Source organism: Bicyclus anynana, chromosome 8, assembly GCF_947172395.1.
Source record: "Bicyclus anynana chromosome 8, ilBicAnyn1.1, whole genome shotgun sequence".
Lineage (NCBI taxonomy): Eukaryota > Metazoa > Arthropoda > Insecta > Lepidoptera > Nymphalidae > Bicyclus > Bicyclus anynana.
This window is the reverse complement of record NC_069090.1, coordinates 15,023,907-15,095,995: the sequence shown is the minus strand read 5'-3', so window position 1 is coordinate 15,095,995 and position 72,089 is coordinate 15,023,907. Positions and strand designations below refer to the sequence as shown.

At 36.3% G+C, this 72,089-nt stretch overlaps 6 protein-coding genes across 7 annotated transcripts; 2 read left to right on the top strand and 4 right to left on the bottom strand.

The window, feature by feature from the left end:
- Positions 1 to 493: 493 nt before the first annotated feature.
- On the top strand, positions 494 to 17,658 carry LOC112056964 (uncharacterized). The gene is made up of 3 exons (XM_052882852.1): positions 494 to 969; positions 14,369 to 14,483; positions 15,215 to 17,658. The coding sequence occupies exons 1-3, from the start codon at positions 617 to 619 to the stop codon at positions 15,512 to 15,514; spliced, it is 768 nt and encodes a 255-aa protein (XP_052738812.1). The 5' UTR covers positions 494 to 616; the 3' UTR covers positions 15,515 to 17,658.
- On the bottom strand, positions 2,230 to 5,359 carry LOC112051124 (cytochrome P450 6B4-like). The gene is made up of 2 exons (XM_024089619.2): positions 3,948 to 5,359; positions 2,230 to 3,186 (listed from the first exon to the last, which is right to left on the bottom strand). The coding sequence occupies exons 1-2, from the start codon at positions 5,320 to 5,322 to the stop codon at positions 3,017 to 3,019; spliced, it is 1,545 nt and encodes a 514-aa protein (XP_023945387.2). The 5' UTR covers positions 5,323 to 5,359; the 3' UTR covers positions 2,230 to 3,016.
- Positions 5,647 to 7,679, bottom strand: LOC112051125 (cytochrome P450 6B4-like). Its single transcript, XM_024089620.2, has 2 exons — positions 6,276 to 7,679; positions 5,647 to 5,829 (listed from the first exon to the last, which is right to left on the bottom strand). The coding sequence occupies exons 1-2, from the start codon at positions 7,648 to 7,650 to the stop codon at positions 5,660 to 5,662; spliced, it is 1,545 nt and encodes a 514-aa protein (XP_023945388.2). The 5' UTR covers positions 7,651 to 7,679; the 3' UTR covers positions 5,647 to 5,659.
- LOC112051126 (cytochrome P450 6B5-like) lies at positions 8,700 to 11,361 on the bottom strand. The gene has a single exon (XM_024089622.2). The coding sequence runs from the start codon at positions 10,175 to 10,177 to the stop codon at positions 8,708 to 8,710; it is 1,470 nt and encodes a 489-aa protein (XP_023945390.2). The 5' UTR covers positions 10,178 to 11,361; the 3' UTR covers positions 8,700 to 8,707.
- A 2,111-nt stretch (positions 17,659 to 19,769) lies between the features above and the next one.
- Positions 19,770 to 41,078, bottom strand: LOC112057167 (bleomycin hydrolase). Its single transcript, XM_052882851.1, has 12 exons — positions 40,908 to 41,078; positions 36,807 to 36,964; positions 35,995 to 36,125; positions 35,131 to 35,245; positions 33,922 to 34,059; positions 31,430 to 31,550; positions 30,366 to 30,493; positions 29,237 to 29,364; positions 27,548 to 27,646; positions 24,123 to 24,243; positions 21,877 to 21,987; positions 19,770 to 20,679 (listed from the first exon to the last, which is right to left on the bottom strand). Exons 1-12 carry the CDS (start codon positions 41,047 to 41,049, stop codon positions 20,557 to 20,559), a joined length of 1,515 nt encoding a protein of 504 aa, XP_052738811.1. The 5' UTR covers positions 41,050 to 41,078; the 3' UTR covers positions 19,770 to 20,556.
- A 951-nt stretch (positions 41,079 to 42,029) lies between these two features.
- LOC112057815 (uncharacterized) lies at positions 42,030 to 46,324 on the top strand. 2 transcript variants are annotated; one of them, XM_052883145.1, is made up of 4 exons: positions 42,030 to 42,293; positions 42,468 to 42,569; positions 43,341 to 43,589; positions 45,347 to 46,324. In XM_052883145.1, the coding sequence occupies exons 1-4, from the start codon at positions 42,153 to 42,155 to the stop codon at positions 45,347 to 45,349; spliced, it is 495 nt and encodes a 164-aa protein (XP_052739105.1). In that variant the 5' UTR covers positions 42,030 to 42,152; the 3' UTR covers positions 45,350 to 46,324. The 2 variants fall into 2 exon arrangements, with proteins under 2 accessions (XP_052739105.1, XP_023954129.1); XM_024098361.2 differs by having other exon boundaries at positions 43,341 to 46,324.
- The last annotated feature ends 25,765 nt before the right edge of the window (positions 46,325 to 72,089 follow it).

The following is a 72,089-nucleotide window of genomic DNA, read 5'->3' as shown; positions in this document are numbered from 1 at the left end:
CCTAAATAGCGCCTGTGATTACAAATTAAGTTACTAAAAGTTTTTATCAATTCCTAATTTACAGGACAAAAAAACGATTGAGCTTTTTTTTGTATGTCTGATCATCTGAAAAATTTCCAATTTTATTAATCTTGGGCTTAATGCATAGATTTATCGGAATGGCTGAACCGATTTTAACGGATCTTTCACAGGCAGATAGAGAAGGTTAAAGCAACATAGTCAGTAGCAGCAGTGGGGTAAAAAGCAGGCAAAAACTTCTAGTTTGGTCTACATTAAATACCAAAACTAAGCTCGTATTCCTCAGAAAATGACACAATTTTGTTCGTGAATTTGGGTACAATACTGGTCCTTCTATAATTGGTCTGAGGCAGCAATGGACCGAGAAGAACACGATTTCATTTTGAAGTTTCTATACTATTTCTAAACTGAAATGGAGCATAGATAACCCTAAAAATATAATGTCATTGTCAAAAACTGTTAGTGTCTGTCAAGTGTCAAAGTAATGTCATTTGAACTTTGAAGTTGAATTGAAATTTCATTTTCATCAAAGTTTCTTTAGTTAAAATAACTATAATTTCAATATTCATATTATTTCCCGGTATTTCGAACATTAGTAATGCAATTAGTCATCAAAGTATATTTATTCAAAATCCCTTATACTGTTTGTTTTATTTCTGAAGACAGTATAACCTTGCCAGACGAATGTATCTGCAGGTCCATCGGCGTAAGAGCTGATAACGACGGCTGTAGAATAAAAGACCAGAAGAAGGAATCGTCCAGGAAGATCCTGAAGGTGTATTCAAGTGCGTTATTTCTGCAACCATTTGTTAAAGAGTGTTTGAACTCTGACGTTTACAGAACTAATGTGTTGAGGAATTTGAGCGAACTGTGCAGTCATCCGGACAGTAGGACTGTGTTTTTAAAGTTAATATTAGAACCACCGGACAGAGAAGTTATTGATTATGCCTGGTGAGTCAATTATCTTAATGCTAGACCTAATTTACTCTTTGAGTCATGGTTGTGTGCATAACTAACTTTAATTAATGTTGCTACTTGCTGACTACTAATGCTACTATAACTAACAATAAACTAACAATAAACTCGTGCTCAACACTGAGCCAAATATGCGTTGATATTGATGGTATGTAATTCCATAAATATGATCTATAATAATTTTATATTATGAGGGTTGGATGAGTTCACTGGTGGTCTGACCTTACCTCTCAAACTTACCTATGAACCTACAGCTTGGCAAATTCGTTCATAGCACTCCTGATGGCCCGTGTGGGCTGGAAGGGGAGTAGCAATGCCCCGCGCATTCCTTCCCTCTGCCCTGCGTGATCGACTTCACACCCGCGCAGTCCTTTCCCCCCTGTCGCCGCATATCATGGGAGTGTCATCAACAAACTTGCCAAGCTATAATATCCCCTGACCATCAGGTTTGCTTCACTTACCTAGCTTCCATCATACCAGCACATATGTGGGTCATGCAGCTTTATAGTGATAGATAGATAGATATGGACCTTTTCACTACAACCATGATGGATGTTCTTTAATTGTTTCTTTATATTGAGGTGCCTATTGAACAAACAGTCTCTAGTAGTAGTCTTTATAAGGGAAGGAATTCAATAATGATTTACATATAATGCCAACCATAGTTAAAAACCTTTTTTTTTTTAATATTTACAAGTTAGCTCGTGACAACAATCTCACCTGATGGTAAGTGATGATGCATTCTAAGATGGAAGTGGGCTAACTTGTTAGGAGGAGGATGAAAATCCACAATCCTTTCGGTTTCTACACAACATCGTACTGGAACGCTAAATCGCTTGGCGGTACGTCTTTGCTGGTAGGGTGGTAACTAGCCACGGCCGAAGCCTTCCACCAGCCAGACCTGGACTAATTAAGAAAATCTCAATCTGTTCAGCCGGGGATTGAACCCAGGACCTCCGATTTGTAAATCCACCGTGCATACCACTGCTCCACGGAGGCCGTCAAAAACCTTATGCAAGCCATGATGGTGTAGTGTAATCAACAGCTGCAATTGTCCGTGAGGAACAACTTTCAAAAATTTTGTATTATCAATAGATTATTATGAGTATTGAACAAATACTGTGATATAAGGAGGTAAAAAAAGATTCAAAATATTTTCCATTTTTATTCTGTAAGTAAGTAATTAAATATTAATTTATCTTTTATAATACTAAAATATAAATATTTATTAAATGTTTTCTTGTGATAAGTAGTCTCACTAATATGGTGTAAGAATGGGTTATTCAGTAAGCAGGTTGAATATGTGTTCTTTTCTTTTATTGTAATTAGATGAAAATTAATAATTTTTTAACTTCCTTACATTAAATGTGACATTATTCAATATATGAACTATAAACATAAATGCACAAGTAAGTGACAAAGACATTTTTTATTTGTTTTGTTTGAACGCCCATACAAACCTAATGATCAGCGGATCTGTGGTACTCCTAATTTATTTACAATTTCAAATTGTCATCATCCCTATTATTCAATATCTAAACTCAAATGAAAATTCACAAGTTAAGTATACTAAGCAGTCATTTTATCTGATTATGGTCCAGAGACTAATCTCCTATAGACAAAGGAAAAAAAAGATAAGTATAGCATAACACCAGTCACTGACCTTCAAGTCGGCAGTGCTGCCTGCCGCGTACATAGGTATGTACACACCAATAACCATATTTTGATTTTTTTTTGATTGCTTGCATCCTTACATGCGGTACAGGATTGATCATCATGGGCTGGTGTTATACAGTACTAATTAAAGAATTATAATAACTAATTATTACTTTCATAGAATCTAATAAATGTGTGATGCTAGTGAATGTGATCCTATTTGATTATTTTTTCCAACCAAAGTCACTGATATAAATTGTACAGTGACTTGTATTAAAAGTTTTCTGCCCTTTCAACATTCTTTTGCACTCTTGCTACTTGCTTATCTAAAGTTAATCCTACATTAGTTCTTGTTCAGAATAAAGTGTTAAGCTTCCCTTGGTATGAATTTTAAATGGATGCCGCCGATGTGTTGAGTGACAGTAGCCTTTGGGTCCATAGTTATTTTATGTGGCATATTGTCTGCAAGCTCAACTCTATAATTCTTGAAAATTTTCAGGAGCCCTGCATACATGGGCATCTTAGCAAACCGCATACCTGAAATGAATATTTGTACATTTAATATTAAAAGTAAAATAAATTCGGACTCCCCCATCAAGGGTTTTGTAATTTGAAATTCTGACCCCCTTTAAAAATATAGACCCCATGTTTTTTAAGATTTAATTACATGTATAGTTTTGAGCAGGGGGTCAGCTACCGCCGTATCAGCCGTATCAATGATACGGGGCCCCCTGACTACAGGGGCCCCTTAGGTGTAAAACAAAAAAATTGTACTAGTGAGATTGTGTTTCTTTTGAGAAATCTTTATCCTTCATTTAGACTGGGGCAAACTTAATCAAACCTTTTACCCCTACCTGTAGGCTGTATCGCCACAAAATAAAATTGGTAGGTAACTAAAAAAGTTTTTCGAGATTTGTCACTCGTCTATTGGGCCCCCTAAGGCTCGCTACGTCAATGGTTTTAAGAATATGTTACTTGCCAAATTTCGTATTTCTAGGTCAACAGAAGTATCCTATGAGTTTCGAGTCCCTTGAGTGTGTCGAAATATGCATTTTTTACTGAATAATCATTTTGTTACGTCCACTAAGAAATTTGATTTTTTCACAATTTCATACCTAAGTACCATAGACCTGAGTAGGTATACGGTTTTTACAATTTGATACCTCTACGCCTTAACATCTCTAAATTAAGGGTAATGACAGACAGACAGGCGGACAACAAGTTTCGTCCGTTTTTTCCTTTGCAGGTTCTCAACGTATTATGTTTTTATAGTACCTTAGAGAATTAACATTACTTACCTATGCATGTCCTAGGCCCTTCGCCAAACGGCATATATGTAAATGGCTTGATATTTTTCTTCTCATCTCCTAAGAATCGTTCCGGACGAAAAGCTTCTGGCTCTGGGAAATGGTCTGGACTATGGTGAATGTGATACAGAGGTATGTGAATCCGATCCCCTTTCTTGCAATGGTACCCAGTTGGTAGAGTATAGTCGTCCATCACTTCTCGGGTTAGGAAACCTAGGACGGGATGTAGGCGAAGACTTTCTTCTAAACACGCTTCGGTGTATGGCATCATGTTAGTGCACTCGTATTCAACGGCATCGTGTTTAGCAAAGTATTCGTCGACCTCTGCTATCAATTTTTCTTGAGCAATCTTGTCTTTCGCTAATTCGTACAGAAGAAAACTTGTTGTAGTCGATGTAGTTTCAAATCCGGCCGCGAAAAACAGAACGCACTGCGCTATGAGCAAATCATTACTAACGTCGATGTCGATTTTCTTTTTGTCCCCAGTTTTCAAGTTACTCATGCTGTCTCCTGAAATGTGATTATTCCGCTTCCAAGCCATAATGAGATCGACGAAGTCGTTCTTCGACATTTTAGTTTCCTCGCGTTTTTTGAACACCTCTGACATGAGATCGATGAAAAAGCTGCAGATATCTTTCTTGAAAACTTTGTATCCTAACGCATAAAAAGTAGCCGGCCACATCGAACGACAGATATTTTTCAAGGCCTGGTAATCTGAGGTATCGAATATTTTTTCTCCCATTATTTTGAACGGGTTCTTGTGTGCGTTTTTATTCATAGTATCAGAGTTTATCCCGAAAGCGCAAGCCGTGATGCAGTCAATCGTGTATCGGGACAGCAAACATTTAATGTCAATGGACGGATTCATTTTTACTTCTTCAGCGAGTAATTCCTCCATCGCATCTGAAGAATTCTTTATCAAATAGAACATGTTCTTCAATTTCACCGAGGAAAATAGCGGTGTTAAATTTGCGCGTAACACTTTCCATTCGTCGCCGTGGGCCAGAAATAGATTTTTTGCAATCGTTTCTCTGCCGTAATAGTCTGATGCTTCTCGTCCATTGCAGAAGTAAAATTCCTTTGACATTATGAGTTTTAACAAATTAGGATCCTGAACAACAAGTGCTGGGGTCGTACCATAGAAGGATCCGAAGTATGGCTCGTTGGGGAACTGTTGACACATGTCTCGCATCACTAAGGTGATGTGTTTTTTCAAAAGAAGAGACTCTTTATAGTTGCCGAAGAGCGGCAATGGCCTCGCGTAGGGAACATTGCGAATCTTCCAATAGTTTTGATTTTTTAACAAGAGATAATACGAGAAATATAATACAGCAATAACAAACAAGAAAATTAAATATATCGCCATCTTGAAGTAATAAGTAATTACTATTAAGCTTGAGAGTCGATTTCCGTAGTAATTTATATTGAATGTGAAGTGTTGTTGTGTTGCACTTACACTAACTTAGGGTGACAAAAATATTTGATTTATAAAATAATAAGACATTTTTTAATTAAATTTCTTTTTTATGATATTTAAACTTTTAAAGCCAAAACATTATTTATACAAATAAACCGAAGTATTATTTGTTATATTTCAGTGTACAATGATTTAAATAGAAAAGTTTTCTGTCTTTTTTATTAATTTACGCTACTTATTATATAAAGTTAATACCTATATTACTTTAAGCTAGGAATAAAGAGTATTAAGTTTCCCTTGGTAAGAATTTTAAATGGATGCCGCCGATGTGTTGAGTGACAGTAGCCTTTGGATCCATAGTTATTTTGTGTGGCATATTATCTGCAAGCTCAACTCTGTAATTCTTGAAAATCTTAAGGAGGCCGGCGTATATGGGCATCTTAGCAAAACGCATACCTGAAAATATATTCGTACATTAAATATTTAAATTAAATTAAAATAAAAAATGAATATCTACATATCAAACATGGATTCTGTTTTTTTTTAAATAGGTTACTTATTTTTGGATGCAGAATCATGTTTAATTTAGATTCAGACAAAAAAATTAGAAAACCGATGTGTAACTTCTTACTTCATCATAAAACCAAAATTATTATTGTGTATACCTAAGTGCAATTTATTTATTTATTTATTTTATATATTATTCAACAAAAACAAATTTCAATTAAACCTAACCATAGTGCAACACAAACCACAGTTGGTTTTACTGTGCACTGGTTATAATAACATTTTTTTGGAGTTTGCAGGGAACGTGTAAAATGGTTTTTTTAAATAATTTATGGTAAAACATTATGTGGGGGTTGAAACAGTTAGGCACTACTTACAGAACTAATATTGCTTACCTATGCATGTCCTAGGCCCTTCGCCAAACGGCATGTATGTAAATGGCTTGATGTTTTTCTTCTCTTCTCCAAAAAATCGTTCCGGTCGAAAAACGTCCGGCTCAGGGAAGTTGTCTGGGCTATGCTGAAGTTGATACACGGGTATGTGAATCCGATCCCCTTTTTTGAAATTGTAACCAGTTGGTAGAGTATAGTCATCCATCACTTCTCGAGTTAGGAAACCTAGGACGGGATATAGACGAAGACTTTCTTCTAAACACGCTTCGGTGTATGGCATCATATTTATGCATTCGAATTCAACGGTATCACGTTTAGCAAAGTACTCGTCGACCTCAGCTATTACTTTTTCTTGAGCAATCTTGTCTTTCGCTAATTCATACAGAAGAAAAGTTGTAGTCGTCGCTGTGGTTTCAAATCCGGCCGCGAAAAACAGAACGCATTGAGCTACGAGAAATTCGTTGCTAACATCGATGTCGATTTTCTTTTTGTCCCCAGTTTTCAAGTTACTCATGCTGTCTCCCGAAATGTGATGGTCTCTCTTCCAGCCCACAATAAGATCGACGAAGTCGTTCTTCGATGCATTCGTTTCTTCGCGTTTTTGGAACACCTCAGACATGAGCTCGATGAAAAAGCTGCTGATATCTTTGTTTAATACTTTATATCCTAACGCATAAAAAGCACCCGGCCACATCGAACGGCAGATATTTTTCAAAGCCTGGTAGTCTGAGGTATCGAATATTTTATATCCCATTTTTTTGAACGGATTGTCGTGTACGTTTTTACCCATAGAATCAGAGTTTATCCCGAAAGCGCAAGCCGTGATGCAGTCAATCGTGTATCGGGACAGCAAACTTTTGATATCAATGGACGGATTTAATTTAAATTCTTCAGCGAGTAATTTCTCTAATGTATCTGAGCAATTCTTTATCAAATAGAACATGTTCTTCAATTTCACCGAAGAAAATAGCGGTGTTAAATTCGTGCGTAACACTTTCCATTCGTCGCCGTAGGCCAGAAATAGATTTTTTGCAATCATTTCTTTTCCGTAATAGTCTGATGCTTCTCTTCCGCTGCAGAAGTAAAATTCCTTTGACAGAATGAGTTTTAACAAATTCGGATCCTGAACAACAAGCGCTGGGGTCGTACCATAGAAGGATCCGAAGTATGGCTCATTGGGGAACTGTTGACACATGTCTCGCATCACTAAGGTGATGTGTTTTTTCAAAAGAAGAGTCTCTTTGTAATTGCCGAACAACGGCAATGGCCTCGCGTAGGGAACATTGCGATTCTTCCAATAGTTAAGATTTTTTAACAAGAGAGAATATGAAAAATATAATACACCAATTAGAAACAAGAAAATTAAAAATATCACCATCTTGAAGTAATTCCAAATTCTTATTAAGCTTGAGCTAATTTCCGCAGTATTTATATTGAATGTGAATCGTTGCTTTGTACAAAAACACCAAATTAGGGTGACAAAAATATTTAAAAATGGACATTTTTCTCAAATTACAATTTTTTTTATGATTTTTTTTAATAATTCTCCTTGGTTCAGTTAGCCTGTGTGGGTTGGATCGTGAGGCTGATAAGATCTTGTCGGTTTGAGATCAAGTGCTATCTGAAGCCACAAAGGCTATCCACTTGACTAGACCAATGAAACAGTTATTACAAAATGTTTATTTATTTATTTTTCAATCTTCTCTTGAAATAAAATTGACATGAATGCCGCCAACGGGTTGAATAATAATAGATTTTGGATTCACTGTTATTTTACGCGGCATATTGTCAGCAAGCTCTACACGGTAATTCTTGAATATCTTCATCAGTGATGCGAAAATGACCATCTTGGCGAATCTCATACCTGAAAAAATAAAGTTATATGCTGATGATATTAATGATATGGTATCAGTAATAGCAATAATTAAAAACCATTAAAATTAAAAAGTTTGAAAGGTTTGAAAAGGAATCATGAGGTTTCAAGTGGTAAGAGAAATATGCAATGATTATATGATAGAAAATTTATATACCAATGCATATCCTTCGCCAACAATATGATAATCTTGTAAAACACTTCAAGGTTGAGCATGGTTCGGATACATCTCAGTGGATCAATTATACCGAGATGCTTGTGTAATTTTGTGTATAATTTTAAAAACTCAAAACCACTTTAAACATTGTAACTCTAAAAAAATATATAAAATGAAATTACCGAACACTGATAGTTATCTGACAAGAGAACATTGCCAAAGTAAACACCAATGAGGATAAAAATACATATATGACACCTGGGTGAACTGAAAATGGATTGAGAAAACCGAACGCTTCCGATGGAAGCCGAGAAGATCTGATCTTGCCTAAGATTGACCAATGGACAGGCACAGTGTACCTACTGACTTATAAAATCTAATATACAGCTTATATATTAAAAAACGTCATAATATATTACCTAAACACATCCTTCGCCCTTCGCCGAATGGCATATAAGTATACGGCATAATATTTTTCTTCTCGTCACCAAAGAATCGTTCAGGACGAAATACTTCCGGCTCTGGGAAATAATCGGGATTGTGATGAATATGATACACGGGTATGTGTATTCGATCACCCCTTTTTAAACAGAGGCTAGTTGGTAAAGTGTACTCGTGTATAACCTCTCGGGTTATGACACCTAGCACGGGATACAGCCGAAGGCTTTCGTCTAAACATGACGCGGTATATGGCATGGTGTATGTGCACTCATATGCAATATTTTTGTGCTTAGTAAAATATTCGTCTACCTCTTGTATTACTTTTTCTTGAACTATCTTATCTTTTGCTAATTCATATAGAAGAAAACTTAAAGACGTTGCCGTAGTTGCGAATCCGGCAGCAAACATCATGAAACATTGGGCGACAAGTAACTCATTGTCAACATTGATGCTCACATTCTCTTTGTCACCAGTTAATGCCGTAATCAAGCTCTCGCCAGTTATGTAATTGTCTATTTTCCATTTTGCAAGACGATCGACAAAGTCGCTCTTTGAAGTATTCGTTTCTTTGCGTTGTTGGAACACTTCAGTCATTAAATTATCAAAAAAAGTATACATGTCATCTTCAAATAGTTTAAAACCTAAAGCATAAAATAATCCCGGCCACATCGTACGGCAGATAGTTCTGAGTATTTTGTCGTCTGAAGTATCAAATACTTTGTCTCCCATTTTCTTAAATGGATTTCTGGATACATCCTGTTTCATAGTATCAGAACTAATTCCAAAAGCAAACTCCGTGATGCAGTCTATCGTGTATCTTGAAAGAAAATTTTTGACATCGAAACTTGAACCTTTTTTTACTTCTTTAGCAAGTAAGCTCTCTAATGTATCTGAAAAATTGCTTATGGAAACGAATGTGTTTTTTAATTTCGAGGAAGAAAAAAGAGGACTAAGGTTTGTGCGTAACACTTTCCATTTGTCACCATGGGCCAAAAATAAGTGCTTGTTGAGCTTTTCTTTTGTAGTGTGATCCGACATTTCTCTGCCACTGAAGTAGTAAAAATCCTTTGCCATCACGAGTTTCAACAAATTTGGATCCTGAATAATAAGTGCAGGACTCGTACCATAAAAGGAGCCAAAGTACGGTTCACCAGGGAACTGCTGGCACATTTTTTGCACAATAACACTCATGTGTTTTTGCAACAAAAGAAATTCTTTATAGTTACCGAACAAGGGCAATGGCTTTACGTATGGAACATTTCTTATTTTCCAGTAGTTAAGGTTTTTAAAAAGGAAGTAATATAAAAAACATAATACACCGATGAAAATCAATAAAACTAAATGTATTGCCATCTTTAATAGATGAATAATATAGCGCGGTGATGCTTTATATTTAGGCACGTCGCATTTGGAGGTGCATATATAAAAGTACATTTGACTTTTTATCTTAATATCGTAAATTAGGGTGACAATAAAAATAATTATTATAAATCAGTGATATTGCGCGGTTAAATCCGAGAAGGATTTAAGGGCAACCGCATGGTACTAAAATAAACAAAGCGCGCCTGCTCGCTTCCTCCTCCTGCTTCACCACTGAGACAGATTCGATTTACAAACTCAAGTGCTTGAAGCTTTTCTAGCCAGGAGGTACAAATCGATATATGACCGTCAAATTAGCGATACTTCTACTACATGTGACATTTTCAAAAATAAAATTTAAGATTACTAACCTTAATGATTTTGTAGTTGATGATGGAAACGCAAAATACTCCTGAGTTTTTGAATTTAATCAACAACATTACATACAAAAATACAAATCTTTGCTCTTGATCCAACTACCCTCATTTGGTAGAAAATATAGTGAATTGCAATCCTTTAATGATTTATTCCACAGTTTAATTCACAATAACAGAGATTAACCACCAAAGTCGCAAAACTAGTAAAAAAAAGTGGTTTTAGGTGTGTGTAAAATGTTGTTATGAGTGTAAAATAGGAATTCAAGTGTCCTGCAAAAGCAAGAATTAGTTACACTCTACTCGGGTCCGACGCACTAAGCGTATGATAATTTGAAATTGTCATATCACCGTTACTTGTATGTTATTGTACTATCTCAACAAGTGATAACTAGATCGCAATAATAATTGTATAAACATAAACAAATATATGTATTATGTAGGTATATCTATATATATTTATAATACTTTTTGCTAAGTCATATGTTTTTCGACATTGTTAACATGTGAATTATAACGTGGGTGGTAACTGTTAAGCCTTTTGATCAGTAGCGTAGCTTGCCTTGAAGGGGCCCTGTATCAAAGTTAGTTGGGGGGCCCCAATACACGAGCGGGAAATCCCGAAAAAACTCATTAGTTTTTGAGTGACTGCCTCCGTGGCGCAGTGGTATGCGCGGTGGATTTACAAAACGGAGGTCCTGGGTTCGATCCCCGGCTGGGCAGATTGAGATTTTCTTAATTTGCCCAGGTCTGGCTGGTGGGAGGCTTCGGCCGTGGCTAGTTACCACCCTACCAGCAAAGACGTACCGCCAAGCGACTTAGCGTTCCGGTACGATGCCGTGTAGATACCGAAAGGGGTGTGGATTTTCATCCTCCACCTAACAAGTTAGCCCGCTTTCATCTTAGACTGCATCATCACTTACCATCAGGTGAGATTGTAGTCAAGGGATAACTTGTAAAGAATAAAAAAAATAAAATAAAATAAAATAAAAATGATTCAACTCTATCACCAAAAAATAAAATTGGTGCCAATATGTTTGTTGTGACATACTACTTTTTTATCGAGTGTAGGAACATTGAAATAAACTAAGAATATAGCTAAATTTTGTAAAATTTTTAGGCTTAACCCGATAAAAAAATGATTGCTCTTTTGACTTTTGTAATTTCTGAAGTGAAACTCTATACGCACTATATTATGATTTTTTTTTCGGTAAGCACCAGATACCAGATACTGGGCCCCTGTAGTCCGGTGGACCCATATCTATACTTCTATACTTCTTCTTCTTCTTCTAATATATAAAGCTGAAGAGTTTGTTTGATTGAACGCGCTAATCTCAGGAACTACTGGTGTGATTTGAAAAATTCTTTCAGTGTTATCAGCCCATTCATCGAGGAAGGCTATAGGTTATATATTATTCCCGATTTCCTACGGGAACGGGAACCACGCGGGTAAAACCGCGCGGCGTCAGCTAGTCATTAATACGGCTGCTACGGCAGTAGCTACGCCCCTGCTTTTGATAATACCGAAGGATCTGATAAAAACATTCCATTTAAATTTCAAAGCGATTATTTTTTTTTTATCTTTATCATCTTTGTGCATCAACTACATAAAGGTGCTGATAGACTTGAACATTCACAACAGAACATCAAACATTCGACGTTTTTATATTAGGAATGATGACAGTTTTTTAAATTGTATATAAATTAAGAGTATACTAATAGTAAAGCAATTTTGTAAAAGAAACAGGGTATCTGCGATCATTACTTTCGGAGCTACAGGGATTTAAAGAGTCAGATTTGCGACGCTGCCGCGGATCCCTGAAAAACGCCCCATACAAAATGACACGAACTAATGACGTCGTAGGCATTGTAATGATCTTTAGATTTGTATGTGCGTTCATACAAAATTACTTATATCTTTGTTATTTGTGCGTTCATGTTTATAGTTCATATATTGAAAAATGTCACATTTAATGTAAGGAAGCTAAAACTGTATGAACTTTTATCTAATTACGATAAAATATTTTTAATAGATTTTGAAATTTTATAATCTCATTTATTTTGCAAATATCCAGACAATCGTTGCTTTTTATGTATAAACTAGTTAACATTGACCCTATTTACCCGAATGTATCATAAAAATCAATATATTCAAACCTAGTCATCATCCCCTTTGTCGAACTAAACAACGAGGCGAGCTAAGTATAGAGCCAAATATTGCTACGAACTTCTTGAGAATTCTAGCGAACGCTTCAGACGCACGGTCAGACCACTGACTGTCACACTAGAGCGCGTCAACAGGGTCAACAGGGTGGCGGGGGGTCAATTTCGATTCCTATAAAACGATACATACTAAATGCAACGAAAGAATGACGTCGTCGCTGAGAGATACCTTTGTATAGCGTTCAAACAAAATTACAAATATCTTTGTTATTTGTGCGTTTATGTTTACACTTCATGTAATGAAGTATGTCACGTTTAATTTAAGGAAGCTATACTTAAATGTATGAATCTAATTATGATTAAAGATTTTATTAGATTTTGAAATTTTATAATCTTATTTATTTTAGAAACATCGAGACAAATTTTGTATTTTATGTATTAACTAGCTGACGCCGTTTACCGTATACTCTATAGCCTTCCTCGATAAATGTGCTATTTAAAACTGAAAGAATTTTTCAAATCGGACCAGCAGTTCCTTAGACTTAGAGTATCGCGTTTAAACAAACAAACTCTTTAGCTTTATAATATTAAGTACCTATTGATTAGATAGTATTGACTTTATTTACCCGAATGTCTCATAAGAATCGATATATTGAAACCTAGACAATATAACAGACATTTTTTTACATTATCTTCATAAATATTAGATAGAAGCAGGCGTTACTTTGCGGAAGTTCATCATCATATAATGATTTATTTATTTTGCTATCATCCGCGAAAAGTCGACGAACCCATGCGACAACATTGCAACGTGCAATTGCAAAGTAACTTTTGCAATTGCACGTTGTAGAGTCAATATCTCCTGAGGATGCTCCGGTTTCGGGGTGAAACGTACGTAGAGAGTATTTTGTCGGACCTGGGTGACGTTGTCGCATGCGTTCGTCGACTTTTCGCGGATGATAGCAAAATAAATAAATCATTATATTATCTTCATAGTTTCAACTGGTCTGTGCCAGTACGATCGCAAACGCTTCGAAAATTAAAAAGTAGAGTATTAAAAAGTATAGGAATAACATTTTCTATCGACAAGTAACGTGATCAAGTTGTCAATGAGATCTGTCATTCCCATACATTTTTCTAGTTTTCGCAGCGTTAGCGTTTGTAGTAAATGAATCGACGTGCCGCTTGGCTATAGGACCTGAGTGATATATGATTTTCATTTCAACTCGATATCTCCACGCATTTCCAAAATAAATTGCTCATGACAGACGGACAACAAAGTGATCCTATAAGGGTTCCGTTTGTTTCCTTGTCACGTACGGAACCCTTCTCTGGACTCTGCCAGAAATGAGGACATACGCAGAAGAATCAAAGTCACCGACATAGCTCAACGAGTTCAGAAGCTGAAGTGGCAATGGGCGGGGCACATCGTTCTAAGAGCCGATGGACTTTGGGGTCCCAAAGTGCTGGAATGGCGACCCCGCACTAGAAAACGCAGGGTTGGTCGATCCCCTATCAGGTGGACTGACGACATCAAGCGAGTCGCAGCGATTCGCTGGATGCAGGCGGCTCAGTATCGTGATGTTTGGAAGTCCCTACAAAAGGCCTATGTCTTGCAGTGGATGTCCATCGGCTGATATGACGATGATGATGTGCGGAACGCTAAAAATGAATGAAATATTAATCGCTCATTCGTCAACATGCTCACTCTCATCTCGTGTTGCTACAGGAACACGCGGATGCTGCAGCTGATCTGGACCAGAGTGGAGGTAGAGAATGCTTTCTCGTGGCTCTCAACGTTGGGCGGCGCGTACTCTGCGCTCGGGGACTATTTTGAGCACTGTGTAAGTCGAATATCATAATCATATTTTACTAGCAGACCTCCTGAGGTTTCACTTGCGTAGTATCCGTTCCCGTGAATAAAATATACTCTATGACATTCACAGATAACGTGGCTATCGGATAAAAATGTTTTAAAGATCTAGATATTCTATGTTCGACTAATTGTTGAGCACGAGTCTCCTCTCAGAGTAAGAGGGGTTAAGCTAATAGACTACTGCACTATCCCAATGCGTATTGGCAGACTTCACACACGTAGAGAATTAAGAAAATTCTCAGGTACCTGCATACCTGAGAATTTTTTCTTTACGGTGTTTTTCCTTCACCGTTTGAAACACGTGATATTTAATTTTGAATTTTAAAATATTGGGTTTATATTTTATTTAGTTAGATTACTTCACTTTAATAAATTCTAATAAAATCCTTGTATTTTTTAAATTTTAATGATACGGGGTACAAGAATGGACCTGAAATGGACCATCTCCTTTGCCAAGTTATACCAGAGAATTCTCTTTATTCTCTGCGTGTGTGAAGTCTGCCAAACCGCATTGGGCCAGCGTGGTGGACTATTGGCCTAACCCCTCTCATTTTGAAAGGAGACTCGAGCTCATCAGTGAGCCGAATATGGGTTGACAACGATACCATTGCCGATGCCTATCATCAGATAGTCTCAGTCAATGCAAGTGCTGGGAATCGCCAGAAAGATTTATTTTAATTCACGACTTTTGTCTTCCAGGCAGAGGAAGCTGGCAGAATATCGATAAGACAGTACAAGTTGTCCAAGATGCTCGGAGACGACGGTCTAGCGGCTAGGAGCAGACTTTACTCCGCCCTAGCGTTTTCACAGAAAGGTCATCTTAGACTGGCGAGGCGTATCGTGAGGAACGTCGCCTCGTTCGCGAGACAGACCCACGACAGACGACTGAATAGAATGTGCCAAGGCGTTTGGGCGAAGCTAAAGTATTTGAAAAATGTTAAATCATCAAAAATGGAATTAACCTGTGCCAATGGTACAGTCAATTCTGTTGTTTGTTAAATTATGGTTTTATTTGTGTTAATTTCCGGAGGTATCGATCTTAAGTGGAAGATCATTGCTTACAATTAATACTCGAAGAGTCCTTTAATGCAATTATAGTCTGTTTAATGGATTACGCGCGAAAGTCAACGCGTATCTAGTTTTATTTTAAGTCTTATTTTACACCGTTCTATATAAATTAAAACGCACTAGTTCTGCAGAAAGGGTTTGTAGCGCATAAGAAATATATACCTACTCTCATCTAGTATTTATTAGTGACTAAATAGTTGGCAATTTCGTTCGTAACACTCCCGATGTTCCGCGCGGGGCGGGGGGCGTGTAGCGATGTATTTAAAACCCACGACTCATGCACGTCGCTTCCCCGCGCGCATGATTTAACACCCCCGCAGTCTTTCCCCCCGTCGCCCACATATCATGGGAGTGTTATCAACGAACTTGACAGACTATACCGGACTCATCCGCGTTGAATTCAGTTTTTCACAAATCCCGCGTGAACCATGGATTTTCCGGGATGAAAAGTAATCTATGTGTTAATCTCAAGTAGTTAATATCTATTTCCATTTTAAATTTCAGCCAAATAGGTTCAGTAGCTGCAGTGCAATTGAGGAACAATCATTTTTTAAATATACATATTTTAAGATGTGATAAAAAATAAATTACAGATAATTTATGATTAGATGAATGAATTTGATAGTACATTATAGATCATAATATACCTGTAGTAGCGAACGCCCGCGACTTCGTCCGCGTGAAACTCGATGTAAACTTTCAACTACCTCTACTCTACCCCTACCCTACCCCTACCCTACCCTTAGGGGTATAAAAAATAGATGTTGGCCTATTCTCATAGATACCGGATAAGCACAAAAAATTTCATCAAAATCGGTCAAGCCGTTTCGGAGGAATATGGCAACCAAAACTGACACGAGAATTTTATATATTAGATACATTTAATATTATTCAGCTGCAATTTTACTAGGCAACCTATTTGCAATGTGTCACTGTAACTTATCTATAGTTTATTTCTTATCACTAATAAATAACAGATGGGGGTATATATTTCAAATGTCGGATCATAACCACTAGTGCGATTTCACATCTAAACAATCCTTAAAGAACTAATTTTACAGCAGAAAGTAATACAAGCTCATAGTAAAATATTTTGCACGAATATCTATTATTCCATTATGTATTTACGACGTACAAGTTATTGTAAATGATTAAGATAATCAAATTGATATAAAAAAAAGAAACGCTCACGACAGAGCTCGAGTACGGAAACTAGATGGCGCTTTAAGACTAGTTTTAAAAATTAAAATAATGCTAATGAGACCAGAGTTCACCGACTTTCATTTAAACGCTGTTTACGTGACCGGCCCGTCAAATATTAAATCTACTTTAAACAAGGTTCACCACACTCTTTTTGACTTTGGTTTGTAAACCAAAGAATTGAGTAGACGGCGAGTAAACGATCTATGAACAATTTATTTATTGTCTATGACAGCATTGCCAACTTGCGATGAATTCCCCAAACGACGGGGATTTTTTGAGGAATTGCTTCGATTTGTGGAGATATTAATCCGGTTACGATGTCAAATTGACAATTACTTGTCACTGTATGTCTTTTTTGTTTGGAAATCGAAGCTGACAGCATCCTGTTGCAACACCTCAAAGCTAGGAATAACTGATTTATGGGAGACAATGAATTATTTCTGAAATGAAAAAAAGACTTGTATAATTTTACGGGTCCTTGCATTTCGTAATAGAGATAAGAGAGAGTAAACTTGACGAAACTTGCGAGCGTTACAAAAACGTATATTGCAAATATATCTGTTATGATAACCGCCCAATTTATAAATAACCCGCATATGGGCTGTGATAATCAGGAAATTTGGACTAAATAGCGTTCAACTTATTTAAACAGTTGATTATGTTTAAACGATTGTCGGTGAACTCGAACCTTGGTGTTATATTTTGTCTACTTTTGGAAGTCTGTTGGGCAAACACACACACAGATAAACTATACGCGTTTCGTCTATTAAAACCAATTTTATACGCAAAAAAATGATCACACTGTTACTTTTGTTGAATGTTATTGTTTAGTAAAAAGATATTATTGTAAATAAAACACGATTTTTTAAAAACTATTGCATTTTATTTCTATTTATGAAACGAATATAAAAGTTTAATTTTTTCTTTGATTCTGTATCTGTACATACAGCGCCGGCCCGAAGTAAATTTTTAAATGGAGCGAGATCCAATTATGGCGCCTCCTCTTTTTGCTTCTAATAATATGCAGATATCTATACCAAATTATGAGTGTAAAGTAAGAATGGAACGCGAAAATCTTGGCCATACTTTGGGGTGGCCAATTAAAAATCAGGCGCTGTACCGTCTACGGTTGACTAGGACTATCATTTAGGCGCTCTCTAGGATTTGGCGCCTGGAGCGACTGCTCCGTTCGTTGTATGGACGGGCCAGCCCTGTGTACATATCAACGACAAATACGAATTTAATACATAAAATGAAATATGCTTAATATTTTGTTTTATAATAAACATTATCATTACACAGAATAAAGAATTATACAGAATGGCTCTATATAAGCAGCGCGATGAGGCCGGTGAAACCCTTAAATCAGAAAAAACGTCACGCGTCTCCTTGACATCCATTTTTAACCGATTTGCAAAAAGGATGTTCTACGGCTACGGCTGTATGTATGTTTTTTTCATGTATGTCCAGAAATAATTCCGTCGTTTATGGACCGATTTTGAAAATATTTTTTTTGTTTTGAAGGGTTTGATTCATTGGCACCGCCTTCAAACTGATCAGGAGGTAGCACATAGGTAAGAAGTTATTTCTTGCTTTTTAGATTAGGTTAATTTTTGAGTTGGAAGTCGGTTGAATTTTTTTTTTATAATATAACGGTTTTACATAGCAATAGAACCATTATTAAGTGCCGAGAAGAAAACCATACAGCATTGTCTTGAAGATCGCATTTTAGTGTACCTTACCTTTCTATGGTCAGAACTATACGGTCTATATCTATGGTATTATGGTTAGGGATATTTTAATGAAGTCGTATTTTACACCGTTCTATATAAATCAAAACGCACGTCTTGAAAATTTTAATAAAAAATATTCAACCGACTTCCAACTCAAAAATTAACCTAAACTAAAAAGCAAAAAATAAGTTCTTACCTATGTGCTACCTTCTGATCAGTGTGAAGGCGGCGCCAAGCCAGTGATGTTTTAATTTAAGCCGTTTAAATTACAAAATGTCTGTGGTTCTTTCAGAAACGGCTTTAATTAAAACATGACACTGGATTGGCACCGCCTTCAAACTGATCAGAAGGTAGCACATAGGTAATATGTTATTTTTTGCTTTTTAGTTTAGGTTAATTTTTGTATTGGAAGTCGGTTGAATATTTTTTATTAAAATTTTTATTTTTTAATTTTTAGTGTTAGCACACCTACTGAGTGTGAACAAAAATTAATACGCAATTAGTTGAAACGTTATTTTCTTATGATAAGTATCTAAGTCCTACAATCCCAATTTTAAAAATAGTACCTTAACTCATACACAAAATTTCACTCCCCCTTTATCCACACGTAATATGAATATTCAAAAAAAACGTGAAAGGTGACTGTCCTCCGCCTTCATCACCCGACCCCCTGTGCAGTCACAATCCATATGGTTGGAAAGTTCTCATCAATATAAAATTTATCAAGTCCAAACACAAGGTAGCTACTGTGAACCGTCGAGGAGTTCCCTTAACTCTCCTTCATCTACGTCACCAGACCCCTAATACAGTCACAATCTATCCAGGTGGAAAGTTCTCCTCAATACAAATAAATCAAGCCCAAACAAAAGGTACCTGCTGTAAATCGTTGACGAGTTCCATCGTCTGTGTATCGGCTCCATCATCAGACCAACTCCAGACCTTCATAAAATTGTAGTGGTTTAAAATACCTTATGGAAATTCTAACAAACGCACTAGCCGTCTTTACGATTTTCGAAAGTTCCCCTCGATTTCTCCAGGATGCCATCATCAGATCCTGACATGAAAAAAATGGGACCACCCTGGAATCAAACCCTTCAAAACAAAAAAAGAATTTTCAAAATCGGTCCACAAATGAAGGAATTATCGCTGGACATACATAAAAAAAAAAAAAAACCATACATACAGCCGAACGTAGAACCTCCTCCTTTTTGGAAGTCGGTTAAAAAGATATTATTGTAAATAAAAGACGATTTTTTAAAAACCATTGCATTTTATTTCCATGTATAAAACGACTATAAAAGTTTTTTTTTTAAATTTCATTGATTCTGTACATATCAACGACAAATACGAATTTAATACATAAACTGAAATATGCTCAAATTTCTTTTTTCATCGTAATATACATAATTATTATACATTGTACAAAATAATTGGATAACATCATTAATAATACGTTCATAATACATTTGATATACACACATAGTACAAGCACACCACATCGCAGCACTAAGTGTTTTACTGTGTGTAAAGTCAGCAATCAGGCTTGACGTCCGATAAAACTGATCGTCTAAGTATACTTTTTCAAACAAAAAAAAGAATTTTCAAAATTGGTTAATAAATGACAAGTTATGAGGTAACAAAAAAAACGTACAAATTGAGATCTTTTGTTTTGAAGTCGGTTAAAACACATCAATGGTTGAATAATGGCAGTTCTATGTTTTTAGTCCCCTACTACTAGAAATTGTATGCAGTTAATTCATTTCTCAGAGGTTTTGAGCCATAATCAAATTATTTAAATGTTATTTTTTTAGAGAAGGTATAGTTTTTAGTTAAAAAAAATCCTCTGTGGTCATTGGCGTAACTAAGATTATTTCCTAGGGTGGCCCTGGTCCCCGACATCAAGTCTATTATTATCATAATAGAATTTCATATTGATAGGGTGGGCACACTGCCACAACCCCCCCCCCCCCCTCCCCCAACGCTAATGTCTGTGGTGTGTTTGTAGTACATTATATAACAAGCCGAAGTAGTTAATCGTTATGTGTTAGTGCACACGGGACAGGCGAGCGTGCCCATGGGGTCCCACGCGGGCAGCACGGTGGGCTCCTGCGCGAACACGTCCAGCACTGCTTGGGGGACGTGCTTTTTGTCTACAACCACCTGCAAAAGAAATACTCAATAATAATGAAAAAAGCTGTAGTGGCAATGGGCAGGCCACATAGTTCGAAGAGCCGATGGACGTTGGGGCCCCAATGTCCACCGGAAAGCGCAGTGTTGGTCGACCCCCCCACTAGGTGGACCGAGGATATCAAGCGGGTTGCAGGGAGCCGCTGGATGTTGGCAGTTCGAGGTTGTGCTTGGAGGTCCATGAAAGAGGCCTATGTCCAGCATTGGACGTCTATCGGCTGATAAGGTAATAATGCAAAAATCTGCCCGTTCATTAACAGACAATGAAGGATGAATTATTGTAAGGGCCGATTTCATTACCTTCACTACTTGCAACCAAGTAAAGAGAAATAGACAAAATATTATCCAATGGACCAACAAAGCTGTTAAACAATCTATATAAATAAAATTAAACTATATGTCTGTGGTTACAAAACAACTGTTTTCTCAAGTCCTAATAGTTATTTACAAGATATGTAAAACAAATTAGAGTAGGTTATTGAGCAATAACTCCTTGTAACTTTCGACTTTAATTGACACCAATATTACATAACATTAAATTACGTTTCAAAAGTTATTGTAAGCTAATCTCTGTTAAAGGCTACATTTTATCCTGAAGACTCCCGCGAAATCTATATACAGGATGCTCGGGAGTATCTCCCATAACTCTAAGGTTATATTCTTTAAGGAAAATTTATTTTTATATTTATTATATTCTTTAATTAATTTTTTTTTTAAATGTCAAAGGAACATGTGTTCCCAAAATGAACAATTTATTCATTGATTAATATCATGAAGTAGCTTACTAGAGAAGTGCGAAGTGCCAGTTGCAATGTCTCGTCGATATTGGCAGTCTTACCACCACGATTACGTATTTTAAAATGCAGGGATATATAAAGACGTGTGTTACATGGAAAGACGTGTGTTACATAGATAGTCGGAATTATTTGAATTACTTTGTATGAAAACACAAAGACTTATCATTTAGTTAAAAAAAATTGTCTAGCAGCATCCTTTATATATAAAAAAAAGTTGTGTGATTTACATTATTTCTAACTCTAGAACTGATTTGGCTGAAAATTAGAGCTTAGAATCAGTAGACGGCTATAGGATACTTAGGGTAGGGGTAGGATAGGGACAGGGTTTCACGCAGACGAAGTCTTGGCGTTCGCTAGTAGAGAGAACACTGACCTCGAACACGAACTCTCTGAACCAAGGCTCGGTGAGCAGCAGGTAGCCCTTGTCGTACTCCTTGTCGCTGTAAGAGTTCTCTACGCGGAACTTTGTCGCCTTGCCGTCCGCCTGCAACAGACATTAGCTTAGCATAAGCACTACTGATCCAGTCTTAAGGTCCGTTTATATCTACAGACATTTAGCGTGCCAGACACGTGCCGTGGCAGAGAAAATAATATTCTTCTGTACAGTGTTTATTAACGTCTTATATAATGATTTATTTATTTTGCTATCCTCCGCGAAAAGCCGACGAACCCATGCGACGACGTCACCCAGGTCCGACGAAATACTCTCTACGTACGTTCACCCCGAAACCGGAGCATCCTCAGGAGATGTTGACTTGCACGTTGTAGAGTCGAGAGGGTGACGTTGTCGCATGGGTTCGTCGGCTTTTCGCGGATTATAGCAAAAAAAATTAATCATTATATAATCATGATGAAATTCCGTAAAGTAACGCCTGCTTCTATCCAATATGTATTTATATCGTAACGCTTCCGCGCAGACGTTAACAGACACGGGCCGCGCTCGGCCAGTATTCGCGGAGAGAATATTTTGTCTGTGCGGTTCATGTCTGTAGAGTACCTTTCATGAAACCTGAACTAAAATTGACAGCGTCTTACACAAATGACAATAAGACTGCCATTACCAAATGACAATGAGCGCCATTAAGAAATTAGCTTCTTTCATGAAAAGGACTATAAGTGTCTCTAACTACCTGCTGGTCAGTGTGAACAGACGGTGTCTGTGGGTGTCTGCCACGCTACTTGTCTGTGACGCACTGTGTCTGTAGATATAAACGGACCTTTAATAGTATGAAATCGAGATACACAGCTAAATATATGTTTAAACTTGTATTTTTACATTCTAAAGTTGTCTCAAAACTCACATCTATCTATATCTCTATTATATAGGGAGTCTATTAAAATTTAGGGACTCAAATACAATCCGGCCAAACCGAAGATATTGCTCTCTCTTTCGTCTCAACGCAACGAAAGAGTAAGCGATATTTCCGGTCAGGCGCTATCGGTTGATTTGTCATCAGGAGATATTGTCATGTGCACAATACTGCGACATTGTAAAGCCCAACGTCTTCAGTGTCTAGGGCACGTAGAGATGATACCAAATACTAGAGGGTCTAAAGTGATGACAAAATAGAGGCCACAGGTAAAAAGATTAAAAGGGATACCTAAAAAAAGATGGCCAGATTGTGTTAAAGAGGACCTGCAAAAAATGGCAAAATTATCTGCGTGGGAAAGAAATGGATGGAGAAAAGTGGTAGAGGAGGCCAAGACCCACAAAGGGTTGTAGCGCCGAAGGAAGTAAGTAAGAAGTAAGAAGTAGATATTGTCATGAAGTCATGTTAGGTCTACAAACTTGAATGAATCTTGGGCAGTCCCACTTGCACGTCCGTTGAACAGCAGCCGGCAGTCGTGCCTTCACACGTCACAGCTACATTATACACAACTAGCGGACGCCCGCGACTACGTCCGCGTAAAAATCGATGTCAATTTTCAACCCCTATTTCACGTTCTATTTTGCAAGTTTTATAACTTATACCTAATAAATAGTCCACTTATCATTTTACATTTAAAAATATACTTAGAAAAATTAAGGACTTTCCGTACAAACTTTCCACCCCTACTGCGTCTTTTAGAAATTTTGTATTATCTCCGAAACTATTTAACTAATTAACATACTATAAAGGGCAAATGTTATTTCCGTAATATCCTTGTGATTATTAAATATAATTTATTTTGATAAGGATTTAAGTTAAGTAGCATAAATAATGACGCAAACCTGAGTATATGAAAATAATAATTTTTAAAACACAAAAGGTACTATATCTGCTAATATATAGAAGACAGATATATGGTGTCGCGGACTTTTTTGTAGAACATAAAGCCTCCATACATTAATTTCAATTTTACACAATGGTTAAGGCAGCGCATGCGAATAAATCTGCTTAAGAGGATTTTCGGTCCGACCTGTATGACAAAAACTGTGTTAACTCGGCTAATATATATGATACCAATATTAAATATAGCCTATAGCACTCCCCGATAATGTAGCATTCTACTGGTGAATGAATTTTTGAAATCGGACCAGTAGTTCCGAAGATTACCATATTTAAAGAATGTTACATACTTACAAACTTTACCTCTTTATAATATTAGTATAGAAGTATAGATGAGAGGGACACTCACGTCCGTGGCGGCGGCGGTGAACACCATCGCGTGCGTCATGCACGAGTCGCCGTAGAGCAGCCGGTCCGCCTTGGGCAGGCCCACTTGCACGTCCGTGTTGAACACCAGCCGGTAGTCGTGGCTGGTGACGCAAGTTACATACATATATACATTTTATTAAAAAAAAAACAAAAAAGAGACATGTTTACGCATGTGTCGGCACGAGTGAGTCATTCGATCGGTCGATCGGATCGGAGATAGTATGAAATGTTCCGTGAGCGGTGGGGAGTTGCTAGGAGACCGCTCGGGCGGCCTAGCTCAATCTTGGTGTGACGTTCGATCCGTCCACACCTTTTGTTTGATAATTCTTCATGGATTATTTTGGAATAGGCAGCATCACTTGAGTGTAGAAGGGGAGTGTTAACTAGTTTTAAAAGTCGTCTTTAACCCTATACATCCTTGGGTCACAAGTCACACTCACTTGACAGACTTCCGCTCGTTTTTCCCTATAAATCCGCCCCTGACAACAACCCGTTTCTGACACATGTTTGATTTGTGGAGCAAGGTGGTAAATGTGTTACAAAAAGTATAATTGGGAAGGGCTTTGAACCTTAAAAACCTCACCCGAGCATTTTTTTTAAACGACCAATAGATGGCGTTTTTAAAGAACTTTGAAACAAACCCTTTTAGTACACTTCAATAATCTGTTACGATGCAGTTGTGCATGAGGATCATAGATGTCGCTTTTGTTTTTAAATAAAGTTTTTCTTCTGTCGTGTGGTATACAACGTGTCCCAAAATTCAACGATAAGCGGGCGCCAAAAGATTGACCTGCTCATGAGCACTTAAGGAAAAATAATAAAAAAAATATACCTAAATTTTTTTTTTAGTTACAAAATAAATTTTAAAATTCTTTGAAAATTTACACCTTGTATGATATTTTGAACTACCGCAGCTACAATTTCTTAAATATGCTTAAGATTTTTTTTGTATCGGAACCTAAGTAGTACTACTATTCACCACAACTCTTAAAAACACCACAATGCCCGCAGTTTTTACACAAAAAAATATCAAAATATTTTTTTTCCCTCAAATTTTTAAAGATTTTTACTTTCAGTCTACTTTGACTCATGGTCTTGCAAAAAAAAGTATGAACACCGCTATGGCAAGTTATTTTCAAAGTTGACGCAACTAATCAAGATTTCAAAATAGTATAATACCCTAGGATAACTAGTCGCAAAAAAAAAATATGCGTACCATTTGTAAACAAGAACTAAATTTCTAAAATGTTTTTGCTCCTAGAAATCACTTTTACTTTATGCACAAAATGATGTGAGTCATACGTTGCAATTTCCTAGAATTTTAATGGAACGAACGATAACATTTAAAAATAAGAGAGAGAGAGAGAGAGAAAGATAGCGATAAGTATACGTTAGAGAGGGATAGACAGATGTTCTTTGTTGAATGACAATGATGCAGGTAAAGAAAATCCTGTTCCCAGCAAGTCAGTACGCTCTGCTCCTTTGTTTACTGCGCAACTTTCCGTATTCAATTGACGTGGCTCTCGTACTAACGACTTTTGGCTTTGCATTTTGGACTGGAGTTAAGTGATCTGCAAACTGAACTGACCTGGCATTATTTTGGATTGTGCCTGTGTTTTGTGAATTGGACTTTTGGTGTATTTTGGACTGTTTAGCGTTATCATGCCGCAACCATACACGCCGATGGAATACGCTAACATGCATCTCATTTATGGAGAATGTCGGTGCAATGCTAACGCTGCTAGCAGATTGTATCGAGAAAGGTACCCAAACGCTCAAAGATATCCAGATTATCGGGTATTTATGAATGTGCATCAAGCGTTTTCGGAGGGTCGTTTGCCGTCAGCTAGAAGAAACGCTGGAAGACCTAGATCGGAATGCGATGAAGAAGTTCTCAATGAAATAAACATTGATTCAACTACCTCAGTGCGTGCCATAGAAGCAGCTACGGGAATCCCAAAAAGTTCAGCACATCGAATACTAAAACGTCATCGGCTACACCCATATCATTACAGACGTGTACAAACGTTACTATCACGGGACTATCCACTGCGGATCGCATTTTGCCGAGTGATGCTTCAAAAGCATCGGGAAGATCCTCAGTTCTTGGATAAAGTACTATGGTCGGATGAAACAACCTGCAAGAAAGATGGCTATTTAAATCTTCACAACCTACACAGCTGGAGCAATGAGAATCCGCACCTGATGAGAGAAGACAAATCCCAATATCAATTTAAGGTCAACTTATGGACGGGCATTTTAAATGGAAAAGTGATTGGGCCTTTTGAATTACAAGGAAACTTAGATGGGGACAGTTATTTGAACTTTTTACAAAATGATTTGCAAGAATTACTAGAAGACGTCCCCCTAAGCGACCTTCAAAATATGTGGTATCAAAATGATGGTTGCCCAGCTCACTACGCTCGTCCTGTGAGACAATACCTAGACCACGAGTATCCGGGGCGTTGGATCGGGCGACTTGGTCCTATCCTATGGCCACCCCGATCACCCGACCTAAACCCCCTGGATTTCTTTTATTGGGGTTGTCTCAAAGACAGGATCTACGCAAAACCGATTACGACATTGGACGAGCTTCGGCAAAAAATCACTCAGGCTGCGGCACATATCAATGCTAGAAGATATGCGCGAAAAATAAAACGGTCGTTTTTAAGGCGATGTCGTGCCTGTATTAATGCCGGTGGAAAACAATTCGAACATTTACTTTAATGTTGTGTAATTAAAATAACAAACACATTTTTGGAACATAGTAAAATTTATTACTAACAACAAGAACAATTAAGAAATTTGGTTCTTGTTTACAAATGGTACGCATATTTTTTTTTGTGACTAGTTATCCTAGGGTATTATACTATTTTGAAATCTTGATTAGTTGCGTCAACTTTGAAAATAACTTGCCATAGCGGTGTTCATACTTTTTTTTGCAAGACCATGAGTCAAAGTAGACTGAAAGTAAAAATCTTTAAAAATTTGAGGGAAAAAAAATATTTTGATTTTTTTTTGTGTAAAAACTGCGGGCATTGTGGTGTTTTTAAGAGTTGTGGTGAATAGTAGTACTACTTAGGTTCCGATACAAAAAAAATCTTAAGCATATTTAAGAAATTGTAGCTGCGGTAGTTCAAAATATCATACAAGGTGTAAATTTTCAAAGAATTTTAAAATTTATTTTGTAACTAAAAAAAAAATTTAGGTATATTTTTTTTATTATTTTTCCTTAAGTGCTCATGAGCAGGTCAATCTTTTGGCGCCCGCTTATCGTTGAATTTTGGGACACGTTGTATAAAGCACACTTTTTTTCAGTTTAACTTTTATCTTATTTTTGCAATATTAATTTTTTTTTACAAACATGCAGTATAAAAAAAATTACATGTTTTAAGTATTACTTACGCGTCCAAGTCTTCAAGGCCATTCTTCCTCTCGAACCGTTTCGACACTTCGCATCCAAACCAGACCGCCTCCCCGCTTCGTATGCTTTTTAAGACTACGCTGCAAGTATAATATTTCGTAGTTTTTAACTATAAAAAGTACATATTACTTGATTATGAAACACGGCTAAAAACTCACGTGATACACCGACCTAATATCACGTGAGTTTTAGCCGTGTTTCATAATCAATTAATATGATTAATACTCACGATAGTTTAAATTCTAAAATAAAAAGTACATGTTAGGAGTAGGTAGTAGGTACGACGATAAACCAACTATTAGGAATAAGTACATAAATGACGAGATAGCTTGACGTGTCGCGTCATACAAAATGCCTTTCAAGCAACGATATATTGAAGTTGTTGGAGGGCATTATATCAATAGATACTGATACCACAAATATATTTTAGTTCTGTCTGTTCGTCAGTGTTTTTGTTGACCGGGCATAACGTTGATTGATACACACAGAATGAATCCAAATAAAACATGGCACGATTTGAGACAATAATACGAACTTCGTACTATGGTCTCAAATCGTGCCATGTTTTATTTTCGCGTCCAAATGATAACCTTCTGGTTATAGTAAACTTTGGTCGCGAAAATAAAATCAGGGTTGAAATAGGGGTTGAAATACATCGAGTTTTACGCGCATTTATTTCAAGTAGGCTCAGTTTACAAGCACTTTTGACACGTCAGTTGACTATTTGTAAAGATTCTACCACCGCACCGGTTCGGAAGGCAGGTTCTGCTGAGAAGATACCGGAAGAAACTCAACAGTTGCTCTTTTGATGAAGTCATACAGTATTATAATTTACAATTGATAACATTACAATTTCTTATAATTTTACTTCCTGTGTATAGGTGGAAGCTGATCCAATGGCCTCCAAGCACCTTTATCGTTAAGGAACTCATCAATAGTGTAGTAACCTCGACTAAGAAAATGATTTTTTTAACACATGAGACGAATATCTTAGCATTCCATGGATACACCGTGCGGGTGCCGGGTCCATCGCGTGGTAGAGAGAAGAACTCCGAGCAGAGTCCTGAACTTGTGACTATAGGATGTAGGGGTAAGGAATTCCTTGACGTTCGATCAACACTCCCCGTTCTCTGCTCGTGTTGTTCTCCCTGCCTAGCCAAATTTGGTAGAACTAGCTGCACTTCTAGAGAGGCCAAGGTCTTTAAGCAAGGTATAGAGAGACTTTGCTGGTAATCCTCTCACACCTACTTCTACGGCGTACAGACTAACTACATAGCCATTTTTAGTTAGTTCAATTATTCGTCGTCGTCGTCGTCGTTTTCAACCCATATACGGCTCACTGCTGAGCTCGAGTCTCCTCTCAGAATGAGAGGGGTTAGGCCAATAGTCCACCACGCTGGCCCAATGCGGCTTGGCAGACTTCACACACGCAGAGAATTAAGAAATTCTCTGGTGTGCAGGTTTCCTCACGATGTTTTCCTTCACCGTTTGAGACACGTGATATTTAATTTCTTAAAATGCACACAACTGAAAAGTTGGAGGTGCATGCCCCGGACCGGATTCGAACCCACACCCTCCGGAATCGGAGGCAGAGGTCATATCCACTGAGCTATCACGATCTCCACGAGTTCAATTATTAGGTCATAATAAAGTAGTGTGTGAGTACGTACTCGATGAGCACTCCGATGGGCTGGTTGTTGTAGGCGGTGCGGCGGCCGCCGACCACGTTCCCGAGGCACTGCAGCGTGTACAGCTTGCCGAACGGGTTGAGCTCGCGCGGGTCGTTCACTAGGCACACCTGCGAGCCAGTGATATTTTATACTATAGACATGTTACTTACCTACAAAATCACCGCTAAGTGATCCGAATTTAGCTACTCCCCGAGCGTACACATGCATAATTTTGTGTTTAATTCTATCATATTATTATTATAAACTAGCGGACGCCCGCGACTTCGTCCGCGTGAAACTCGATGTAAACTTTCAACTACCCCTACCCTACTCCCTACCCTACCCTACCCCTACCTTTTCCTGAATTTTCTTTGCTATAAACCTCACGGAGCACGAGACCTTGCCAACGAATGCGAAACCGTGAAAATCGGTTCGTGCGTTCTGGAGTTATAGCATCAGGAAGGAAAACCCGACTTATTTTTATATATTAAAAAAAAGAATAAAGTGAAACAGTGTTTGTTATTTTAAACTACCAGTAGATGGCGTTTTTAGAGAACTTTGAAACCAACCCTTCTTGTACACTTCAAAAAACTGTTGCGATGCAGTTATGCCTGAGGCTCACAGATGTCGCTTTTATTTATGAATATTCAGTTTTTACACTTTCTGAACACACAATTCGACACTGTATACGTATGTAACTTAAAAAAACTTTCGTCATTTACTATACGACTCAAAGAAATTAAGACAATTAGCCACTTTCGTTCGCACTAGTGACATAAATCTCTATTATAAAATCTTTGCCCTGCGCGCATATAGACATTTTATTTCTGTCTGTGTGTCTGTGGTTGCTAAGCAACGGACACGTTTGCGGCACAAACAACGCCACAGTGTTTCTGATGACGTTTCTTCAGTTTACAGTTTACACACACAAACGCGTGTGTTCTCACCTTGCTACTAAATGCAAAGCCAATCTGTCTTCTAACTAAACGCGAGGACTCTTATTCGTTTAGTCCACTATTAAAAAAAAACTAATCAAGAGATTAAAGCTTTAGACAGGAGTTAACTGGTCCATCGCCCGTCCCGTCCCGTATGGCAGTAAAACCCCATAAATGAAGTTCGTCGTTCTTACCTTGTCATCAACATTAAACAGTGGACGGACGTGCTTCTCATAGAACTCCTGCGGCGTGAGCGGACCAAACGTTTTGTACTCCTTCTCCTTGTTGTAGTATTCGAAAGTGAACTTCTCTGGTGGTATACCTGTGTTGAAATTTGAAAAAAACTTGTAAAATATCAACTTTATTGATTAATCCGCAAAAAGTTGATGAATCCATACACGCTACGTCATTCAGCTGGCTTATTCACTTTGGTCTTTATTCACAAAGGAGAATGCCCATCTCCGGCCCAGGCCTTCCCTAAGCACCCGGCAACTTGCTAATATCTAAAAAAATCATTACTGTTGTGTATTATTCACGCCAATTGTTTTTTGAATTCTCGCTTTTTAATTATATTTTTTTCACATGAGAAAAAGGCAAAGGTATTACACTGTAAAGGATGTCCCATGTCTTCAAATCTCGCTCTATTCGCAACTCAATAAAAATTAAATAAAAAAATGAACGCATTCCACAGACAAACAACGCTGCATTTCATTCCAATTTAAAGTTATTTATTTATTTTTCAAAACAATCAGGACCTTACCTATAATGATTCTATTTTCGAATAAAACCTCCTCCGTTTTATAGTAGGCTAGTACTTGACTCGTAACATACTAGAATTAAAAAAACAAAATTAAAGTAATTTTGTCCTCTAGAGGCTGAAATGCTTGTTTAGCCCCGCTGTGCAGTGGTAATATGACAGTGTTTTTGAGCAAGAGTAGTGAAAAAGTATTTTTCTTCATGAAACATACTTTTATTATGCCAATTATTTTACCAGGCCTTTATTTGTACATCATTATTATTACTTCCATATACTTTTATACGCGGGTATACCTGTGTTTCCTGGGCCGACGTTGTATGGGCCGGTGGGCAATCCCCTTTGGTATAATACGTCGAAGTTAGTGAATTAGTCCAAACGAAACTCAATAATAATAATAAAACTAACTGACCCTTTCTTGATGTTTAGTTTTCGAAGCATTTGTAACTTGGCTACAAGCACAGACTAACTAACTGACGGACACAGAGATAGAGGATGTTTTACCTAAGCATGTAGCAACAATATTGTAAATAACGGCTATCTGTTTGTCTATGGTCGATTGTATGTCTTCGTCCGAGGCGCCCGACGATACTTTATCGCGCAACTCTTTGGCATATTCCCGCAACTGAAAAAAAAAATTATATCAATCACATATTATATTTCGTTTCGCAGACGCTCGTGACTCTCTCTTCGAAAAAATTATTGTTTTTCCGGATATTTTTCATGAAATTTTTACGAAGCGAAGCCAGACTTCGCTTAATCTATCTACTCGTGAAAACTGCATGAAAATCCGTTGAACAGATTAAAAAAAAAAAATTGTTCTATTACTATTCTTAAAGCCCCGATAATTTTATTCTAAGTGCATAATTAAACTTGATTTCTACCCCCATATAAGACATTAGCAGACGCATCGCGATTTTGCCCGGGTAGTTCCTGTTCCTGTGGAAATACGGAGATAAAATAGCCTATGGCACTCACAAATAACATGGCTTTCTATTGGTGAAATAATTTTCAAAATCGGTTCAGTAGGCTGAAAAACTCCCTACAACATCACAAAGTTATAGATATAAATAGTGCAACATAAAAGAGTAGAAGTTAGTAAAAGTTAAACTAATAAACTCACTGTGTGGCAACACCACATTTACTGTCATTATCACTATGTATATGTCAAAGACCTTATACTTATTAACTAGACTGTGCACTATGGCGAAGAAAACGGTCCGAGCGAGAGGGCTCTCCATGGTTGTGTGTCTTTTCTAATTAGGTGACCATGACAAAACAGGACACAGTACCAATAGCTTTTAAAAACGATTGTATAAGTATACTAATAAATATTGATGCTACATAACTATGCTACCTAATTTATTGTGAGTAAAAATACATTATTTTAGAATGTGCTCACTTACACTTGGATTAAAAGAAAGACTTAAATTGGAATATTTTTTTTCATTTCTCATACTCGGAAAGTAGTGTTGTTTTGATCTGAGTATTTGGGTGGAAAATGCTGCTTCCCACCATAGGGAGGGAATAACTCATACAAATTACTTCCCACCGGAATTAAGGCAATTAACTGCCGGAATGAACTTTAAAATTAGAACTGCTGTCATCAGCTGTGAAGAGTTAAATATTTTTTTTTAATTTTTCCCCAACTAAATTCGGGGACAGGCAAAGATCGTAATTTAATATTTAAAAAAATCTAAACTGAATTTTGTCTAAAGTTATATTTGTACAAACACAAAACGTATTAATTTTCGAGTAACAATTATTATTAAAATTATGTGAAAAAGGCGTTGCAAGATTTAAATCTTCAAGGTAATTTAAATTAAGTCGGTACTTATCTTGTATCTACCTAACTATTACTACGAGACCACAGTACGAAACTTGAAAAATCTTTGATCTACTTATTTCATGGTGACCCTAAAGAATATTATTGTTGTTTTCACTTTTCCCGTGGAAAGAAAAGCTGCTACCAGGATAAGACTCTTTTGTGCACCCTGTCACAATATGAATTTACCATTTTTCATGAAAAACATACAGGTTAAATAAGAAAATTTATGAAATCGCAAATCAAAGCACGAAAATTAACCAAACAAGTAAACAAAAACAAACCACCATCTTGCATTTAATATTACCAGTCTAAAACTTTTAAGTATTACTTTTACTCAGTTTTAATAGATTATGACTTAAATACAACGAAATAATTATTATTTATATAAACCGTATAAATATTAAAATAAGTTTCAAAGATTATGGATTGTTTGTTTTGGTAAATCATAAAGATGCAAAATATAAAATTTTCTACCATTTCTACCAAGCCCAATAATTAGTGAAGCTGGCAAGACGTCAGACAAGGACACACAACCATTGGGAGGCCTCTCGCCAGGACCGTTTTTTGCTAGCTATCACCTATAAAGAAATAGCTACCTTAAGTCAATAAAATTAGAACTCATTTAAGCTTAGCAAAAATTGTAGGTGCACAGTCTTGTTATAAGTATAAGGTCTTTGGTATATGTATATGTCATAGTAACAAGGTAGTTACAGTCCTATACTAAACCCATATTCCAGAAGTACAAACAATTAAATATGAGGGTATAAGTCGCTAGTCATTTCACACCTAATAATAATTATAATTAAGTTTTTCTTAACTTAATGAAAATAAATTTGATTAATAAGCTTAAAACAATTAGATATAGTTAATATATTTTGAATAATATTTTATATAAAACAATACATAAATGAAAATAAAAAAGTTATGAAATGACATGCATTTTCTACCCTCATTTCTAATGTGTTTGTCAGTAAACAGTACTCCCCGAATATGGCTTTAGTATAAGTGGATGACAGAATAACAGGGTTACCCTAACAACAACAATAAATGACTACACAGCGCCCTATTATTATTATGTATCTTTTTGTGTCACACTGTATTTATAATATTGTTTATAATTTTCACCAGACATTTTATTAGAAGTTAGGTACGACTTTTAGAATATTACCTTGGTCTTGATAATCATATTCATATGGTTGCTGTTACGCGAACTGAAGGCGTCTGGGAAGAACTTTTTGGGTACAAGACCATATTTGTTGACCAAATTCACTATCATGTCCCATTGACCTCCATCGTTTATTGGATCCTGAAAAACATTAAGAAAAAAATATTGTAGGATATAGTAGTCTTAAACGGATATGACGTCGATCGATCTCGTGTTGGCTCGTGCCGACGGTAGGTGGCGCGACTTGTTTCTGTGAAGAGTAGGGATTATTAAGTGGGGGTGATCGGGCGGGAGCGACTGGCGATATATGGCGCTATATATATATATATATTATAGCCGTACGGTCGGCGTCAGTGGTGGTTATAATTGCCAAAATGGTCACAAATGGCCTGTGGTCTCCATACTAGGAGACCTGTATCATGAACACCAGGTAAGATATTTTTGTGCTTTTCCATTGCACTAGGAAAGTTTCATTTATATAAAAATATTTTATATATGATAGGTGTGTATGATAAAGAAATATATAAGCAAGATATGACAATTGTATATATCTACCTATTATTATTAAAGATATTGATAAAGATTGCACATTACCACATCATAATCAGATGGAAACAGAAAGGAGTGCATGTCTATTAGGTATTTCCATACCCTTGGCGGTTTCTATGCAGTATCACACCGAGAGAATGTATCGCTTTGCGGTAGGGTGGTAACTAACCACAGCTGATAAGACAATATTGTGGTGTACAAATGAAGTGCAAATAAATAAATATTTGAATGATAATATCCTCTTTGTTGTGTATAAGTGTGTATGTGTATGTTTGTTTCTCCTTTACGCTGCGACTACTCAACCGATTTGGCTGAAATTTGGAATGGAAATAGATGTTTCTCTGGATTAATATATAGGCTTAATTTTTAATTCCGAATAAATTCAAAGTTCCCGCGGGATTTGAAAAATACTGAAATCCAAGCGGGCGAAGTCGCGAGGGCGTCGGCGTATACTAAAATACAAATATTTTCTCTTTTTAGGATTATTTCGTAGTCCACAAGGAACCCTTATAGTTTTCGCCATATCTGTCTGTTTGTCCATGGAACCCTACACTGCGCATGATCCGACATGCACTTGGCCGGTTTTTAATATTAGTGTATATTATAAATATATATTGCCAAGAAGCTAAATTGTACACAGAATCTTGGACAATACAAACTTACATGAAGCAAAAAGTTGACTAGACGTCCTTCTAACTTCTCACCCTGCTTGGCAGTGGTCACGATGTTGTTTAGCCAGTAGTGAGAACGCTCGATTTTGTCCCAAAAGAATAGGTAGCTGGAAACAGATGGTACTTTATAAATCGTTAGTTAATCGTAGTCTCTTGAATGCATACGAAACTTTTAGGTTCTTCATTCCTGATCCGCAATGCAAAGTTATGGAATATATAATACCCTTCCAACTTCCGTTTTCCCTACCAAATACAACATGGGAATAATATTAAATTCAAGAGTGAATAGGCATCTTCTAGACAAGCGTGTTCCACCATAGGCTGCATCATTGCTTACTGTCAATCATAATTGCAGCCAAGCGCTCGCCTATACCTATTGATGTGTATAATACAGGGTGCTCGGGAGTATTTCCCATAACTCTAGGTTTATATTCTGGAAAAATAATTTAAAATGTCATAAACATGTGTTCTAAAATAAATATTTTCAGAAAAAAAAATATTTCTTTTGTAAATGTTTTAAATTGTGTCCCATAAATACATCCTTATAATTATGACATAGCCAAGTTTTACGTATTTTAAAATTCAATAAATATGTCATGCAAACAAAATGATGCAACTCTGTGAAGTGCAAGTAAGCCAAAAATTATGATTACGTGACATTCTTTACTTTTCTAACAGTTAAGCTGACATTCTTTACTAACATTCTTTACTTTTCTAACAGTTAAGCTGACATTCTTTACTAACATTCTTTACTTTTCTAACAGTTAAGCTGACATTCTTTACTAACATTCTTTTCTTTTCTAACAGTTTAGAGGATAAACACTCCAAAGATCCTAATTATGAAGTTAAAACTTACGTTTGCGAAAATTCAAATTCTTCTATACCATACTTCTTCATAAAAGGCAACCGCATCACATTTAGTGCAGCAAACAACCAACATCTCCCTGAGTGCTCTTGGTTAGTTACTGGTTTACCTTCAGACTCAATCTGAAAATGGAATTTATGTAATTCCATGTGATATTTCAATCCCTTCTATTTATATTTTAGCATATTTTTTATGTAATAAATAGTCCACTAATCATTTTACAAAAATATACATCAAAACATAAACAATTTGTATAGAATTTTTGTTTAGGGTAGCCCTTTAGGGGAAGAACTTAGAAAAATCTTGATTTACATTATATTTAGTACTCTTTTACACATACCAATTTTGTATAAATGTAACATCATCATTAACATCAGGTGGGATTGCAGTTTTCTTATTGAATAAAAGAAATACTGCAATATCCTTATCGTCGTCATCAACCCATATTCGGCTCACTGCTGAGCTCGAGTCTCCTCTCAGAATGAGAGGGGTTAGGCCAATAGTCCACCACGCTGGCCCAATGCGGATTGGCAGACTTCACACACGCAGAGAATTAAGGTAATTCTCTGGTATGCAGGTTTCCTCACGATGTTTTCCTTCACCGATTGAGACACGTGATATTTAATTTCTTAAAATGCACACAACTGAAAAGTTGGAGGTGCATGCCCCGGGCCGGATTCGAACCCACACCCTCCGGAATTGGAGGCAGAGGTCATATCCACTGGGCTATCACGGCTCAATATCACCTACAAACAATATCCTTATACAAAATAAAATATATTATTTATATAAAATGCAATAACCTTAATATTGTAAACATGCAAACATGTGTCAGTTCTCTTCTTGGATATTGCCACTTCAAATGGATCAAATCTGGTACAAGCATTCTGTGCCAACTCATTCTTGGTGTCCGAGTAGTATTCTTCCTTCAATTTATTCAGTCTATCAAGTTGCAGGGGTTCTGAAAAAGAAAATAAGAGTTAAAAACATCAGGCAGGGCAGAGCGATGCCTTATTAGTATGTTGTGTTAAGTTGCGACTGCAAGTGTCGATACTGTGCTGTTTTCCATAATGAATATTATACAGGGTGCTGGGGAGTAGTATCCATAATTTCATGGTGTTGACAAGATCACTTATAGGAAGCAAACTGCATAACTACTATTTTATTGTCTAAAAAAAGTTCATTTAGTTTATGTTTTCATACAAAGTAAGTAATTCAAATAATTCTGATTATCCATGTAACACCCTCCCCCCCTTATCTACCATTGCATTTTAATCAATGAATAAGTTTGTTTACAACATTATTATAAGGATGCATATAAGGGACACATTTTAAGATCTATTTACAAAAGAAATATTATTTACTCAGAAAATATTCATTTTAGAACACACATTCCTTGAACATTATGAATTAATTTTGGTTAAAGAATATAACCCTAGAGTTATGGGAAATACTCCAGAGCACCCTGTATATCAATATAAAACAAGGTTTGGTTAATTCCAGAACAGCTGATAGGATTTGGATGAAGCTTGGCACTAACTTTGAGAATATAGCCTGGAATAGCATTTAGCTATTCCAGGCTATATTATTCTCAAGGAAACAGGTTCTATGCAGACAATAAATTACTTAATATGAAAACATCAAACGTTTTTATTTTTTAGTAAAAAAAAATATTAACTATGGTCGAAATTTTCTTAGATGACTTTTTTACACAACAATAATGGCCGACTATGAATCAAAGACAATCAGTAGGGTTGAGAAGTTAACGGCGGGCATCGGAACGATATCAAGTAGGTATCGTTATAACTGAAATACCTAAACTAAAATATCCGTTACTATACTACGTTATCTTAAAAGGGAACGTATAGTAACGTTTTTCGCTTGTGTGCATTTTAAGAAATTAAATATCACGTGTCACAAACGGTGAACGGTGCACGGTTTATGCCTATGGGTACGCGTGGTTAAGAAATGGGGTAATCTTTTTTTTATTATTATTATAAATATACTTAAACAATACACATCACTATCTAGCCTCAAAGTAAGCATACAGAGTAGCTTGTGTTATGGGTGCTAAGATAATTGATATTATAATATTAATATACAATTATATACTACATATAAATATATAATGTATAAATACGCTACATATACACTTATATAATGTATAAATACACACAGACACTTCAAAAATCTCAATCTCATCACACAAATATTTTCCAGTTGTGGGAATCGAACCCACAGCCGTGGATGCAGAAAGCAGGGTCACTACCCACTGCGCCACGCGGCCGTCTCTTTCTTTAATCTTTTGGGGACGTACTAACGTCCAAGATTTGCTTATACTTCAAAAAAGTGTGCACGTATCCACGTACATACTGGGTGTAAGGGACATGATACCGAAAACTGCATGAAGTTTAGTTTCCACAACGATATTTTAAATACCAATTACGTTTTTATTTTGAGCACGCAATGTACAGCGAATAATGCGATAACAACGCTCCGCAATCTACTGCGTACGTACACGTAGGTACGTACGCATCGACAGCAAATCGGCTGGCTACACTTACCTATCTAATACCTATTTTTTATACTTTACAAGTTTTTAACTAGGTACAGGTAGTTAACTTACTTCAGGTTGTTTCTCGTTTACGAGACGTTATGTCGTCGTAGTAGGTACGATATTCATGAGTACTAAATTGATTTGATCTAAGCATTTCAAGACTTCTCAGTCAACACACACAAACACACACAATACAAACGACACAATTGTATGAGTATTCGTTACAGAAAATCACTACTAACAGAACATAAAACATACACAAAAGTTTTTGAATTTTGGTTTGTTTGTCAACAGACCGCCGAACACGAACTAAAGAAAAAATAGCGTAGCGTCTAGCGAAAGGACCTATAATAGTTTCAATATTTTGAAAATACCTATTAACCGCGCCGCGTGGCTTAGGTTAGAGAGAGATAGCAATTATTTTCCTTGGCACCGGCGGCGGTCGGCAATACAACGTCGCGCAGTTTGTTTGTGACTTTGTATATATACCTATTAGTCGTGACCTGCCTATTTGACCTCTTGCAAAACAGCTGATCGCGCGCAAATAAAATTTACATTGCTAGTTTTTGTTAAAAATCTTGATTTGACGATTTTTATTAAAAATCGTATTGAGATAGATGAAATAAGTACTTCTAAGCTGTAATTAGTTAAAAAAAACTGTAAAAAAAATTTCAATATCGTGAAAAGACCGACAAAAAATTTCAACGCTGAGAGACTCAAAATCATGTACTGAACCACTGGATTAAGTTTTCGTTAGCATGCCCCTTACACCCAGTATAGGTAACCGTATTTGAATAAACTAAAACTGTAGACTCTGCCCTGCATGTATATTTTTGAAATATGTAAAATAGTCAGAAAAAAAGTTAATTATTACGAAAAGTCTTATAGAGCACGGCGTTTCCATGAAAAAAAAACTCATTTACCCTTCTTCATAATTATTACTCTACAGCTACAACTTAATGTTATCCATGCCAGTGTTTGAATAATGCTACTATTCGTAAGATATCTTTTACGCTATAGAATAACGTGAGCATATTTATTGTATAACATTTTCATTAAAAAACTATTTTTTAAAATAAAATGATTATAAAATATCAATTTTCCATCTTTAAACTAACAACATATCAATTATTAAAGAATCATTCATTATCATTTATCGATAAGTTAACGCTCGATGTTATTTACCCATCCTTGCTTTTCATAGACAATCTAGCGTAACGAAATGTCAAATTGCCGTAATCGTAGTTAAGCTGTGCAAATTAATCTCGTTGTGATTTTGTTTTTCAGAAAATAAATGTGAATAAATCGTAAATTCGGTGTAGTTTTTGGTGTAATTCGTACTGTACGCGTATAATAAAGGATTTAGACACTTTGTTCTTTAGAAATTACGTATAACGTAAGTGAAATGTGTGATTTTAGTGACAAGACGGGTTTGTTTTGTTCATAAGACTTCTAAGAAAATATCGACCATATGCAGTTTAGCTCCTATAAGTGGACTCGTCAACAACTTCAAGTTATGGGAAATACTGGAACGCTAAATCTCTTGACGGTATGTCTCTGCCGGTAGGGTGGTAACTAGCCTCACCTACATGGCCATAGCCTCCCACCAGCGAGGTAGGGTGGTAACTAGCCTCTCCTACATGGCCATAGCCTCCCACCAGCAAGGTAGGGTGGTAACTAGCCTCTCCTACATGGCCATAGCCTCCCACCAGCGAGAACTTCTCCTTCTTATAAATCCACTGCACACACCACTATACCATGGAGGCCTCACACAGTTGCGAGTTACTTGAAAATAATTTAGAACAAATACAAACCAGTCATCTGACTTTTTGCCACATCTCCATAAAGTCTTCAGTTTAAATATTATTTCTATGTACTTTATTTGTAAGATTTACTAATATTGTTCACACAAATCTGACTCACTTGATATGCAAGCCTTATGTACCTTATTTCTTTTACACACTCTATAGAATTGCAATTTTATAATATTATTCATTTCATTTTATATGCAATTTATATTAAAGTCAATCAACATAAAAGCAGAAATTTAATTAAACTGCTGTTTTCAACAAATTTGTAGTTTTACTTAATTTGCAAAGTAGGTTTGTTGAAACAATGTCTTGACTTAATTTAAACATACTGAAGAGGTGGCTTAACAGTAACACAGATAAAAGACTGATATTTATTTATGCATACAATATGCACCTATATTTGCATTGTGGGTATTTAATAAGTAAATATGCCAAGTCGAAGGACAAAAGAGAACTTAAATATTATGTGGTATTTAGGAATACTGCAGAAATCTTTTTTTTTTTAATTATTAAAATGTAAATAATGAAATACTTACTTGAACACATAGTGGCGAAAGATATTTTTTGGATTCTGAAATGCACGCAGTTTTGGTTTTCTCTAAAGACTGCAATGGAATCACGGTTAGGCTTGAGTTTAACTAAAATGCAATTTTTACTAAAGAAAGATCTAACCCACATCTAACCGGTGTTACGACTTACGTCAAAGTCAATGTCAAACTTTATTTGAGGTCCGTCCGTCACCGTTAATGCAGTGTTGCCAATACCTATTTACTTAATTACCCAAATTAAAGAAAAAAGGGAAAAACAATATCCTAATTTCCGATTTATAGAAATTAAGGAAAGAGTTTAAATTAATGTTGATGTTATTTTTTTATATTTATAAGGCTTCTGCCATATTATACTTATAGTTGTAATATAACTTTTTTTGGAATTCATTAAAAATTACCCTGATTTTATTGAGTATAAGTAGTCATTCTATACCGCGTTGCATTTAAGCAGAATTTAAATTTAAAATTTGTTGATTTAAGCAGAATTTAAAAATCCCTGTAGTAAAATCTACAAACTGTAATGATCAAAAATTAAGATTAAACTCCCCGCAATTTGGGAATTCCTTATAATTTGGTAGCCCCGTTTTCTGTTATCCGACGGTGAGTGATACAGTCGATGCTTCTATGCTTCTATGCACATTTAGAATGTAGTTCGGTCACACTCCAAAAGAGGGCAATGAAAATCGGCAGGCTATAGTAAGAATGGGTTAGATACATTGACTTATTATAATAAATAGGAAATCGGTGGATATATATCCATAAATCGGTGGATATATACATTTAATATCATCCAATTTCTAACATAACACTAATTCTTATTACATAAAAAAGAGACAGCAGCTGGGGGTTTTAAACAAAGTTATGGCAACACTGTTAAAAGCGGCATTTTCAAAGCGTTGAATGCAATAAGATTACATAAATGCAATATTGTTTTTTGATATAATAAATAAGGAGTACCTAGTAGATATATTTATTCTTTTTCCTTTTGTTTTTTTAAATTAATCTTATTCATAGAGTACGATTATTTACGCAGTCGTATGCTTTAAGTGCTAAGATATATAAAAAAGTTTACTTGTACTAGAAAATCAATACTTTTAGTCTGGCGCAGTGAGGAGACCTAATACTGCCAATTAAAAAAAGTGTCAAGGAAAGACCTAACCAACATAGGTTAGAAAGCAGTTCTATTACATAAATGATTTTCTCGACATTTAATATATTTAAAAATCGGTAAAAATGGCATTAAAAGCTTACGAGGACGCTTGCATGAGAGCTGAATTATTTGGCCAGCCTAAACCTGACAAAGAGGAGTTTTTATCGAAACATAAACATTTGGACATAGTGGAATTTGAGGAAGTGGATATAAAGTCTACGGAGGTATTTTTTTTTAATGTCATGGTCAGACTTTTTACAAAAGTTTATAATCAAATAAAAAAACACATCAGAAGGCGATTTAAATCACTGAAGAATGAAAATACAGCGATGTTTTTGCAGGTATTTTTTGCGAACAATAAATAATAAATTTGACGTAATTTTTTACGCGTTTTCCAGAACACTGCTATGTTGAATGATGACATAAAGGAAACAAGTGGCGCGTTAAAAGAATTAAACACAATACTGACTTCTACGCAGACAAAGCTCAATCGCATGAGGGTAAGTATTGAAAAAAATTAGAGATCTTATTAATTTCTTCATAGGGAAAACCTAATCTTTAGTTTTCCTCATATGTACCTATGTATTTTCTTTAAAGTCAAAGTCAAAGTTAATTTATTTCCATTAGGCTTAGTTTACTAGCATTTTCGAAACGTCAGGAATATTACCTATCAGATAATGGTGGTAGTAATTGGTCGAAAACTTAAAGTTAAAGGAGCATTTTCACTAGGCGACAATCATGTCGCAGATACTTACTTATCGCTCGAAATTCACGTAGTTTTCCCTACACAAGTTGTGGGACAATGTCCCGCGACATATGACTGGTTCGAGCATCGACTAGCGACATGTTGCGCGACCCGTAAACGTTCGTTTGGGACGTCAGGCGACATCGCGCGGGACTTTACGAGCGACAGAGTCGCGCAACAAATGTCATCTAATGAAAATGCGGCATAAAGTTACCAAAGCGCCTTGGTCCGATAAGAGCCCACCACAAACTCGGCCAGGGTTTATTTTTTGTTTATCACCATTTACAAATTTATCTAGAACTAGAATAGCTATACCTACATAATCGTATATAGTGCAATTCATTGCCAAGCATTTTCATCATCTAAATAATCCTATAATGATAGCCCTGATCTTTTGAGCCTTGATAGCCCAGTGGATTTTGGGATTCGTGAAATTCCTGGTATGCAACCTGCATACCTCATGTTTTCCTTCACCGTTTGAGGCACGTGATGATGAAGATGATGACTACAATTCTTTTAATTCCAGGGCGTCTGTGGCTCTGTTACAAATTTCTTTCGCATCAAGCTAGCCGCCAAAGACAACCTGTCCTACTCCAGCGAACCCAGCTACATCGGTCAAACGAACTACGACAAAGATTACGTCGCCCCCAAAAACGACGTAGGCTTTAACACAGGCCTCGGCCCAGAGGACAACGAAATGACGCCGCGCGCGGAGAGAGTCAAACAAAATGGCGGCGACATCAATGCCGCCTTGGCTGACTTGGAGAAGATGGAGGTAGTTGAAAATAGCTCATTATTAGGTAAAGCGGCAGTTATAGATCACAGGAAGCAAGTTTCGTCGCAAATGAGTAGGTTGGACAACATGATACTGCAAGCTGACAGGGCTGAGGCGTCTCTGAGCAGCCAGAATAAACAAATGCGATCTTTTTTACGATAATCTCGTTAATGGACTTTAAACGTGTTTGGTAATTTTTCTGACAATTTGCTGAATAGTTCTACATACTAAAATTGATCTGCTGGCAAATCAAATTGGCAATTGCTTAATAATTATTGGTTAAATTAATCAACTCTTTCAGCCGCCATTCTTGTAATAAAAGATATGCTGAAAGCATACAAAATCGTCCTTTATTTAGAAGTTTAAGTGAAATCTTTTCGGCAAAGTGAAATGAAAACTTGCAAATCAAGGTTAATCACCTGTCTAACAATTTTTGAATTTTGAAATTACCAATAAATTGTTCTCTGTTTAGATTTAAAGACGTATTTATGAATTGTTGAATTTGTCTTTTCTAAATTTGAAAGAATGGCCATAAAATTTCGTTCCAATTCCGCCTCGCTAGCCAAACTACATTATATTGAATTTAAGTAAAAATATATTCGTCAATTAAAAACTTATATATCAAGTTAGGTAACTTTGCAATGTTACAAGTTTATAAATAACAGTGTTTTGAAAACTGGATTTAATCAATTATATTATGTTGGATCAATGATGGTAGAAGAGAAGAGGGGTAGATAGGTTATACGTGGACCGCAAATGGCACGTTAAAACTATGCTAATTAGCAAACTTGAGCTCAGTCGCCTGTTGCCTTTAATCGCGTTGTTGACAACGACGATGAAATAATTTTTATGTGCCAGTTGTAAACACCGAATGTGGTTTATATAACCTATCTACCTCTTGTTTCTTCTAACATCATTGTGTTGGATGATAACGATTCAATGAATTTAAAAATAGAAAACAATTAGAATAAAGTTTCACGATCTATACAATTTATTGTTTCAGTATAATTGAGTCATATAAGTCATTAAAATTGGATAAATAGATAATTTACCTAAGCTATTTTAAATATAACTTTTCATCTTTCGTTAAAACAGCATTACAAAGTTACACGATTAGACGTCATATTTATTTAGCGTGTACTGTAAAATATATAGCATTATGTTGTTCTGATATAAAAAAATATTTAGCTATAGTTGCAAGAAGTTTATAGATTTTGAAAACTTATTATTATTTATATATATCCTTAGTAACAGCCGTTTCTAGCTGCGTATCTATATCTATCGAAGTGTAAACGTTTAAAAGTAGAAATTGCGATAGTCAGATATCAGACATAATAAAATAAAATAAAAATAGCCTTTAATCACTATATTTCGTTATTTTAACAATAAATTTCATTTCATTTCAATCACAGCCTGTTAATTACATATTATTATTATAAAATACTATTACATAAAATGTCAATAGAATTATGTTAATTAATATCGATCGATCGATTAATATTTCGGACGCTTATTCCCCTTATTAATATTGTTTACTTATATTAAATTTGATATAACTCAACTATTTCATTAGCCACTGTATTTACTTATGGTAGGAGTATGGGTTGACAAACTTTCGGCTTTCGTAAAATGAGGGATGTCTGGCTATCACAGGTCTTGGTTTTAACTCTCGTAAAATAACTACTGTCGTTTAATAAAATAATAATGTTGCTAATAGCTTGGCAAATTCGTTCATAACACTATTTTGTCGTCGACAGTGACTGCACACCTATGACTGATGCACCGCACCTCACTTCACGGCACCTCCCACTCGCGCAGTCCTTCGTCCCCCGTCGCCCGCATACCATGGGAGTGTCATCATCGATCTTGCCAAGCTATAAGTTACTTGGGCGATTACAGATATATAGGTGAAAATATGTATGTAAAAACTGCTGTTTACCTAAACATACCTATAAATTAGCAAAGCTTATTTTTTTAGTCGAAGAAAATAAATGAATTGCGTGATGTAATGTTGGTGCTTAAGTAATTCTTGTAAGCTAAGTAATGAGTAATAATATTTAACCAGAATAATAAAGACAATATTATAAAATCGAATATATTAAGGCATAGTTAGCAATTTATTAGGCAAAGATCCTCTATATTTCCTTCAATGTAAATTAAATCGCCTCTCTATGTGTATAGTGCCTCTACTTTTCTATCTTTTATTTCTTTGGAGAATTCCATAGAGAATAGATCTTCTTTTAAATTTATCTTTTTAAGAAAAAAAAAATTCAGCAAAAAAATCTGGCAATTTCTCGTATCTAAAACACTGCATTATGACAGTACTGTTCTTTACTTTTTTTTATTAAATAATTCTTAACTAAAAGAAACGGTAAATTATGAAATCTAAACAATGCAACGCAGTTCTGAATGAATTTATTTCACTGACCAGTCAATAAATTTATAAAAAGAAACTTTTCTAAATAAAATAAATAGCAAATCAAATCAATGAATTCAATTGGTCGTTCTAATGACTTATCTGGGAAATTCCCAATAAAAAGTTGCAAGCTTATAAAATGCCGAGGTTCGTCTTGCAACACGCATATTCTGTGCTACCTTCTAGCTAATAATAATTGGTCGTTTATTAATTGGTACCTACGAACACATTCATTGATTTTTCTTTAAATGATTTTTTTTTAATTTCGTACTGTTAAATAATTACTTACCCAAATTTTAAATATATCTTTTTTATTATCGTAGGGTTTTCGTATAACGTAACCTATTATTGGGGTTGTTTTGTACTTAGGTTGTAGATTACAGAGTATATTTAGAAAAAATCTCTTTTTGGAACTTTATTTTTGCTACCGTTTAATTTATTGCATATTCAAAACTTGATTATTTGAATTGTTTGTTTCAACACAACAACATAACATCATTTTAATATAAATTATTTATATTAGAAATCTATTTACCTTTTTATAATCATAAGTAAAACTTGTATTTTATTCTATTATCATCTTGTTATAAACAGAATGATATTGCTTGTGCGATCTTAACAAATAATAAACTTATTAATGAATTATTATATAAGTTATGTATGAACTATGATATTACTTCTACATGTTATAAACAATATTATGAAAACTGTTAAAATAATAAAGTTGTAAATATGTTACTTTTTTTATTTAACTTTGAAGAATTTCTTAGCGCTCTATGGATTCACTGTGTCAATGAGAAAAACTTCGAGCTTCACGGGAGAGATCATAGGACTTGACATGGGTACCGTTAGGTATAGGTTGACTATAGGTAACCTATAGGTTGAAGACGGGTATCAATTGTCACCTTAACGGCTCGTTCTCTATACCCAGCCAAAAGTGCAACACTTAGCCAAAAAAACAAAAAAAGAATTTTTCAAATCGGCTCAGGCGTCTTCAAGTAATCGATGTACATTGTACATACATAAAAAAATACCGATCAAGTTGAGAACCTCCTCCTCTTTGAAGGTTAAAAAGACGAGCATCTTTGGAAACCTATTCCAATAGAACTTACTGCAGTACTTTTCAGGCCAAGTACCTACGATTACTAATCTATCTAATCAAATAAACATTGATTGAATGATATAAAACAATTTGACTCTTTTTAACTTCTGACTAAAGATCAAATTGAGTTTTCTAAAATTTATTTTACGGCCATTTCACACATTTTGTTAACGCAAAACGAATTAGCTAATCTTTTAAAATCTAATTTATTATTTGCGTCTTACAATATAGACTTCAACCGGTGTTCTTTCTCATAAAATCTGCGACAAAGAACTCAAGAAATAAAGTCTTAATCGAATCAGAGGATTCCAATAATAACAAGGAAGTTGCATGCAATCTTCCAAAATCAATACACGGATCGAGAACATCAAAAGATCATTCGGCATTGCAGTGTCACGAGGAGCAAGGGCAAACAAAAACAGGAATACGCCAACCATGAAATCATCACTTATATAAGTGATTATTGTACCATGACCTATCAATCTCATCGAGATGGCCGTCCTAGTGTCACATCTATTTATTTTCTCAGTGCTAACTGCTGTTTTAGGCAATCCATTTCAAAAATACCCGTACGTATTTCTACTAGACGTTGGGAACGAAGAGATTGGGAAGTTTAGCACGCAACAGATTAGATTGTCTATTCCCGGAGGTTCCCTTGCCGTGCGGTACCCTGCTGTGGGGGAAGGAGACACGATTGGACATGTCCGAGTAAGTGGAATTGATTTTGGCACGGATCTCAAAGCCAGCATCATACAAGGAGGCCCAGGATATAAATACGCAGTTTTTGTGTTCATGGGCAACCCGGAAACTCCGTATGATGCTGTTGTAACTATACAAACTATTCCGAGTTTGAACGTAACTCCGACCTCAGAGATAACCAACAAAGGAAATATAGACAATATAGAGCAGGATGATACTAATGACAGCTCAGAGGATATAAGTGATGGTTCAGTAACAAAAGTAAAGTACAGCGGGAATAAAAAGGAGGTCATGCAATCGAGTTCCAACGTCTATCATTACACAAGTAACGAAGCGGTGAGTGACAATGATTTTAAAAATGGAATTGGATCACAAAGTGAAGAAGATTTTCAAGATGAAAAAGAAAGTGATGAAGAGGACGAAGAAGAAGAAGATGAGGATTATAAATCTGGTGAAAATAGCCATTCGAAGAATGATTACTCTGAAGAGAGCTCAGATGATGCGCGTGTAGTTGACGTTAAAAGGAACCAATATGGTATGTACGAGGCGTTTAAGCCCCATTGGTTTGGTGGCGTAAGATTTTACCCGCAAGCCGCTGTGTATACTCAAGGCAGTTACAGAAAACCCGCATCAAATGACGAATTGAGTGAGAATAACTATAAGGACATAAATAATAATATTGACGAATACGGCCCGCCTATTGAATATAAATAAATAATAATTATAATAAATATAATGTGTGTAGTCAAGTCAAAATTTTTATTACGCGAGATTACATCGTGTTCACTTTTTCGGTGTGTTAAATAAAGTTGTTATTTCTTTGTTTAGTTTTTTTTTGAACTTCTGTTAGATATGTTTTATTTAATTTAAGCCCAACAATGGGAAGGAAGGACAAAGTCTATAAATAAACATCAAATGTCTAAGGAAGTATTACTACGAGTATTTATACTAATTATTAAAACGGTGTACTAGATTATATTTGTTAGGAGATGATGGATGTTTAAAAGACAGTTGTAGATCTATAAAAGGGAAATATAATTATACCACCTTGCATTGTTTTGTTATAATATTTCGAAGGGAAATGCCTATTTATTAGGCAGTATTCAATGAAATCTCCGAGGTGGTTCGACTTTTTGCAACGCTTCCAACAACTATTATTATTAGAAAGAAAATCTAAGTTACAGCGCATTGACGACAGTTCGTTTCCACGGCAACCTTATTGTTAGACCAACTAAAAACGGGAATATAACCTCAGAATACAGAAAACCACCAGAAGCCACGTTTAGATGTCATTCTATAGTGCGCAGTGTGTCCAAAAATTGTACACAACAGCCTGCACTCGTCGCAATTCTCACCCGCGTAATGTTGCTAGTACATGAGGCTGTTAAATTTTTCCCTATTTTGTGGTAAAATTTATAATGTTAAAAGGAAAACAATAAGTGTACAGTTCATCACATTAAATGTTAACTTGTATGGTAAATAATAAAAACAGTGGGACCAGTTTTCTAGTGATTGCTAAGAGTCAGCAAGAAAATGAACTCTAAAAAATTTAAGACAAGGACAAATAAATAATAGATATAATAAGACGGTTATTATAAAACTTATCAACTAACAAACTAAAGAAATACATATTTACAATAATAATTTTATATATTCCATATAATTATATTATATTATTATTATAAATATGTATTTCAATCGTGTGCACAGTTATTATTATCTCGTCTTATTTCTCTAATTTTTATGTCTCTTAAAATTCAAGTATAAATAAGGCCATTGAATTGGTTTAATATCTTTTAAGAATGTGTTTTGAAGATAAAAATATTTTATTTAATCCTCTTGCTCAAACAAACAAGCAAACAAGTAGGTACACAAACAAACAAAATACCAAACAAGCACACGAAAACAAACAAATGTGCAAACAAACACACAAACAGACAAGAACGAACGAACTTATTATAATATAGCACGCCATTGTTATTTGTAAAATTTTAAAGCTTTAAGATTATTTTACACTTTCTTTATCTGCGCTGATTACCACAATTTTATTTCAACTTAATTGCCGGAACCTATGCCTACCTATTTAGTTGATTAATATTTTACATAAATAATAAATCCTTGAATTGAAATTAAAAGTAGGGAAAATCAAAACAATTACATTGGCAACACTTACAAAATGAAGTCATCGGTTTCTATGACAACTAAATTCACGTAAAAATTATTCATTATTTTAACATAAGAATATTTATTTGTGCTACTTACACGTGAAATGTGATCCTATTCAGTTTCTTTTTTTTACCAACGGCATTTTTACACGAAGGAATAGCACAAGACGGCTTAATTTAATTAAATTTGTCACCTGTATAGCACGTCAAACAACACGACAAACACAGAGTGAGTAATCGTAAAATGTGTAGTTTAAATGGCTTCACTTCTTTGCGCTATCACTCCTTCTGGTGGTTTTCTGTATTCTGAGAATATAACATAAATAAAATAAAATAAAAAAATAAGAAAGCCTTTATTCTAGTATCGTTTTAAAATTTTAACTTACAATTTAACATTAATTAAAAAGAAAAAATTTCACTAAATACAAGTCCTCCTCCAAATCTTTCCATTATTTCCTATGTCGGGCTGTACGCATGCAGGCCGTGCCACTAGTTTGTGAGAAGACGTCTCTCCATCTCCTTTTCTGACGACCTCTTTTTTTTTTTTTTAAAAAAGCCTCCCACCAGCTAGACCTGGATTAATTAAAAAAACCCCAAACGGCCCAGCTTGTCAGGACCTCTATCTTGTAAATCCACCGCGCTTACCAATTTGCCATAGAGGATAGAAAAGAACTTAATAAAGATAAGGTAGCATTGTAAAAAATTGAAAAAGCTGTCCCATCAAGGAAATTGCCAATTAGTGGTACCCGTGGTGTCGATATGTTACTCGTGGTGGTGGGCGTTACACGCGCCTCCCTTACACGTGAATTCAATTTTTATCGTCTCAAGGCTGTATTATAACATATCTGAGACATCTCCATTGAGAATACGGAATGATTACCTCAGCATGGGGGCTGGAAAATACGTTTCTTTTCATTTTCTTTTTAATATATTTTGTATTTTTTTTTATTTCGATTTATAGGAACGTGTTTTGAGATTAATGGAACCCACAAGTACGTGTTTCATCCCCTATTTAATCATTACTGTGAAATTTTAATGAACTTCAAAAACATATCAACATTTTCTTTCTTTCATTATCATTAGCCAGTAGCAACCCATATTTGGCTCACTGTTGAGCACGAGTCTCATCTCAGAATGAGAGGGGTTAGGCGACCACGCTGACCCAATGCGGATTGGCAGACTTCACACAATTAACAAAATTGTTAGATATGCAGGTTTCCTAACGATGTTTTCGTTCACCGTATAACTGAAAAGTTAGAGGTGCATGCCCCGGACCGGATTCGAACCTACGCTCTCCGAATCGACGGCAGAGGTCATATCCACTGGGCTATCACGGCTTTTGAGTATTAGTTGTAGTGAAATAGAAAAGGTTGATAAGAGAAAGATAGACAAGAGGATGTAGGAAGAAACGTTTTGAAGCTTCGTGCTTGAAGTCCAGAGGAGGTAGTTTATACCGTAATCTTACACTTGTACCCCGTATCATTAAATTTAAAAAAAAAAAGGATTTTATTAAAATCTATTAAGTGATTGAATGTAACTAAATAAAAAATTATAATTAAAATTAAAACCCAAGTTTTTGAGTTATATCAACGTGGCGCCCATAAAGCAACTATGACATGACAATTGACAGCAAACGTCAAATCGACTACTTCATTGAAAACGGCATCAATCCGCCATTATTACCCTTATTAGCGTTGCATTTCTTGGCAGAGAATGAATATTATTTCGAAAGAATTAAAGTAATTTCGTAGATTTGTATAATAAAAAGTACTTAAAAATATATATATTCCTCCTTTATCTCCTGTCACACAAAAGAAACAAAAAAGTATGCTTAAAATAAATATGACAGTGATTTTTTAACCTTTGCAGGATGTTTCCATCTATTGGGTGCTCTCTTAACCCGGGAAAAAAGAGATTGCATTTTTTACTTTAGTCATTCCTGGAGTGAAAACTGAAGGCAGTTTTTTCGGAAAGCACCAGATTCAGTGTGGTTGTGGATTACATTTTTCTTATTTTTACTTACACACGTAAGGGGGCCCCCTGTAGTCCGGAGGCCCCGTATCATTGATACGGCGGTAGCTACGCCCCTGTATCTATTAGTATAGTAGCAGAGATTTTTTGGGATCCTATATGCTGCTGAGCAACATTGCTATGTTCGAGTCTGAAGGCAACTAACTGTGGATTACTATAAAGAATGGCAAAATGCTGGAAGTCCTGGCTTGAAGTAATGAAACGAATCAGTGGCGTAGCTAGGTAACCAAAGGCCCCGGTGCTAATAAATAATAGGGCCCAGGCCCACTACTATCTAAACTGGTTAGGTTTGATCAAATAAAATTATTAATTACTAGCGGACGCCAGCGACTTGATAGTGGCAGTTTTCAATGTTTTCATACTGTGTATTGTTTTCTCGTAAACGTAAACGCGAATTTCCAAGGAATTAAAACAGTTATGAAGTAGTGCTACTAGATTCGATAGAAATTCGCGTTCACGGTTACGCGATCGTCACTGTATCAAACTGCCACTAGGCATTCAGCTAAGGGGATGTAGACAAGATTCCTTCACGAATCTTGTCTCAAAAATTAAACGCATACCTTATATTAAATCATATCAATACAACAACACTGTGATAGCAACATCGTTCCAAAGTGCATGTAAATAGATTTGTTGTTGACGTTGTCCACGGGTAACGGTCAATAGAATTGCAAATTTTGAATTCTGAGACCAACATGGCCGCTCCGTTCCATAATTCCAATTTTAAAAGCCCGTGAAATATCTACTTATGCGTTCGAGAAGTCTCGCCCCGAATGCATTCTGATCTGTCCGAGATGATTCTAGAATTTTAGACGGGTTAGCCGGATTTCGATATAGCGAAGGCAATTGCCCGGCTGGCATCTTTGAGCTTTAGTTTTTTTGTGAAATATAACACCCTGTGCTTTCGAATTGATTCGGTATATTGTGTATCTAGGTAATATAATTAATGGTAGATATTTTTGATAACGGGTGCGTATCTACAGTTTAAAAGAGAAAATTGGCAAGAATTGTAAAAAAACAATACTGATTTTCATATGTAGATTAAGCATAACTCTCTACTATTATGTTTTTAAAGAGATGGGAAAAAAAGGAAAATAAAGGTAGTGGCAGTGGTATGCGCGGTGGATTTACAAGACGGAGGTCCTGGGTTCGATCCCCAGCTGGGTCGATTGAGATTATCTAGGTGGGAGGCTTCGGCCGTGGCTAGTTACCGACAAAGACGTACCGCCAAGCGATTTAGCGTTCCGGTACGATGACGTGTAGAAACCGAAAGGGGTGTGGATTTTCAATATTTTCATACTGTTACTATTACGTTGACGTAAACTCAGCAGTGCCACTAGATGGCGTTGTTTAAATTCCTTAGAAATTCGCGTTTACGTTACGTGGCAGTAACAGTATCAAGCAGCCACTAGGCCCTCTGTTAGTAGACACCTAAGTAAGTACTCGGAAGCACAAATATAAAACGTTAACAACATATTGACATTTTATGTTTCAAAAGTATAAATAGCTGGGACATAAATCTCTGTCTATTTATATACAGTCTCAGACTGTATCATACATTTTGTATTTATTGGTTTCTTTCTCAAAATTTTCCATTTACTATTACCATATAGAGGTACTCATATATCTATCAGTAAGTGTAGGCGTTTGTGTTTTTTTGTATTTTTAGAAATTTTTATTAATTTTTTAATGAGATTTTTTTCCGAATGGAATTGAATATCTGTTGTTCATTATAAATTATTATCAGCCTATTTACAGAGCCAGCTGGTCTATTTACTATCTTGGTATTTATTATCAACCTATTAAAAAATAAACACCAAATCAATTGACAAAATGTCATTTACCTACCTACTGTGTGTTACGTACGGTCGGTTACGTCCCGTAACCGATCTAAAGTAAACTAAATCACGTTATACATACAATGTCGAGTTGTGTGTTCAGGAAGCGTAAAAACTATTTAAACATAAATAAATAATGGAATTAAAGACAAAATTGTGCATGTGTTCTTAGTTTTGTAGCCTATTATTCGGATCACTTTTGCGGTGATTTTGTAGGGACGTAACCAATCTATAGTATAAAATTATCATTGGGCTACGGCCATAAAAACTCGCACAATAGTTTTAATTTTTAATAAATAATGCCAAGCATAGCCATGGTATCGCATTAGTGCTATAATTCGCGTAATAGATGTAACTGTCTACCGTCGCATGTGCTAAATAAAACAGAACATTGAGCGCTGAATATTTAGCACAAAAACGGTCACCCATTGGGGATTCGAAATTCAAATTGGTTCGAAAATAGAACGATCTTCAACCTACTTCGGTGGAGAACCGCTATCTGGTAAATAGGTCCACGTATTACCGTTAAATTGAATGCAAAGTACCCTCGTAGGGGGAATATCTGTAGGTAAGTGTTTTTTATTGATTCTTATGAATTATATGTTGAAAATAAGTAGTCAGAGCAGGATATGACGTCACTCGATTGTCTCGTCCCGACGCTAGGTGGCGCTGGTTGTATCCGCGCAGAGTGGAAGTTGTTAGACAGAGGCAACTGGTGCGTCGCTCGAAGTACAGTCGTTTCTTATTTTTGTAATCCACTTCTGAGTGAATATTGCTAAAAATTGGTGGAGAGAACCAGGAGACGGACAAAGGATACTTAGGGTAGCTTACTTTGCGAAAACTGATGATTTTGATGATATGAATGTTTGTTACTCTTTCACGCTGCGACTACTGAACCGAATTAGCTGAAAGGAGATGGTCCATAATTGTATGGAGCCCAGGATCAGTCATTGTACCCTAACGAAAATAAAAAAAGATATTTTTTTTTAACTCTTATTGATTATACAGATCTACGAATTTAATTTAATTATTTTGAAATAATATTTTATATTATATAAATTTTCTAGGGATAACAGTGGATAAACATTGTAATTGGAAGGCACATATCGAGATAGTATGTAACAGAATAGATAGGTTTATTTACGCCTTGAAAAGGGTTGCACAAATTAGTGGAAAAAAAACGGCTCTGTTAGCTTACCATGGACACGTTTCATCTATATTGCGCTATGGATTAATTTTATGGGGTAACTCAATAGATGCGAAAAAAGCCTTCATTAAACAAAAGGCTTGTATAAGGTCAGTGTTTCAAGCCAATCCTTTAGATAGCTGTAAACCTCTGTTCAAAAACAATAAAATCTTACCGCTGCCATGCCTTTATATATTTGAAACGTTGCTGTTCGTAAAAAAAAATCCAACTCTGTTCCCTACCAAAAAACTAATGTGCCCAAACTGGCGGGGCAGGCAACCAAATAAAATCTGTGTGCCACCGAGACGTCTGGTTCTTCTCTCAAATAATTGCTTCTGTATGGCTGTTTCTTTGTACAATAAGCTTCCAGAATCATATAAAACTATGCCCCTAATAAAGTTTAAGCGAATAATCTTCTCCATTTTAAATAATAAGAATTATTATAGTGTTGACGAGTACATGAATGACATGAAATTTTGTAATGTATAAATATTGACGTTTTATAATTGTAGGTATAATAAATTATTGTAAAATTCTGTAAATATTTGCACGCTGATATATCAGTAAATTGTGATGGAATTTTTTTATCTATAGTGTAAGAACCATTGTACACCCCACCCACAGTTTCAGCAAATAAATTATTATTATTATTATTATTATTATTCATTATCTCCCAAGAAATGCAACATAATTATGGGTAATAATGGCGCATAGATGACGTTTTTAATGCAGTAATCGATTTGACGTTTGCTGTTATTCGTCATGTCATAGTTGCTCTATGGGCGCCATCTTGATATAACTCAAAAACTTGAGTTTTTATTTTATTTATTTCTTTTTATTTAGTTAGATTTATTCACTTTAATAAATTTTAATAAAATCCTTGTATTTTTAAATTTTAATAATACGGGGAACAAGAGTGGACCTGAAATGGATCATCTCCTTTGGTATAGAGATATATTAAAGTATGGATTAACACATTGGCTACTTTTTATCCCGGAAAAATTCATGGTTCCCGAGGGATTTGTGAAAAACTAAATTCTACGCGGACGAAGTCGCGAGCGTCCGCTAGTCACCACATAATTGTGTGTATGGACGTCGTAATCCAGCACAAACTCGGCAAGATTAGGTATGGCCGGTTTATAAACACTCCCAGACTATACGATTAGTAATGTTGCAACTTTTGGCCCAAATCGTAGACGCTGATTCATGTGGTATAGGCAGCTCAAACGGTTACTGCATTAAATTATGACAGTTAACTTTGTTGAATATACGCAGGTGATATTTTGTGGAAGTTCATGATGTGCTTGTGCAATGTGATAAATATTGTTATAATGTCTTTTATGATACGCCTAATAGGATAAATGCTTGTTCATTTGATTAAGGAAAGTATCTTCTAAAAAAAAATAATAAAAAAATACAACCGACTTCAAAATTATAAAAAAGTTTTTTATAATTTTTAAAATTATAAACTAAAAAGCGAAAAATAACATCGTATGTGCTACCATCTCAGTTTGCTCAGTGCGATCAGTTTGAAGGCAGTATCAAGGTAGTGCTGTGTTAATTATAGCTGTTTCTGAAAGAACTGTCTGAAAGTCCTAAATCTTTATGATTTAAACGGCTTGAATTAATACATCACTAAATTGGTACCGCCGTCAAACTGATCGCACTGAGCATACTGAGATGGTAGCACATACGATGTTATTTTTTTGCTTTTTAGTTAAGTCGAGTAATAGGTGAAAAAAGATTCCGACGATAACCTCCTTCTTTTTGTGAAGTCGGTTAAAAAGTGTGTGATGTCCTAGTCAGTGGCATTTTATTGATTTTTATGAGTTTTGCTAGGGTAGGTAATTAGGTATTATTCGTACAATATGTAAAAAATAGAAAATTATTTCTCCAATACCGGAGGTTAGTAATGAGTTTTAAGTGTACCTAGGTGTTGTAAGCACTGTATTTTTGCATATATTTATTTAACGCGACTGTTTTTAAAGTCTAAATTGATGGAGGGGTATTTTAATAAAAAAACTGGTATTTTTAGGGATCCGTACGTCCGTATAAAAACTGGTACCCTTATAGAATTTCTAGTGTGTCCGTCAGTCCGTCCCTACTGACAATTTTCTCTCAATCTACTGGACTGAGTTACTTACCTATATACAATACACGTGTTTCTAGCCAATTATTTGAGTGGCCTGAACAGAATTAAGTGTTTTATGAGATCTTAAACGTAGATTATTATTTATTATCCTAGATTTACCTATAACCTTAAGCAATTATGTCTTATTGCGGTGAATAAAATAATTGATTTAACAATTTCAGTGGAACAGCAATTACCTTAGCGTCTGATTGTACTAATTTGATTGGATCCTTGACATTTGCAGTCCGTGCTATATTTTCAGGTTAGGTTACTCGTGTTCTGATTGCACGGGCTATTAACGACTTTTCAAAATAGACTATGCGTCGTTCTGCGACTTTTAAAGGGAACAATGGGGATGATAACTGGGTTTGAATATAGTGATTTTTATGATACATTCGGGTAAATAAGGTCAATGTTAACTAATTTATGCATAATAAGCAAAGATTGATTGGATATTTGCAAAATAAATAAGATTATAAAATTTCATAATCTATGTTTATTTTTGTCATAATTAGATGAAAATTCATACAGTTTTAGTTTCCTTACATTAAATGTGTTATTTTTTAATATGTGAACAATAAACATAAACTCACAAATAACAAAGATATTAGTTAGTGTTTGAACGCCCATACAAATCTAACGATCATTCATTCATTCATTCATTCATTCGTACCATTTTGCATGGGGCGTTTTTCAGGGATCCGTGGAAGCGCCGCAAATCTGAGCCTTTAAATTCCTGTAGCTCCCAAAGTAATGATTGCAGATACCCTGTTATTTTTACAAAATCCCTGCGACTCGCTTGATGTTGTCAGTCTACCTAGGGGGTCGACCAACACTGCGCTTTCAAGTGCAGGGTCGCCATTCCAGCACCTTGGGACCCTAAAGTCCATCGGCTCTTAGTCTTAGTCAGTCCTGTAGTGGGCAGTTAAAATAGGTTGATAATGACGCCTTTGTTCAATATAGTCCAACATCTAAATAATCATTTTCAGCACATTCTCCAGGATAAATAAACATCTTCACAGTTAACGGCTATTGCAGTTAAGTCAGTACTCTGCGTGCCAGTTTATTGTTTAGCAGTCTAACTGCTGGCCTAAATATAACGCATGCGTGTTAAGACCTTTCACACTAACATCATGGATAAACAATGGCCAGTTTTTTTTTATTTTAACAAGTTCTTTTTGGTATCTACATGACTTCGTTTTGGATTTGCTAAATTGCTTGGTGATCTGAACTATGACACAGACAGACTGAAAGACAGACAGACACGTCAAACTTATAATTCGTTAAAAATGGAAAATTGCTTCTCCATGTGCTCAATGTATCTAGGTAGTGCATATGAAGTGCACACTTCTGCCGTAGACTTCCAAAAGCACAAAATTAAATGTTTCAACTCTTGGGTAAGAAACTGGATGTTCAAATTATATCTTCTAGCACTGTTGGTTGACGAAGCTGGTTGGTGTATCCTGCCGATTTCATACTAGCATTATGTTTAAATGTGAAAGAAATATGTTGCTTTAAAACTTTTTACTGGCGTTTAGACTCGGTTTATTACGTCGGCTTGTTGAATGTCCTATGGCGCATAGTTTTTTCATGTATGATTTTTCTGATTTTATTTGCTGCTGGGTCCTTAATGGGTCCACAGCAGTATCACTAGGTTTGTGTTTGATCGCAGAAGCCCTGTCAGCCGTAAACCTTAGACCTAAATACGTACCGAAAGAATAATGTTTAAAATGTTCAACAATTACGGGATTCAAATAAGAGTTTCAGATCAGATCAGGATTCAGGATCTAAAACGCCCCAATCCGCCCGAATGAAAATTACAGATGCCGAAGTGCCGAAGATTTAAATGGATCCTGTGTAAATTTTTTGCCAAGTTATTAGTATCGGTCAAATATCAGGTAGTATGTATGGGACCGACCAACCGAGTAAACTTAGTACGGTTGAAACTGCGTAACGCATCACAGAGGTGGACTTTTGCAATAAATACGTCTTCCATTAATGGGTCTCGTGTGAAAAGCTCTGCGCTCTGCATTCAGCTAAGTTATTGGTGTCGGTCAAAAGCACAGTAAATTCAGTGAAGCAGACGTTAGTAGGGCTACGAGTAACAGACAGTTTATGTACTGCGAAATCATCTCGCGTCCCATTTCTGAACCGCGTTCGTCTCGAAACAATATGTCAAGCGTCCTTGTGCGGTTTAGTGAACCCTGCCAAATGATTACATTTTTGAAGTGTCTTTTTAGGCTCGTTGGGCACTTTTGGATTGGGGAAAAAGCATTGAATTTGTATGACCATCACTGTCAGATAAATTTATGCAAACAAAGGATCAGAATATAAGTACTAATCTACACATTATGTCTCAATTTGTTCTAGTATATAGCGATGTGGGCCTAGAAAAGGTTCCAGCTCGGCATAATGCTAAATAATCCTTAAAAATTATAACGTGCAGAATTATTCTAATTTCAGCTGGGTCCACCACCGAATTAAAAGCGTTTTCTGTACGTTCTTTGACTGGGGACATTGTTTCGTATTTATCGTCATTATCATCAGTATTAACAACTCTTTTTTTTTCAAATTCTTTACAAGTTAGCCCTTGACTACGATTTCACCTGATGGTAAGTCATGATGCAGTCTAAGATGGTAGCGGGCTAACTTGTTAGGAGGAGAATGAAAATTCACACCCATTTCGATTTCTACACGACATCGTACCGGAACACTAAATCGCTTTGCCGGTAGGGTGGTAACTAGCCACGGTCGAAGTCTCCCACCAGCCAGACCTGGACAAATTAAGAAAATCTCAATCTGCCCAGCCGGGGATCGAACCCAGGACCACCGTTTTGTAAATCCACCGCGCATACCACTGCGCCACGGAGGCCGTCAAAACACGTCAAAAATCTCATATGCGGCTCACTGTTAAGCACGAGTTTCCTCTGAGAATTATTATGCTTAGAAAATTCCGTGATATGTTGGGTGAATGAAGACTAGTTTTCATGAAAGAAAAACAAACACTCTCATACATTTTTGTAACTTTGCGATCAGTGTGCCATTTTCCTTAATGTTAACCACACATTAAATGAACTGGTGTTGCAGTTTCGGCTGTGACTGAGTCACGCGCTATTTCTGCGGAGAACCGAATGTGGACGGTGTAAGTAAAAAGCATCGCGTGAGTGTTAAGTAAACAAAACGTATGCATTTATACGTCGGAAAAGAGATTTCATCATATCATTTTTCTATTTCCAAGTAATTTTTTCTATCATTATTTTCCAATTCAAAATTCCGTTTACTTCGAACGAAACGTTATGATCAGTCGGCTATTCACTAAGTCATACATTATGTCAATTAACATCAAATCAATAACAACTGCATTGTTCGTATTCCGTAAATATCCATTGTTTTCGAAAACTACGATATCAACTGGGCAATATCCTACTCTAAGATATCCACGAAGGGTTGTCAATAACCACCGGATGGCATTATGTAGCTTGCAGAACTCTGTAGACAAATAATCTTAAAAGTAAATATTTGTTGGCGGTTTAAATACAACGGTAAAGTTATTCTCTATATTCTTTCCTGCACGACGTGGTATTCTATTTTCAAATACGTGCGATACTTAAGTCGTCTTAACGTTTTTAGTAGGTCGGCATCCGTCGACATTTGGTAATTTTTGGGGACTTTTGGGGATTCGACGCTGCGGCGACGCAACGTGACGCAACGCGCTTATGGGACATCGCTCTAATAATTCGCTGAAGAATTTCAACGACAGATTTTTTTTTTGTAAAATGCTTGCTATAAACTAATGTACTCTATAAATCGTGCTCAACTGGGTTTAAACTTTTTAATAAGGACGGTGAAACTTGTCAGCCAGTCATCATGATGATGACTGGCTGACAAGTTTCATTATCATCATTATCAACCCATATTCGGCTCACTGCTGACCTCGAGTCTACTCTCAGAAAGAGACGGGTTAGGCCAATAATCCCCCACGCTGGACCAATGCGGATTGGCAGACTACACATACGCAGAGAATTAAGAAAATTCTCTGGTATGCAGGTTTCCTCACGATGTTTGGCTTCACCGTTTGAGATACGTTTTTTTTTTTTTTTTTTCCTTGGTTTTATCTGCAATCAGTCGACAGACTATAATCAGATTAGTGGTCGGCATAAAGTGGCGTTGGCAGACCTGGGGACCACTGTCCTCAAATCTGCATAGAGTCGAGCACATCTGCCCGTTTTAACCTTTTGACTCTATCAGCAGTCAGTAGCCCACAAGCCAGTGGGTTTGGATGTTTCTGCAAGCGTTCCCGATGTTGCGTTTTGTACTTCTTTATCTCGTCCTGAACTGTTGGCATTTCCAAATATTGGTGTATTTCAGTATTGCGTGTATACCAGGGCGCATTAGCAATTGTTCTAAATAATCTATTTTGGACTCTTTGGATTGCTAGTGTGTTGGATGTGCTAGCGGTACCCCATATCTGAATTCCATATAGCCAGATAGGTTTGAGAATTGCGCAATACACCAATAGTTTATTGTTGAGTGACAATGCAGACTGCCTACCTAGAAGCCAGAGCAAGTTTCTAAAGCGATTGTTAAGGTCGTCGCGCTTGTTTTTAATATGATCCTTCCATGTGAGGCGTCGGTCTAAGTAAAATCCTAGATACTTCACGCATGTTCGTCGTGGTAATAGTTCTTTATCTAGTTTAACTGCTGGACAATCTCCTGATCTCAGTGTGAAGGTAATATGTTGCGATTTAGGCGCGCTAGGCTTAATTCGCCACTTTTTAAGCCAATCATTAGTTACGTCTAGCTGTTTCTGAAGCTGGCTACTTGCTATAATCGCATCATCACTGCAAGAAAGGAAGGCAGCATCGTCTGCAAATGTTGCAACAGTGACGTTCGACGAGACAGGTAAGTCGCATGTAAAAATATTATACAGCACAGGACCTAGAACAGAGCCTTGTGGCACTCCAGCAGTGCACCTGTAGAAACCAGATCTCTCATCTTGTTCTTTTACTTGAAAGAATCTATCTTTTAAGTACGACTCTAGTATGGGGAACATAGAGTGAGGTAAGAGTTCTTTAATCTTGCATAAAAGACCTTTGTGCCAAACTTTATCAAATGCCTGTTGGATATCAAGGAAGGCTGCAGAGCAATATTCTTTTCTTTCAAGGCATTGACGAATAGTATCATATACTCTATGGACCTGTTCCACTGTAGAGTGTTTCTGACGGAAGCCAAATTGATGCTCAGGGATAACACAGCATTCTTCAAGGCTAGTTTTCAGTCTAGTCAAGAAAACTCTTTCCCATAGCTTAGATAGTACAGACGTAAGGCTTATCGGGCGGTAAGATGACGTTTCTTCGACAGGTTTACCAGGCTTGGGTATCATAATTATTTGTGATATCTTCCAAGTGTCAGGAAAGTGACATTTTCTGAATGTAGCGTTAAACAGGTTAGCCAGGAATGTTACACACTTTTTGGGCACCTCTTTTAGTACTCTAGGTGTAATGAGATCAAAACCAGGGGCTTTCTTACTGTCTGAGAGAGTAATTAGTTTTGCGATTTCCTTTGGAGATGTCGGTCTTATGGGCAAGCAAAGTTGCAAGTCCTGGGCTAATATAACATCTATTTCAGGGTCATCAGGGTCTTTGTTTTCATTGGGCTGGAAAACAGTTTGAAGATGTACTGCAAAAGCTTCAGCTTTCTCTTCATCAGTTCGCGCCCATGTCGTTCCAGTTCTGATCGGTGGAAGATGTTTTTGGGGATTCGCTAAAGAATTTTTAGTAGCCTTCCACAATGAATACTCCCCTTGACCTGTAGATGACATTTGTTCCAAATTGTTTTTAGAGATTTCATGGTTTGTAGTTTTAATTATTTCTTTGAGTTCTTTAGACGCGCAGTTTAGAAGTGTTCTGTCACTTTGATTTCGGGAGGTTTGCCAGTTTCGCCGAAGTCTTCTCTTTTCCCTGATTTTACTCCTAATATCCGAAGGGAGCCATACACCAGCTCTAGCTTTAGGTATATCAGGCGTACTTAGCCAGGCCGCGACTTGAATTAAATTGGTGATGTATGCATCATTAACTTCCTCAGCAGTCTTAAGAGACACGTTTAAATTGATTGCACGTTCAAGGTGATCACGGAATGAATCCCAGTCAGTTTTTGAATTATGCAGTCGTTCCGAGTTATCTGAAATTTCGAGGATTGTGGAACTAATCTCCAAAATTACCGGGGTATGGTCTGATGAACCATCAAGGCTAGACTCGATAGATGTATATAAGTGACCAATATTTTTAGATATAAAAAAGTCCAGAAGATCTGGCTTTTTTTTTGGGATCCTTGGGCCAGTAAGTAGGTTTACCTGTCGATTTTGATTGCAGGTGGTTAGTATCAATGCTCATCTTTAGTTCTCGACCACGTGAGTGAGTATATCTTGAACCCCAATAAGTGTTTTTGGCATTCCAATCACCCCCACTTAAGAAGCGGTTTCCTAACTTTTTAAAGTAGTCGGAAAACATAGCTGCGTTAATACAATGTCTCGGTGGGCAATACGTAGCTGAGATGGTGATGTAACCAGAGCGATCTTTGACTTTGATGGTCGTTGCTTGCAAGTGGTCCGTTACATAGGGCTCTAGCAGGCAGTGTTTTATATGTTGTCTGATAATGATTGCAGTTCCAGCATGGGCAGTCCCGTCTGGGTGAGGAGTCAGGTAAGTGCAAAAACCGGGTACATGGAAAAAGCTCCTTTCTGTGACATGAGATTCCGAAATGAGCACAACATCTAACTTATTCGCTGCCATTAAAGCCTCTAGCTCATCCTTTCTACCACTTAGACCGTTGATGTTCCATGTTGCAATGCGTAAGGACGTCATTTTTGCATTTGGGTGACGAGTGTTGTTATAAGGCCCATGAGGGTGCTTATTTGTTGTAATAGAAAGTCGATCTTTTTGTTTTGTTCCGCGAGTACATTTTCTAACTTAGATAGTATTGGTGAATCTAAGTTTTGGTTGATCTCCTTTTTTGTTGCATGGGTGGAGGCTACTTGGGCATATGTCTGACTGTGTGTCTGAGATTGTTTTGGTAGTGTAAGGACCGACTTCACTTCTTGATTCTTGGTTTCTGATTGACGCGGATTAGCTAGCTGTGGTGCTCTGTTATCTTGAGTTTTTCTCGATAGTATTTCCTTATAGACCTGACAGCCTTTATAATTAGCGGGATGGTCAAGGAAACACAATGCACATTTAGCAGGTGTGTTTCTTTCCTTTTTAGAGCATTCGGAGGTTCTGTGTCCTTCTCCACATTTAACGCAACGGAAAGGCCGCATGCAATTATTTTTGGAGTGGCCGTATTGTTGACACCGATGACATTGTACTATAGTTTTAGATTTTAATACGTTGATGAAATATGTACTGAATATCTTTAACTGATTTGTTGTTGGGACTGGGTTCAAGATTAACGAAAAATGTTGATGTTGGAATTTTATTCGGGCCATATCTGCTGTTGATGATTTCACCTCTTACCTTGTTACCGCTAGCTTCAATGGCTTCTATTATTGCGCTGTGCGGCGTCGTATGGTGTAAATTTTTAATGACTATGCGGAAACATTTTGTGTCTTTTCTGGTAAATGTGTGACCGATTAGATTATTTTCTCTGACAACTTCAATTATTGTTTTATATTCTTCTACAGAGTCCGTTATGACACGCAAGTTATTTTTGTTTATTATTTTTAGTTTAAAATGCTCTGCATGAGTTCTTGATTTAAGTAATTTTGATAATTCATTGACATCCTGGACCCCATACAAAATTATAGGCGGAGGTTTATTATTTGGCTTAAGTTTGGAATATGAACTTTCATCGTCGTGTGAATCTACCGACAGACCACTAAATCTGTTAGCTGTTTGAGTCTGTCGTGTTGGGGAATCACTCTACGTGACACTCTAACTCGTCTACGTTTCCATCCTCTAGAGGTGGGCACTTTTTGCCAACTGAGCGGTTTCGTGGTGACTTCTGGACTATCCACAGTTGTATCGGAATCATATTCCATATTACTTGAGAAATAGGTGTCGATTTTTTGTTGACTAGTTTTAGAAACTTCACTAAGGGATGAAGATCTTGGTCTGTCGAAGGTCTTCGCCGCTTGGCGCGGAAGAGTTAGGAGCACGCGCTGCTTTGGTTTCTTGCTTTCATGCTCTTTTTTAGAACTTTGGCCAGTAGCATTTTGTACTGATGAGGCGGCCTGGTTGCCCACCACCTCACAGCCTTCGGTAACTAACTTCTCACACAGGGGCCCGGGTACCCCTGAGCGCCGGGCGCTAGCCGGATCGCAAGGCAAAACGCATTCCTCATTACTCATACTTTCATAAAAAAAGGGGGGGTTGGGAGAAATAGATAAAGCACTTTCCCATGGTGCTTTACGCAGACTTCTAGAGGTAATTTACAACTCTCGGTTCCTGCTGGCCGACGCAAGCAATGGCGTTTGTCAGGTTTGGTGACCGCCGCCCGATGTTCGGCGACTACTCTTTTAGGGGAGATTTAGTGCCCCTGGGCCGGTAGTGGCCTTTTAACAGGATAATTGACCGCCGCCTGTGACTCGGCGTTGTTGCTCTTTGGCACCACCCGGGGGACACGTGTGGGGTGGCCTTAAGAAAGGTGGTGACTCCCACGGACGCGAGCAACATTTGCCCCCATTTGTTTGAGATACGTGATATTTAAATTCTTAAAATGCCCTCCGGAATTGAATGCTGAGGTCATATCCACTAGGCTATCACGGCTGTCATCCAGTACACCTGTGTTAATATATAAAATTGTCATCCAATAAAATGAAAAAATCCTAATTATGACAAATCATCTGTTTGTTTTATAATTCGTTCACCTTGGCTCTGTCCCGGCGAGCCGTCATCAATCATATCGGAAGGTTTATTTTACAGGAATCGACTTTCAGACGCTTTTCAACTGCCGAGGTTATGGATTGTTTGCTTCACATTGAATTTGCAAACTTTTGTTTGATCTTCGGCTAAATTTTACTTTGACAACTCCTCTAACTCATGGCCTCTGTCAAAAGGCAAACCAAAAAGATACGCTGGCCTTAACCTGTTTTCGGCATGGACTTGTACGTCCTTCGTAACTTGTATATTCTAATACTAGCTGACGTTGCGCGGTTTCACCCGCGTGGTTCGCACTCCGTAGGAATACCAGAACAATATATAGCCTATAGTCTTCCTATTAAATGAGCTATTTAACACTGAAAGAAATTTTTAAATCGGACTAGTGGGTTTTCTATAATAATATTAGTTTAGAAAAACTTGGGTACAGACAGTATGTTATGTACCTAGATGTAAAATACTTACTAAAATTACCTTGAGATGAACCGAAATTAATAATTCAATCTTTTGGCACAATCTGGCCTTTTTTTGAACCTACTCGTACAAGGTTCAAAGGAAAATGTGCCAATACGTTCGATTACGGAACTTATAGGAATTTTTAAGAGGAAAAACTGCAAACAAATGCCAGTTTTCGTGAAAACAATTCATTATTTTATGCAGTCAAATCATTTATAACTTTGGTTTTACGGCAGCTCGGGTCATCGACCTTTTCAATGGCGAATCATTAAAGTTGCACCACTAAGGAGTAACGGGCTATTAACGGATCAAAAATATACGTCATACGATCGGGACTTTACCTACATGGTGTTGCTATAGAAAACAATATGATCGCCCACATAACCGCCGTGAAAATTGAAATTTTATTTGCAAATTATGCATTCAAAATAAGAAAAACAACATTCAAATCGGATAAGTCTTTCATAAAAAAATCGCAATCATACATAGGTGTAGGTATATCTACAGATTTCATACATACGGCTTGGTCAGAACCTTTTCTTTAAGTCTGCTAAAAATCATCTGTTCGAGTCACGGGAAATTTTTGGAGCCAAAGCGTATGGATCTAGCTCATCGATTTCCAAAGTGGTCCAGATGGACCCTCAGGGGTCTACGGAAGACTCGGCGGAGGTCTACGTTGACGTGACATAAAAATGGGGGTTCACGATTCGTGAATTGATAGCTTCCTTGTGCTGCGAGTAGCTATCAAAAATTAAAGTTGGCTGAAGTAACTTGTTCCCTGGATAATTTTACTTTTTGTCATCGACTCACAGCACAATCAATTAATTAACTAAGTCAATTTTCTCAATTTTTTTTAAACTGATATTTCATGGTGGCTGTTGATTCAGCTGCAACGAAAATTTCCATACGTGAATCTAATCACATTTTTTGTCGAGTTTTGGATAGAAATTTAGCAGGGGGTCTACCGGAACCAGTTAAATTAGAAACTGGTCTATGAGAAAAAAAGTTTGGGAACCTCTGATCTAGCTAAACTTGGAGCAATCTAGAACACCTTTAACGGACTCATTGGATGTTTCAGCATACTGTTTTTTTCGCTATCCTTGCAAAGTAGTAGCAAATTGCTAGTTTTCTCGACAAATATTACGTAGTTATTTATAACTTCGTCTTAGCGACCAACAGGTATTTATGTTACCTTATCATTTCATCTGCAGACTGCATCTGTTGTAATTTGCGTCATAGCTTTCAGATTCAGGTTCGATATAGTTTCTAAAATAAATCTAAGTATTTGCTAATCATCTTATAACATTCTATGCCTATAATAAGATACGGTAAGTTACAGTAAGCTGTCTTTTATTATATCATGGGTTTATTATTAGATTTGTGATATTATGTAATCTATAGGTACTAATATCGTAGAGCCGTGATAGCCCAGTGGATGTGACCTCTGCCTCCGATTCCGGAGGGCGTAGGTTCGAATCCCCGCCAGCCCGAATTGAAGACTGGTGGGTTTTTGCTCTAAATATCCTCGCCTGTAAAAGGGAGATCTTGCTTTGTAGTGCCATCAAAATAGGGTGATGATAAACATTACAATATAGTATTAAACGCAGGCTCCTGAAGGTTATAAAAGTTATCCGAAAAAATTGGAATTCCATGCGGACATTGTAATACGGAACTATAACAATGGAAAAACAACGGAAAGTTGTTTTTCTCTTTTTTGGGCCAGGAAAATACGCGGATGTGCATTGACCAACTCATCAAAGTTTCTTTACATTTAGTAATATTGTATGACACAAATTGTTCGGCGAAAGCAAGTGACTAGTACAAGCCCTTGAAAAAAAATTACCTATTTATTTCCAATAATACACTGTAATCTTTGACTCTCACCTCATCTCTCTCATCACTAACCAAGATACAACCACGTGTAAGGTACACGAGGCTCTGCAAGTCGCGAGAAGCCGAGTTACTTGGTGCTACATCGTTAAACAAGCTTGTGTTAGGGATGACAACCCTCAGCACTAAAGGAGGCGGAAGGGTATTTATTTATTTATTTATCCAGGAAAATAAACTGATAATCATTAGATAAACTGAGGCTCAGAGTCACACAGCGGGCGATGGAACGAGCTATGTTAGGAGTATCTCTGCGTGATTGAATCAGAAATGAGGAGATCCGCAGAAGAACCAAAGTCACCGACATAGCTCAACGAGTTGCGAAGCTGTAGTGGCCAAAGTGCTGGAATGGCGATACCGCACTAGTAAGCGCAGTGTTGGTTGGGATTCGCTGGATGCAGGTGGCTCAGTACCGTGATGTTTGGAAGTCCCTACAAAAGGCCTATGTCCTGCAGTGGACGTCCATCAGCTGATATGATGATGATGATGATGAATCATTTTAAAGTAAATTATTACTTTAAAATGATTCATCATTATATTAATTAGGGAGCACGTAAATTGCGAAAACTCGCGAAAACTCGCGCCGTGGGCATATCTGCGTAATTTTGATTCGATAAATGGCGTTCAAGTGGTTAAAAGTAGTTATGCAGTTCGGCTCCTATATGTCAACACCTGTAAATTATGGGAAATACTGTACACAGTATACAGAGTGTAAGTATTATAATAATATAATATTTACACTCTGTATATCCAAAGTAACACAAACTATATTTTAAACTTATAATATTGATATTGAAAACGTTAAATCACACGCATTGTTTCTCTCAAGTCTCAACACTCTACATATCTACGGGTACGTTTGTGGCTTACAGATCGTATTACCTGGCTCTGTAGACCCGTTCTACCTGGCGATATTTATTACACCGTCACAATAACGAGAGAAATCATTCAAGATTTATTTGTTTCTTTTAATAAAACGAAACAATTAAATCTTGTTGTGACCGTGACCACTAAAATATTTAAATACTTATTTGTCACGATAACCAAGGTTGTATTGTGTAACCAACCAAAAACAAGTCCTGTGACATTTCACCATCATCTCGACTAAATTTGGATGTGCCTCGCATAAGGTACAATGATATTTTTTCACTATAGACATGTTACGTGCCTACAAAGTCACCGCAAAAACTTTGCAATTGCACGTTGTAGAGTCAATATCTCCTGAGGATGCTCCGGTTTCGGAGTGAAACGTACGTAGAGAGTATTTTGTCAGACCTGGGTGTCGTTGTCGCATGGGTTCGTCGACTTTTCGCGGATGATAGCAAAATAAATAAATCATTATATAATCATGATGAACTTCCGCAAAGTAACGCCTGATTCTATCCAATGATCCGAATTCAGCTACTCCACTAAGCTGAGCACACAAATGCATAATTTTGTGTTTACTTACATTATATAAATACCTACCTATGTATATATTTTGACACACACACAACTCAACATTATAGACAATATTAAGTATTACTTGTTTAAACAACTTTCGTTGTTTATTATGCGACTAAATGAAATTAAGACAATTATAGCCTCAGTTTCGAGTTTCGACGTGTTAGTAACGTATCTAATAGTATAATATTTTTGGTAATTTATCCAAAATTACTAAAAGCAGGGCATTTTTTCATTATACTTATCATGTTTTTGGACCTCTTATCTTTCAGTAGTTTTCATTTCAAAGTTGTACCTTATTTTCGGCTCATATTTCTAAACTTACAGGTATCTTTGGATAGTCAATATTTAAAAAAATTCATGTTTAGGAGTATGTCACTACAGGATGTAATAAATAAACGTATTCCTGGAAAACATCATTTTGCGTTAAACTAAGTACATAGAGACATAAAACCTTAACTATCTTTTAACTTTTAAATATCCTTAAAACAAAGAGATGTTTATGACACAATACTTAATGTGGTGGTCTTTTAAATTAATGTTCATAAATAAAACGTATCGTAGCAACCTGTTTTTATTATCGTAAAATGTTTATTGCGAGTGCATCTGGCGTATTAAGGTCACAAAGACGAGCCCAAATGCATTTGAGCCATTCTATTTTATTACAGCCGATTTTGCAAGACCTCGGTGATCAATGGCTTCAAATTGTTGTTAAAATCGGGCTTTGGAATACAATATACTGAAGTTTCTTTCTTGCATTATAGTTTTCCATAATGCAACCAATCGACAAAAGTGGAGGAGCACAGCACAGAAAGCGTCGCTCATCGCTGCAACCACGACCAAGAGTGAACTCACATATCACACACACAAATAATAGAATATCTGTAATTTTGTTTGAACGTCCATATAAATCTAACGCTCTCTAGAAGCGACAACATCATTTAACCCCCCGGTGACGCCGTAGTGGTCCCACATGGAGCCATCGGCACTTACTCAACACGAAAAAAAAAATAACGTCATTCTTTCGTGCGTATTGTTTTTAGCGATCCATGGCAGCGCCGCAAATATGACCCTTTCTCTGTAGATCCGAAAGTAATGATCGCAGATACCCTGTTACTTCTACAAAATTGCTTTACCATTAGCATACTTTTAATTTATATATAATTTAAAAATCTGTCATCTTCCCTATTTTTTATTATGAGGATACTATGTGTACTTACTTGCATAATAATAAATTTACTTTTTCCGTGGTCGAAATTAGGTTAGAAGAAGGAAATTGCTGCTTGGTTTCGAGAACTACTAATTCAAGTAGTTTTTATTATCATTACCACGAATTATGAGTAAAAAATCTCTTGAATGGAACTGTAAGATAGACCTATTTTGCGCAGTCAGTAAAAAGCAAAGTAAACAATTTATCGCTTACAGAAAAAGCTTCAAACAAAAAATGGTGTTTCGATTTTTTGCACCATTTAATTAAAAGTAAATTTGTTGTTTTGTATTGTTTTCTTGTAATCGGTTCTCTCTGCTTGAATGCGTTCTTTTCAATACATATAAATAAAATTGAAATGTCCGTCTGCGATTTCAAAACTGTTTTCTTAATTGACTTTTTACACGGTACTAAAACACGAATGTTTTAAATATTTTTGTCTGCTTATCTGTCTATTTGTCCGGGCTATTCTTTGGAAAAGTTGGACCGATTTGAATGGGACTTTCATTGGAAGATAGAGGAGGTTATTGAGCACCTTTTAAACTTCATGTCGAAAAAATCCATGGTTCCCGAAGGATTTTACGCGGGAAAACTGAATTAAATGTGGCTGAAGTTTGCAATACGCTTATGTGAAAGTTAAAAAATATATTGAAATCATAACATAATAAATATACATTATTATCGTCGTCGCCTGTACGTCTAAAGAGGACCATGTCAAAAGCTTTTCCTCAATGGGCGGAGGATATTATTTAATAATATTTAATATTTAACTATTAAATATTTTAACTTTCCTGATGAATCATACTCGTATATAAGTATATTATACTATGAAATCTATGTAGACAATACCTCAATGGAGGACTTGTATAAATTGGCTGAACTGTCAATATTGTTGAAATGCCGGAAAAAAATAGTTGTAACTGAGAACTTACTAGTAATTTTTAATATCAGCCTGGAGTTAGGAAGTTAGTTGTGTCACAGAAAACATATCTATCGGTTGTGTTGTCTGTGTGCCTTAAAAACACCTTACGTCCAGGTTAATTTTGCGAAACTCATCTGATAGTTG

What these genes read in the sequence shown, in the direction of transcription:
- LOC112056964 (XM_052882852.1), top strand. Translation starts at nt 617, where the DNA reads ATGCAATTAGTCATCAAAGTATATTTATTCAAAATCCCTTATACTGTT. An exon ending in GAAGTTATTGATTATGCCTG is followed by an intron (nt 970 to 14,368) that starts GTGAGTCAATTA and finishes GTGTTGCTACAG; the next exon opens with GAACACGCGGATGCTGCAGC. An exon ending in GGGACTATTTTGAGCACTGT is followed by an intron (nt 14,484 to 15,214) that starts GTAAGTCGAATA and finishes TTTGTCTTCCAG; the next exon opens with GCAGAGGAAGCTGGCAGAAT.
- LOC112051124 (XM_024089619.2), bottom strand. Translation starts at nt 5,322, where the DNA reads ATGGCGATATATTTAATTTTCTTGTTTGTTATTGCTGTATTATATTTC. An exon ending in AGGGCCTAGGACATGCATAG is followed by an intron (nt 3,187 to 3,947) that starts GTAAGTAATGTT and finishes TATTCATTTCAG; the next exon opens with GTATGCGGTTTGCTAAGATG.
- LOC112051125 (XM_024089620.2), bottom strand. Translation starts at nt 7,650, where the DNA reads ATGGTGATATTTTTAATTTTCTTGTTTCTAATTGGTGTATTATATTTT. An exon ending in AGGGCCTAGGACATGCATAG is followed by an intron (nt 5,830 to 6,275) that starts GTAAGCAATATT and finishes ATATATTTTCAG; the next exon opens with GTATGCGTTTTGCTAAGATG.
- LOC112051126 (XM_024089622.2), bottom strand. Translation starts at nt 10,177, where the DNA reads ATGTACTTTTATATATGCACCTCCAAATGCGACGTGCCTAAATATAAA.
- LOC112057167 (XM_052882851.1), bottom strand. Translation starts at nt 41,049, where the DNA reads ATGTGGGTTAGATCTTTCTTTAGTAAAAATTGCATTTTAGTTAAACTC. An exon ending in GGCCTTGAAGACTTGGACGC is followed by an intron (nt 24,244 to 27,547) that starts GTAAGTAATACT and finishes TTGCGTCACCAG; the next exon opens with CCACGACTACCGGCTGGTGT. An exon ending in TCAGAGAGTTCGTGTTCGAG is followed by an intron (nt 20,680 to 21,876) that starts GTCAGTGTTCTC and finishes TTTCTTTTGCAG; the next exon opens with GTGGTTGTAGACAAAAAGCA.
- LOC112057815 (XM_024098361.2), top strand. Translation starts at nt 42,153, where the DNA reads ATGGCATTAAAAGCTTACGAGGACGCTTGCATGAGAGCTGAATTATTT. An exon ending in TGGATATAAAGTCTACGGAG is followed by an intron (nt 42,294 to 42,467) that starts GTATTTTTTTTT and finishes CGCGTTTTCCAG; the next exon opens with AACACTGCTATGTTGAATGA. An exon ending in CAAAGCTCAATCGCATGAGG is followed by an intron (nt 42,570 to 43,340) that starts GTAAGTATTGAA and finishes TTTTAATTCCAG; the next exon opens with GGCGTCTGTGGCTCTGTTAC.